General features: G+C 46.1%; 1 protein-coding gene across 1 annotated transcript; it reads right to left on the reverse strand.

The window, feature by feature from the left end:
• Positions 1-11,157: 11,157 nt before the first annotated feature.
• On the reverse strand, positions 11,158-60,273 carry WNT10A (Wnt family member 10A). The gene is made up of 4 exons (XM_040441056.1): positions 59,820-60,273; positions 44,459-44,721; positions 33,216-33,589; positions 11,158-12,064 (listed from the first exon to the last, which is right to left on the reverse strand). Exons 1-4 carry the CDS (start codon positions 59,885-59,887, stop codon positions 11,588-11,590), a joined length of 1,182 nt encoding a protein of 393 aa, XP_040296990.1. The 5' UTR covers positions 59,888-60,273; the 3' UTR covers positions 11,158-11,587.
• Positions 60,274-61,193: the final 920 nt, after the last annotated feature.

Below are 61,193 nucleotides of genomic sequence, written 5' to 3' on the forward strand. Positions count from 1 at the left end.
AAACTTTTGGTCTGTACTGTATGTGATAGATCCAATAGATCTAATAGATCCCTTTTCCTTCTCCTTGGGACTATGATAATGATCTGTTGTGTATGCGGTTAGTCTCTGTCACGTATATTGTGAATAATGCGATTCATAGTATGAGCTGTAACCATTTATTCTGATTGTGATGGTGATGTCTCTCTGATTTTGGTCCATATGGCAGACACTTGTCGCACATATAGATATATTGTCTGTTCAGTGCAGGGAATTGGTTTGCGTTTTATATTATGTTTGACGTTCTTCTATATCCCCCCCATTCAGTTGTTTTTTCCATTCATCTTTATGTTGGTACTAATTCCTCTTTGACAATACATTCCTATCAGTAATCCATGTTATGTACTCACTGTGGTAGTATAATGCTCAGCGACCGTGGCGTCCCACGTGGTAGCAGGCGAGCTCACCTCTGCCTCCGCAGCTCCGTTTTCAGTGTAAGCGGTACTACCTGCCTCGCAGTCGTGGCCGCTCGATCTCAGTATCTCACGTGGTGCCGCTGTTCAATCTCGGCGTCCCACGTGATGCAGCGCGCTGTATTCAAGTTGCCCGAGTTTCAATAAAATAATGCTCGTATTGTCCGTGGAGCGCTCCATACTCTTAGGGCTCATGCACACGAACGCATTTTTTTTCCGTGTCAGTTTTTTTTTTTTTTTGGACCGTATGAGAGGATTGGGCTGATTGGCTGGCAGAGACTAACCGCATACGCAACAGATCATTATCATAGTCCCACAGGGATATTGATGTGGAAAGGAGAAGGGATCTATTAGATCTATTGGATCTCATACATATACAGTGGGATGCGAAAGTTTGGGCAACCCTGTTAATCGTCATGATTTTCCTGTATAAATCGTTGGTTGTTACGATAAAAAATTTCAGTTAAATATATCATATAGGAGACACACACAGTGATATTTGAGAAGTGAAATTAAGTTTATTGGATTTACAGAAAGTGTGCTATAATTGTTTATACAGAATTAGGCAGGTGCATAAATTTGGGCACTGTGTTGTCATTTTATTGATTCCAAAACCTTTAGAACTAATTATTGGAACTCAAATTGGCTTGGTAAGTTCAGTGACCCCTGACCTACATACACAGGTGAATCCACTTATGAGAAGGAGTATTTAAGGGGGTCAATTGTAAGTTTCCCTCCTCTTTTAATTTTCTCTGAAGAGTAGCAACATGGGGGTCTCAAAACAACTCTCAAATGACCTGAAGACAAAGATTGTTCACCATCATGGTTTAGGGGAAGGATACAGAAAGCTGTCTCAGAGATTTCAGCTGTCTGTTTCCACAGTTAGGAACATATTGAGGAAATGGAAGACCACAGGCTCAGTTCAAGTTAAGGCTCGAAGTGGCAGACCAAGAAAAATCTCAGATAGACAGAAGCGACGAATGGTGAGAACAGTCAGAGTCAACCCACAGACCAGCACCAAAGACCTACAACATCATCTTGCTGCAGATGGAGTCACTGTGCATCGTTCAACCATTCGGCGCACTTTACACAAGGAGATGCCGTATGCGAGAGTGATGCAGAGGAAGCCTGTTCTCCGCCCACAGCACAAAAAGTGCCGCTTGAGGTGGGCTAAAGCACATTTGGACAAGCCAGCTTCATTTTGGAATAAGGTGCTGTGGACTGATGAGACTAAAATTGAGTTATTTGGCCATAACAAGGGGCGTTATGCATGGAGGAAGAAGAACACAGCATTCCAAGAAACATCTGCTACCTACAGTAAAATATGGTGGTGGTTCCATCATGCTGTGGGGCTGTGTGGCCAGTGCAGGGACTGGGAATCTTGTCAAAGTTGAGGGACGCATGGATTCCACTCAGTATCAGCAGATTCTGGAGACCAATATCCAGGAATCAGTGACAAAGCTGAAGCTGCGCCGGGGCTGGATCTTTCAACAAGACAACGACCCTAAACACTGCCCAAAATCCACTAAGGCATTTATGCAGAGGAACAAGTACAACGTTCTGGAATGGCCATCTCAGTCCCCAGACCTGAATATAATTGAAAATCTGTGGTGTGACTTAAAGAGAGCTGTCCATGCTCGGAAGCCATCAAACCCGAATGAACTAAAGAGGTTTTGTAAAGAGGAATGGTCCAAAATACCTTCAACCAGAATCCAGACTCTCATTGGAGCCTACAGGAAGCGTTTAGAGGCTGAAATTTCTGCAAAAGGAGGATCTACTAAATATTGATTTCATTTCTTTTTTGTGGTGCCCAAATTTATGCACCTGCCTAATTTTGTTTAAACAATTATAGCACACTTTCTGTAAATCCAATAAACTTCATTTCACTTCTCAAATATCACTGTGTGTGTCTCCTATATGATATATTTAACTGACATTTTCTTATCATAACAATCAACGATTTATACAGGAAAATCATGACGATTGACAAGGTTGCCCAAACTTTCGCATCCCACTGTATAGCCAAAAGTGAGATTTTGACCTTAAATGTGGTTTATTTCATTCTATTTTAATATTTTAGTTATTATATATATATTGCTAATTGTATTTCTAGATGTTGTGAATTTATAAATATTTGTATAAAAGACGCAACTGTTGTCCCTGGATGGTTCCAGTGAAGAGTGCCCGTCTATAGTGATATGTATTAGATTTTATTGATTTTTGCAGACAGAGCCCCATCTCTTAGGGCAGGCAAGGTGGTGAGCCGCGAAAATATTATTATAATTTACTCATCTCCTACCAATAGTCTGTGAAAATCACTAATATAACCCGAATGGCATCCGTTTTGTGTCAGTGGTTGTCCTGGACCCCTGATTATAATGTACATGGGGAATCCGTAATCACAGACAAAAAATAGGACATGCTTCCGGGGTGTCACCACAGAACCACGATCTGTGGAAAACCACTAATGTGTGAAGACGCACATTAAAGTCAATGGATGCGTGATCGGTCTGTGGAGACCACTCGTCACAATGCACATCTGATTCACTGGAATAGGGTCCATTCAGATGAACGTAAGCGCTCTGTGCCTGTGCTGCGGACCACAAATTGTGGTCCACAATGCACAGGCACCAGCCGTGCGCACTCCGTTTGCAGATTGGGACCCATTGACTTGAATGGGTCCGCGATCTGCAAGATACGGCAAAAGATAGGACATGTCCTATCTTTTGCAATGCGGAGGCACGGACTCGAAAGCCCACAGAATCGCTTTCGAGCACCACGGAGTGCACACAGCCGATGCCTGTATATTGCGGACCCGCCGTTTCAGGCTACAATACGGGGCATGGAGCCTTTACGGTAGTCTTAATGGACTCATATGAAAGACTCTTAAGGCGGCCATGCACATAGAATAGTTGTTTTTGCAGTATTGATTTTTGCAAGCCCCATTCAGATGTATGGGTCACACCAAAAATTCTACAAATTCTATAAATCTGCTGCGTGTGAATTCGCTCAAAGAGCCAGGGTACGGTGTCACACGCACAGTCAGCCAAAATCAGAAGTGGATCATAAAATGAGAGAAAGTATAAGGCCCTTTTCACAGGGGCGAGTATTCCGTGCGGATGCGATGCGTGAGTTGAACGCATTGCACCCGCACTGAATCCCGACCCATTCATTTCTATGGGGCTGTTCACATGAGCGGTGATTTTCACGCATCACTTGTGCGTTGCGTGAAAATCGCAGCATGCTCTATATTGTGCATTTTCCACGCAACGCAGGCCCCATAGAAATTAATGGGGTTGCGTGAAAATCGCAAGAAAGTGCGGATGCGGTGCAATTTTCACACACGGTTGCTAGGAGACGATCGGGATGGAGACCCGATCATTATTATTTTCCCTTATAACATGGTTATAAGGGAAAATAATAGCATTCTGAATACAGAATGCATAGTAAAATAGCGCTGGAGGGGTTAAAAAAAAAAATAAAATAATTAAACTCGCCTTAATCCACTTGATCGCGCAGCCGGCATCGCTTCTGTCTTCATCTTTGCTGTGTGCAGGAAAAGGACCTGTGGTGACGTCACTCCGGTCATCACATGGTCCGTCACATGATCTTTTACCATGGTGATGGATCATGTGATGACCGGAGTGACGTCACCACAGGTCCTTTTCCTGCACACAGCAAAGAAAGGAGACAGAAGAGATGCCGGCCGCACGATCAAGTGGATTAAGGTGAGTTTAATTTTTTCTTTTTTTTTTTAACCCCTCCAGCCCTATTGTACTATGCATTCTGTATTTAGAATGCTATTATTTTCCCTTATAACCATGTTATAAGGGGAAATAATACAATCTACCCAGCACCTAACCCAAACCCGAACTTCTGTGAAGAAGTTCGGGTTTGGGTACCAAACATGCAGATTTTTCTCACGCGAGTGCAAAATGCATTACAATGTTTTGCACTCGCGCGGAAAAATCGTGCATGTTCCCGCAAGGCACCCGCACCTTTTCCCGCAACGCCCGTGTGAAAAAGGCCTAAAAGTATTCTTTTTTTTAAATACACTCTTGGTTTTGGTGTCCAAAACTGCATCAAAATACCTGACAGTGTGGCCGTACCCTAAACCGGAAGTGCAATAACCAGAATGGCCAAAAACATTGACATTTCCAAACCAAAGTTTATTTTGACGACATTTGACAAGAAAATAACTTACAATATAATAACAGTATAATATATCTACATGTACAAACAACACAATCAGGGTCTGTATATACAATGTATCACGCCTCGTCCTCGCTATAGCGTAGGTCAGGAGGGGTTTCCAGGACTCATCTGTATAATGTACAGGAACGGGGAGAATCTGGGGTTGGTTAGAATCCTCCGGCGCAGGTTCGGTCAGTGTATTCAGTAGAAGTTCCCTTTTTTTAGGCGATGAAATATTCATCGTGGTTTACCTCCGGTTTATTAGAACATGAATTATTGTGCAGTCTTACGCGCTCTGCACGAACCTCTGCGTCCCCGGGACTTCAGTGACACTAAGTGTCCTTTAATTCCAGATCGTTGCATTGACATATTAGGAGAGATACAGATGTAGCCATCTTTACCTTAACGCAACAATAGCCATTGGAAAAGTCAAGTTGCAAGTTTGTATTAAAAAAAATGTCTAATTAAACTTTGCTACATTTGTATCATTCTCCCTTAGGCCTCTTGCACACGAACGTGTGCGCCCCGTTGCCGAATTGCGGACCCGCAATACACAGGCGCCATTCCGTGGGCATTCCGCATCACGGATGCGGACCCTTTCACTTCAATGGGTCCGCAAATACGGAGATGCGGAATGGTGCGGAACGGAAGCACGGAACTTCCCGTCCCGTACTTCCGTTCCGCAAAACGATAGAACATGTCCTATCTTTTTGCGGAACGGCCAGATCACGGACCCATTAAAGTGAATGGGTCCGCGATCCGCTGCGGCTGCCCTACGGACGGTGTTCATGCTTTGCAGCCCTCATTTTGCGGGCCGCAGCACGACCACGGGGCGCACACGTTCGTGTGCAAGAGGCCTTAAAGGGACACATCTCCAGTCTATCTAATCTCCATTTGCTGGGCAGTTATATGCAGTCTATTGTTCTCTGTTATCAGCCATGGGAAGGGGTTGTATAATGGCATAAGTGACTCCCTGCCCCCCATGATCCCAGCGCTGAGAAGCTCTGATACCTTTTCACTCATATGTGACTGATATCAGCTGCTCCTGTTACAATGTTGCAATTTTGTGTCCTCACTTAACCCCTAATCGTCTGTCCTATCTGAATATTCTTTGCTGGCGTCTATAGTCATTATGGGATGCTGAGTTTTCTCTTATGCCTCATGCACCTGACGCATCCGTAATGCCGTCCGCAAACTGGATCCGCAAACCACAGATACCTTCCGCGTGCAATCCGCACTTTTCTCACTCCCATCACTAGAAATGACTATTCTTGTCCACAAGAACAGGACATGTTCTATAATTTGTGGACCGGACACACGGATCTCATTGGCCGTTGCTTGTTTTTTTTTTGCGGACCCATAGAAATGAATGGGCTCATGTGCAATCTGCAAAGAAATGCGGATCAGACATGCGGTCGTACGCATGAGGCCTTACCCACTCAATACAACTTTGTGCCCATAGGGGGCAGTATAATAGTAGTGTAGGTATTCATTTTTGTTATGTTTGTAAGTGACAACCCCTCTTGAGAGTCAGAAGTGTGGTCAGATCAGTTGTCACTTCTTCCTTTCCCGCACTGCTCAGCACAAAACAATGCTCCCCCCAGAGGCGAGATGAAATCTGCGCCCCATCCAGGAAGTCTCCGGCAAAAGCGAATATTTTTATTTTTATTTAATCTAAAACTTCGGAAGATTTACTGATTCTCGGACACAATTGTCGCTGGAATTACACGTCAATTAACCCTTTATTATCAATAACCCCTTTATTATCATCCAGTCCCATAGCATACACCTAAGGGCTCATACAGACGGCCGTATGCTGTCTGCAAAAATGCGGATTGTTTTTTTTTTTTTGCTGATTAGATGCGGACACCTTCACTTCTATGGGGTCCTTTTCTTCTGTTCTACGGCTCCGCAAAACAAATAAAACATGTCCTATCCTTGTCAGAGAAAATCAGGATGTAGCCCCATGGAAATGGGTCCGCAAAAATGCGGAATGGAATCCGTTTTTTTGTGGACATGCTGAACTGTCCACAAAAAAATAAAAACAGATCCGCATTTTTGCAGACAGCATACGGGCGTCTGAATAAGCCCTAAAGAGGAACAAATCATTTCTCCAGATTTGGGTCATAATTTGCAGGTTTAGTAAAACCAAAATTTCATTAATTCTTTAATCCTTTGTATTCTATTAGTGAATCCAGCGCCAGTGGGTTTTACGGTCTTATGTAAACGTAGAAATAAAAAATGTGTAAAGGAAAGTTCTGCGACTTTCTAGCAGACTTGTCAGATTCTGCATTGTTTTCAAGATCTCTGCTTGCTGTCAGGGAATGGGAACATTTTTGTTTATAATTAGGGGTGAGCGAATCGCGATCCAAGATCCGAAGTTGATTCGTTCCCCAACTTCGTTTCTAATGCATTACGAGACCTGTCTGTGGTCGTACCCTAATACTTCTGTCAACTAGGGGTTTGATGCAATTGTATCCAATCTAGAGAATCCTCTGTGAGCCAAACAGTCTGGTCTCAGTCTGATACATTGTGCCTGCACTGATACATTGTAACAAACTATCAGCACAGGGTGAGAGATGTGTTCTGCTGAGGCATTTAGCTCACGGAGGATTGGCTAGGCTGGAAACAACCTCAGCTATGAGAAGTATTAGGTCTGACAGCAAGCAGAGATCTTAAAAATTCTACAGGATTGAAGCACAAAGGAGGTCATTTGCTGTCACTTTTTATTCCGTAAGGTGCGGCTTTTTTAACGTCCATGTGACAATATTTTGTCGCACAGGGGCCTGGTGGGAGCTGGGCCTGAACATCGGGTCCGAAAAACCAATATTTTTATATTTAATATTAAATGTTGGCGAAAAACGAGTGGTCTAGTTTTTCCGCTCGGTTCATGGACGGCTGAAGGTGCGCGCCTTGTCGTAAATTAGGCTAATCCTGCGCCAGCACAAAGGGGAAACGAAAAAGGCAGTCTTTGTAAATGACCCCCAAAGTATATTTTTAAATTTGCATTTGTAATATTTAGCCTTATTTACATAAATCTGGAGGTGCCCTTTAAGTGTTTATTCACACGAGTCCTTCTTGCGGATTTTAAAAAACGGAGGCGAACAAAGGCGTTCAATTATTAAAAGAGTCGATAACTCTTTCTTGCATTCTTATCCGTCGCCTTGTTTTTAAAGGCTGACGATCTGCACGGCGTGGCTCTCATAACTGCACAGACCACCGCCGGGGGCCAGGCAAGTCGTGACTCGGACTACAAGTCTCAGCACGCCTGTAGCTGAACAACAGCTGGGAAGTCACATGCAATCCGGTAAAATAAATAAAACCGTCACCTATAGACAAACATTATTCTGCGGAAATATTCCTGGTATGCGACACAGACGAAGTGTCAGTCTGTCCTTCAGGAGGAGCGCAGCGTGCGCAGGAGTCCTCGGGGGATTCTAGCAGGTGTGAAGTTTTTTTATTTAATCTCAGGTTTACATGTAATGAGCTCGAGGTATCCGTAGAAGGTTCTCGCTGTCAGGCGGAATAATTGTTTATTAGCGTGTACGTGCCAGGTGATACCTCCAGCCTCCCACTCTTAACCCTTTGCATTAATCTCGCACTATATGCTATGGCTACATAAGACCAGCCTCCTATGGCTACAATAAGGTCACATTATAGCGTCTTACTGAAATCCCCTTACGTCATATAACCGCTATATAGAACCTGGCAATAAAGGGCTTGTATGAAATTAGAAGGACATGGCTGCTTTCTTCCAGAAGGAGCGCTGCTCTTGTCCACAGGCTGTGTGTGGTATTCCAGCTGAACTCCATTCTAGTGAATGAGGCTGAGCTGCAGTACCACTCACAGCCTATAGACAAGAGTGGCGCTGTTTCCTGAGCTCATGTTCTACCGCCCCTTGAGTCATTGATTTGTTTCCTTATTTTGGGTGGTATCATTTACTTTACAGATGTTTCTTAGTTTTAAAGGTAACCCTGAACTTCTATCCAATGTAATAAAATCCTTTAAGAGGACTCCTCACCTCTCCTGACACGTCTGTTTTATTAATCACTTGTATTTCCCATAACTTAACCATTCTGAAGAATTTTTCTCAGAGCTCTGTATTGTGCTGTTCCTCTGTTATTCCTCTTTGAAATGTATAAATAAACTGACTACTGGGCATCCTCATCCCCCTTAGGGATCATTTTTTGCGGCTCGGGTGCGGACCCATTCACTTCAATGGGGCCGCAAAAGATGCGGACAGCACTCCGGTGTGCTGTCCGCATCTGTTGCTCCATTCCGTGGGGCCACCAAAAAAAATATAGCATGTCCTATTCTTGTCCATTTTGCAGATGAGAACAGGCATGTCTATTAGGCCTCATGCACACGGATGTTTTATTTTGCTGTGCGCAAAACGGATTTCCGTTGTTCCGTGATCCGTGACCGTTTTTTCGTCTGTGGGTCTTCCTTGATTTTTGGAGGATCCACGGACATGAAAAAAAAGTCGTTTTGGTGTCCGCCTGGCCGTGCGGAGCCAAACGGATCCGTCCTGACTTACAATGCAAGTCAATGGGGACGGATCCGTTTGACGTTGACACAATATGGTGCAATTGCAAACGGATCCGTCCCCCATTGACTTTTAATGTAAAGTCAGGAGTTAATATACCATCGGATCGGAGTTTTAACTCCCATCACCATGGGAACGCCTCTATGTTAGAATATACCATCGGATTTGAGTTAGATCGTGAAACTCAGATCCGACAGTATATTCTAACACAGAGGCGTTCCCATGGTGATGGGGACGCTTCAAGTTAGAATATACTGAGAACTGTGTAATAACTGCCCCCTGCTGCCTGGCAGCACCCATTGGTGGCAGCGGAGAGTTCCGATCGGAGTCCCAGTTTAATCGCTGGCACTCCGATCGGTAACCATGGCAACCAGGACGCTACTGCAGTCCTGGTTGCCAGGGTTACTTAGCGATTTGCAGAAGCATTATACTTACCTGCGAGCTGCGATGTCTGTGACCGGCCAGGCGCTCCTCCTCCTGGAAAGTGAAAGGTCTGTGCGGCGCATTGCTTATAGCACAGACCTGTCACTTACCAGTTGGAGGAGCGCGCGACCGGACACAGACATCGCAGCTCGCAGGTAAGTATAATGCTTCTAAAACTTGCTAAGTAACCATGGCAACCGGGACTGCAGTAGCGTCCTGGTTACCGATCGGAGCCCCAGCGATTAAACTGGGACTCCGATCGGAACTCTCCGCTGCCACCAATGATGGGGGGGGGGATTTTAGGAGGGGGAGGAAGGGGGGGCCGCACTGGCCACCAATGAATTTAAAACTGGGGAGGGAGGGGGGGTGCCCGCTCCTGCCTGGCAGCACCTGATCTCTTATAGGGGGCTATGATACGCACAATTTACCCCTCAGGTGTGGCACCTGAGGGGTTAATTGTGCGGATCACAGCCCCCTGTAAGAGATCGGGTGCTGCCAGGCAGCAGGGGGCAGTCATGTACACAGTTCGTAGTATATTCTAACTTGAAGCGTCCCCATCACTATGGGAACGCCTCTGTGTTAGAATATACTGTCGGATCTGAGTTTTCACGAAAACTCAGCTCTGAAAAAGCTTTTATGCAGACGCATCTGCGGATCCGTCTGTGTGAAAGTAACCTACGGCCACAGACCACGGACGCAGATGCCAATCTTCTGTGCATCCGTGTTTTTTCACGGACCCATTGACTTGAATGGGTCCGTGAACTGTTGTCCATCAAAAAAATAGGACAGGTCATATTTTTTTGACGGACAGGAAACACGGATCACGGCCGCGGATGAACAACGGTGCATTTTCCGAGTTTTCAACGGACCCATTGAAAGTCAATAGGTCCGCAGAAAAATAAAGGAAAACGGAACAACGGCCACGGATGCACACAACGGTCGTGTGCATGAGGCCTTATGGGTGGAATGCACACGGATGGCATCTGTGTTTTGCGGACCGAAAAACACGGCACGGTCCTGTGCATGAGCCCTTAAGGTCCATTCACAGGACTGGCCGTTTGTATTCCGCATTTTGCGGAACGCACACGGACAAGAATAGGACATGCTCTATCTTTTTTGGGGGGCCTCGGAACGGAATTACGAATGCAGTCAGCACATGGTGTGCTGTCCGCATCTTTTGCAGCCCCATTCAAATGAATGGGTCCACACCCGTTCCGCAAAATTGCGGAACTGATGCGGGCCCAGAAATACGGTTGTGTGAATGGACCTTCATCAATGGGGCTTTTCTCTAAACAATCTGATTGGACAGTGTCAGGGCGTACAGAGGAACACCCTCCGGATTGGTAACAACACCCATTGGTCAATGCATTCATACATTTCCAGGTGGAATAACTGAGGAAAGGCAGTTATTCTAAGAAAGGGGATCAGATTTGTAATGTCTTTGAGATTGAAGGTTCTTGTATACCGCCATTATACGGTTTAATGTAAGCTCCTAGTACTGAACCATAATACGGCACCCATAGAATCCTATGGGTCCTGCGCCACCCCTGTGTGCCTTTAATATTACCCATATCAATCCAGTGGTGGTCATAGCGTGGCTTCCAGGGGACACAATCTTGTGCTGTACAATGGTGCCATATAGTGGTACCTACTACAAACGTGTGTCGCCATACAGGCTCCATTCACACAGCTCTGCCATGTGCCTGAGCCTAAAGCTATTGGAGAGATGAACCCTTGCACGTTGCACATTCGTGTCTGCAGTAGAAGGTGTGAGGTCACTTTAAGAGGCTACATACGTTGACGGTATGATTCACATACATGTATTACAGTAAATCCCATTGTGGACGCTCCAGCCATATCTCAGATCCGTGTCTCATGGCTGGGTCAGTGTGGGCTGCGGCTCTGTTTGGCGGCACACTTGCCGCTCTCTCCTCTGGCGGCCCCTGGCACGCAGTGGCGGTGTGTTTTCTGCTCTCTACTTGCACACGCTCACCCACTCTGTGATCTGACACTCCTCGCACACCACGTAGCAGCACCAGTGGAATTTGCAGTTGCACCTCTCGCTGCGCGTCTGTCTCAGGATATTGTGGCCGCGGCCGCAGCACAGGCTCTCGCAGTTGTCCATTCCCGGGCTGGTTTTGTTACATATCCGCCCCTGAGTCCCCGCTGAGTCCAAATGTAACTCCTGCTCGCAAAAATCCGGTGACTTCTCAAAGTAGACCAAGTCCGTGATCCCGGCTCGCCTCCTGTACGGACCGTGAGTCTGGTCCAGCTGACCCAGCTGCCCGTTATTACGGTTATGGGGACGGATCATGGTGGCCACTGCGAACCTGTCCTTCAAGAGGGAGCCGATCAACCGAAATTCGGGAGTCACCTGCCAGCAGGTCTTCAGCTGGCAGCTGCCAGACGTGCCGTGACATTTACACTTCCTCTTCATGTTATCCATCACAACCTGCGAAATGAGCAGAAGAAATCTGTTACATCAGTCCTCCAGCACCGACTGCTTAGAGTTCTGGGACCATGCTTGCTGTCAGTGAACGAATGCTTCGGGAGACTAAAAAGCCACTAAAACCTAAGTGTGCCCTCACATGCATTCCTCAATATTCCACAACAAACTTCACAGACGTAGATTTGACAAAGTTGCAGTTTTTGTTGCAGATTTTTCCACAATGGAATAGGGTGGGTATTTATTTGTGAATTATGTTGCAAATTTCTGTGCGGATTACATCCCTCCGGAAATGAATGGAGACATTCAGCTGCAGGAAATCTGCAACAAAGCATTATTATTTGCGTTCTGTTCCGCTAAAAAATTTGTATTTCGCAGCGGAACGGAATGCAGGTATTGACACTTTTCATCCCCATAGGCTAACATAGGGGATGTATTTATGTGGCAGATTGCATTGCGGGAAATTCGGCAGCGTGCTAGGGCACCCTGATACTTCTCACAGCTGAGAGTTTGCTACAGTTGTATCCAGTCTAGACAATCATCCAAGAGCTTAAAGGTACTTTCACACTAGCGTTTTTCTTTTCCGGCACTGACTTCCGTCCTAGGGGCTCTATACCGGAAAAGAACGGATCAGTTTTATCCCCATGCATTCTGAATGGAGAGCGATCCGTTCAGGATGCATCAGGACGTCTTCAGTTCAGTCTTTTTGACTTTTCAGGACGGAGATAATACCGCAGCATGCTACGGTTTTATCTCCGTCCAAAATTCCGGAACACTTGGCGGAATGCCGGATCCGGCCTTAATTTACATTGAAATGTATTAGTGAAATTTACATTGAAATTAAAAGCCGGATCCGTCCTTCCGGTCTGCGCATGCGCAGACCTTTAAAAATGTGAAAAAAATACAAACCGGATTCCAAAAAAGTTGGGACACTAAACAAATTGTGAATAAAAACTGGATGCAATGATGTGGAGATGGCAAATGTCAATATTTTATTTGTAATAGAACGTAGATGACAGATCAAACGTTTAATCCGAGTAAATGTATAATTTTAAAGGAAAAATACGTTGATTCCAATTTTCACGGTGTCAACAAATCCCAAAAAAGTTGGGACAAGTAGCAATAAGAGGCTGGAAAAAGTAAATTTGAGCATAACGAAGAGCGGGAAGACCAATTAACACTAATTAGGTCAATTGGCAACATGATTGGGTATAAAAAGAGCTTCTCAGAGGGGCAGTGTCTCTCAGAAGCCAAGATGGGTAGAGGATCACCAATTCCCACAATGTTGCGCAGAAAGATAGTGGAGCAATATCAGAAAGGTGTTACCCAGCGAAAAATTGCAAAGACTTTGCATCTATCATCATCAACTGTGCATAACATCATCCGAAGATTCAGAGAATCTGGAACAATCTCTGTGCGTAAGGGTCAAGGCGGTAAAACCATACTGGATGCCCGTGATCTCCGGGCCCTTAAACGACACTGCACCACAAACAGGAATGCTACTGTAAAGGAAATCACAGAATGGGCTCAGGAATACTTCCAGAAACCATTGTCAGGGAACACAATCCACCGTGCCATCCGCCGTTGCCAGCTGAAACTCTACAGTGCAAAGAAGAAGCCATTTCTAAGCAAGATCCACAAGCTCAGGCGTTTTCACTGGGCCAGGGATCATTTAAAATGGAGTGTGGCAAAATGGAAGACTGTTCTGTGGTCAGACGAGTCACGATTCGAAGTTCTTTTTGGAAATCTGGGACGCCATGTCATCCGGACCAAAGAGGACAAGGACAACCCAAGTTGTTATCAACGCTCAGTTCAGAAGCCTGAATCTCTGATGGTATGGGGTTGCATGAGTGCGTGTGGCATGGGCAGCTTGCATGTCTGGAAAGGCACCATCAATGCAGAAAAATATATTCAGGTTCTAGAACAACATCTGCTCCCATCCAGACGTCATCTCTTTCAGGGAAGACCCTGCATTTTTCAACAAGATAATGCCAGACCACATTCTGCATCAATCACAACATCATGGCTGCGTAGGAGAAGGATCCGGGTACTGAAATGGCCGGTCTGCAGTCCAGATCTTTCACCTATAGAGAACATTTGGCGCATCATAAAGAGGAAGGTGCAACAAAGAAGGCCCAAGACGATTGAACAGTTAGAGGCCTGTATTAGACAAGAATGGGAGAGCATTCCTATTTCTAAACTTGGAAACTGGTCTCCTCAGTCCCCAGATGTCTGTTGAGTGTTGTAAGAAGAAGGGGAGATGCCACACAGTGGTGATAATGGCCTTGTCCCAACTTTTTGGGGATTTGTTGACACCATGAAATTCTGATTCAACATATTTTTCCCTTAAAATGGTTCATTTTCTCAGTTTAAACTTTTGTTCCGTGATTTATGTTCTATTCTGAATAAAATATTAGAAGTTGGCACCTCCACATCATTGCATTCAGTTTTTATTCACGATTTGTATAGTGTCCCAACTTTTTTGGAATCCAGTTTGTAGAAACGGATCCGTTTTGTCCATATGACAAACAGACAGACGGATCCGTACTTGCAATGCATTTGTGAGATGGATCCGCATCCGGATCCACCTACAAATGCTGTCCGTTTGCATGCAGAGTGATCCGGCAGGCAGTTTTGGCAACGGAACTGCTTGCCGGATCACTCTGCCGCAAGTGTGAAAGTGCCCTAAGGCTACAGAGATCTGGCCGCCTGATCCAGCAGAGAATGACGGGAATCGGCAGGATATAAACCACGGCGTGCAGCAGTTTGTGTCCGGCAGATTCTCTATTTTTTGCTGGAATGCGGCGGAATGTCCACCGGACCCCCTTATAGTTAATGAGGCCAGCGGGCATTCAGTTTGTATCCAGCAGTGCCAGATTCGGAGAATTCCGTCAGGCTGTTCTCTGCCAGGATCCATGCCGCCACATCAGCAGCACAAATCTCAATGTTGTGCTGATAGATCGGTGCAATGTATCAGTGCAGGTAAAATGGATCGGGTCTGGAGTCCAGAATGTTGAATTGTTCAGGTTGGATACAAGTGTAGCAAACTCTCATTTGCACATCAATATTGTCTGGAGCATCAATATGTCATTTATATAATATTACACATAATTTTTCCACACTGGAAAACAATGGCTACAAAGTAACACTCCAGCGGAATCACATTGGCTCCGCGGCCGTTGCATTTGTAGCAGCGCTTCATGACTCTTTTGCTGCTTTCCTTTCTGTCAGTTCATTTTCTGTTATATTCTCATGCAACATGGAAACTGTCAGCAGATCGGTTCTTATTGAGGCGCATTCACACTTAATAAGATCAGTCACTAGCAGCCACTCGCTTGCATATACAGTAGTATCAGTAGAACTTTTCTAAACTCTAGGGGCTCATAATCCCCCCACTTCCCATTCACCATCATGTATTTGCAGCAGCTTAAAGGCAGTGTCCGACAGGAGTGCCTAGGGACCACCAGTAAAATGTATTTTGGGGGCCCACCATTTCGCTGTTCCCATAAGGACTCATGCACACGATCATTGGGTGTTTTGCAGATCTGCAAAACACGGATACCGGCCATGTGCATTCCGCATTTTGCTGAACGGAACAACTGGCCCCTAATAGAACAGTCCTGTCCTTGTCCATAATATGGACACTAATAGGACAGGTTGTATTTGATTGCAGAACAGACATACAGACACAGAATGCTCACAGAGCCATTTCCGCTTTTTTTGCGGCCCCTTTGAAGTGAATGGTTCCGCATACGGGCCGCCAAGAAAACTGAACGGACACTGGGAAAAAAAAGTATTTTCGTGTGCATGAGCCCTAACTCTCATAGAGGACAATAGAGAGGGGCTCCGGCTCTCTCATGCTTCTCTTGCAGCTGCAGCGACAAATAGCAGCACAACCCCCATTCTCTTCATAGCCCAGCAGACGTGGAGCAATATCCGACTGAGGCTAAGTTCACACGAACGTGTGTGATCTGTGGCCGTATTGCGGCCCGCAAATCGCGGGCCGCAATACACGGCCACAGTTCCGTGTGAATTCCGCATCACGGATGCGGACCCATTCACTTCAATAGGTCCGCTAATCCGGAATCGCGGAACGGCCGCACGGGACGGGACCCCTCGGAAGCACTACGGAGTGCCTCCGTGGGGTTACGTCCTGTACTTCCGTTCCGCTAATAGATAGAACAAGTCCTATCTTTTAGCGGAACGGCCTGATCGCGGACCCATTAAAGTGAATGGGTCCACGATCCGATGCGGCTGACCTACGGCCGGCGATCGTGCATTACGGCCCGCTATTTGCGGGCCGCAGCACAGGCACGGGTCACACACGTTCGTGTGAACCCGGCCTGATTATTCCAGATAAATGCCATAGAAGACATGGACGTCGGCTGATTTACCTCGGCAGTGTTCATGTCGGTTGGTTATAAACAGAAATCAGACTGATCACATGACAGACACCAGCAGCACCCAAGGGACCCAACTGGTTTATAATGGGGTCTGCCAAGGTGTCCATTGCTTTGATAGGGAAAAATAGCGCTGAGAGGATACCAGTAGAACAGGGATGGCCAACCTGCGGCTCTCCAGCTGTTGCAAAACTACAACTCCCAGCATGCCCAGACAGCCTACATCTATCAGCTTACAGCAGGGCATGATGGGAATTGTAGTTTTGCAACAGCTGGAGAGACGCAGGTTGGCCAGCCCTGCTAGAACATACAGCAGCTTTTGGCCAGCCCTGCCGCCTTGTAAAGCTATGCAGTTTTTGGACATGTCGTTTTTCCAGTTGAAACATGTTAAAAATAAATAGTTTCACTTGTAAAAACCAAAAAACACATTGCAAAACAAGCAAAGTTAAAAGAAAAAACAATTCCCTCCAGACTCTTGTAACCAAAAATGCGAGCAAACCCTGCAACCGCCCGGCCCCACACATCCGATTAGGGAGGCCCCCGCGTGGTGACAACCCTTTTTCACCAGCTAGTTTTTTTTTTTAGTCTTCTAAAAATGTTATCTAAAAAAAAACTAAAAAACTTCTGAGAGAAATATTGGCAGCAAGCAGAGGTCTTGGAAGTGATGAGGAATTGAAAGGAAGTATATTGGAAAGTCGCAGTGCGTTTTCTCATGCAATGATTAGGCTTCATTCACATGAAGCTTAAAAACCTCTTTTAAGCCTCTTCCACCCGATTTTGGTGATTGGGAAATGAAGGGTTAATAATATATATATATATTTTTTTTTTTGCTACAACTGTCAATATGAGACTTTGTGAATAAAAGGAAGGCTTAAAGATTTATGGAAACAAGCCTGGAGCAAATTGGTATGAAAGCTTAAAGCTCTCCTGACAAGTTGTTTTCTGAAAAGAGGTACGCGCCCCGCAGGTGAAGGTGGAGGTCACGGGTAGGTCAAGTAAGAGAAGGGTCAAGGGTCACACTTGAGGTATGCTAGGAGTCGCTAGCTCTGGGGCATGACAAGTGACTAGTGTCACCGACAGTCATTAAACATACATGTAACATGACTATAGATGAAGCACATGTAACGGTATCTGTTACATTGTAACGATTCTCAACGGGAATGTGTCACCTGGATTTTTTATTTGCTATTTGGAACACATACATTATGTTTTTCTAATCTGTTTTTTTTTTTCTGACTGTAGATTTTTATTTATTCTATCTTCTGTATGTGATTATGGGGGCCGCCATCTTACCTGAGCTGCTGTTCACTCAGAGATTTCCTTTACAGCAGCCACATGAACCCATAGACTGGAGACGACTCATTGACTTCTAGGGCAGAGTGTTGTGGGCACGCTCTGTGACCTGTATAAATGTGATTGTGCAGGGAGGGGGAGGGGATGCATGTGTCCTTCAAGGGTACGTACACCTTTGGGGGCAATTTTTTTTATGATTGCATTTTACTCATTTGGGGCTAAAAAAATAAAATAAATTCAATTGGTCTTTATTAAAAATATTGAGCTTTTCTGTCACAAAGGGTTAACTGTTTTTCTAGCTGTGTACATCTTACTTTCACTTTTACTTTGGTCATCTAATAACCCTAATCTCTAAACTACTAAGAGGTCATAGAACACTTATTTAAGCCACATTCATATCAGTAAGATAAGGATTGAGCTTTGATGAGTGTCTATAATGTCAAAGATCAGAGATAAGGAGCCATCAGCTGAGCTGCCTGACAGAAGAGAGAGAAAACGAAGATCCTGCTAGTAGAGCATCCCAGCTCTGTACAGAGAAAAGGGCTCCATATTTTCAATAAAGATCAACTGAAAAATTGATTTTTAGCTCATAATAAATACAATGCGCTAATAAACTAAAATTCCCCCGAAGGTGGACATAGCCTAAAAGAGAACCATAGAAATGATAGGAGTCCCTGTATGTATAAAATGTGGAAACAATTTTTTATATCTTGAGTCTAGGCCCGAAGCCTCAGGCTACACAACTGAGAGATTCTGTCCGCTTCTGATTTCTGTCAGCTACAGTGTCATTATGTACACCCCATTTGGATTTAGTAAATTACCACATTTACACATGTGCCAATAGAAGGACAGAAATCAGGAGGGGGCGTGTTGTCCCTCAGATTCAGTAGTGCAGCCTCAGGCCATTGACCTGTCACTTTAAATGGCTATATCTCAGCCTAGAGGGAAGAGCTATAAAATGGTTTTCAGATTTTAGTGGTTGAGAAGTGAATAATGACCAATGTCCTCCTAGAGATTATCAGTAGAGATGAGCGAATTTCATATTTTGAAATTCGTTCGTGCTTCGTTTGGTGGTAAAAGCAGAATTGCGTTATGGATTCCGTTACCACGGATCATGACGCAATACTATGACGGACTGCATAACGTAATGCCTTTAGAGGACTTCCGTTATTCATTCTGTCATAATAGAAGTCTATGGGCCGCAAAACGGATCCGTCCCGTGTCTGTTACGCAGGGGAGTCCTCTAAAGGCAATCCGTTATGCATTCCGTCATAGAATTGCGTTATGGTCCGTGGTAACGGAATCCATAATGCAATTCAGCTTTTACTACCAAACGAGGCGTGAACTAATTTCATAACACGAAATTCGCTCATCTCTAATTATCAGTATAAATCTTCTGATTATTGTATCAATTATAAACCAAAGTGTTACATTGTAGCAGATAGTTACAGTACAAGCGCCCAGCTCTGAACAGCAAGGCTGGAACTTGGCACCACATGTGACCATAATATTTTTGTCACCAGTCCCTGGTGTACGGCACCAGAGTCAGGACCATATCACTGGCAGCTGGCACCAGGTCGGCAGAGGCTGCACAACCATCATAAATGTCACCGCCAACTGTATCCAGTATATATCTGCCCCAACATGATCTGGGTCTCCAGGACACTTTGTGCTTCCACAGCCTCTACACAAACTTCCACTTCCTGCGCATCCGTCCTGGACACAATGGCCGCTCATTGTTCACCCTGTTTACTCAACAGTGGACGCACTTGTCTTGTGATGGAGCCGATGACAAGATCAAAGCTTTGGTAACGTGATGGGGCGCTGCCATTTTGGAATATCAGGAAGTGATTTATAATCTACGTATGATGGCGAATCAGCAGGAGAGAGAACTTTAATTCTTGCATATAGTTAAAGGCTTTACAACCATTGGTTTTATTTTTCACCAGAAAAATAAAGCCACTATGCAAATGGTCTTAATTAAAAATGTTAGTTCCTACAGCTTCAAAGCAAATCCATGTGTTGCCATGGTTACAGACTGCAAACTTTGCGTAGTCCTGCTATTAGGTTCACACAGTTTTGTTAAGGCCTATTGCACACGACCGTATGGCTTTTTCAGTGTTTTGCGATCCGTTTTTCACGGATCCGTTGTTCCGTTTTTTGTTTCCGTTGTGTTTCGGTTTATGTTCCGTTTTTCCGTTCCGTTTTTCTGTATGGCATATACAGTATACAGTAATTACATAGATAAAATTGGGCTGGGCATAACATTTTCAATAGATGGTTCAGCAAAAAACGGAACGTAAACGGAAGACATACGGATGCATTTTCGTATGTGTTCCGTTTTTTTGCGGACCCATTGACTTGAATGGAGACACAGACTGTGATTTGCGGGCAATAATAGGACATGTTCTATGTTAAAACGGAACGGAAAAACGGAAACGGAATGCATACGGAGTACATTCCGTTTTTTTTGCGGACCCATTGAAATCAATGGTTCCGTATACGGACCGTATACGGACCGCAAAAAACGGCCAGTAAACGGGAAAAAAAAACGGCCGTGTGAAAGAGGCCTAAGGCCTCATGCACACGACCGTTGTTTTATTCCGTGTCCGTTGAGCCGTTTTTCGCGATTTTCTGCGGACCCATTGACTTTCAATGGGTCCGTTGAAAACTCGGCTAATGCACCGTTTGCCATCCGCGTCCGTGATCCGTGGTTCCAGTCCGTCAACAAAAATATAACCTGTCCTATTATTTTCGCAGAAAACGGTTCGCGGACCCATTCATTGTCAATGGGACCGCTAAAAAACACGGAGGCACACAAGATTGTCATCCGCGTCCGTTTTTTTCCTATCATTAGCATGGCAAACCTGTCTTAGATTTTTTTTTACTTTCCTTCATGTCTGGTGATCCTCCAAAAATGAAGGAAGACACACGGAAACATAAATGGAAAACGGATCACGGAACAACGGAACCCCATTTTGCGGAACGGAACACAACAACGGTCGTGTGCATGAGGCCTTAATGTCTTGAAACTTGATCAGTGTTTTAGTAGTTTTTTTTATGCAATATTGCCTATGTAGTGTGTTTTACCACCTGGCATTTTATCATGTGCCCCCTATGAATGGCAAAAGTGAAGCCACTATAAAAAACGCCAGGTTGTCCTGCATTTAATGTTCCTATACACCAGGGGTGGCCAACCTTACAGACACAAAGAGCCAACAAAAAAAAAAGTATGACTACGAGGAGCCACAAACTACACATTTACACACGAGTCACCATACTTTTCGCCCTACAGAGGTTTTAACAAAGAAAAATATGAGACTAAAAGAAAATATATATTTTTCATCAGACTCCTAAATCATATCCCCAATCCTCATCTGACCTAAAATAAGATCCCCAAACTTCATCAGACCCCACAAAATAAGACCCCCATGCTCGGATCAGACTCCCAGTAACAGACCCTCAGTGCTCAGATCTCCCCCCCATGCTAAGATCTCCCTCTTTCTCAGACCTGACAAACCCATGCTCAAATCTGAAACCCCATGCTCAGATCAGACCCCCATTGGTCAGATCAGGACCCCTCATGCTCAGATCAGATCCCCATTGCCCAGATCAGGACATATCACCCATGCTCAGATCAGAACCTCCCATGTTTAGATCATTCCCCCATGCAAGGTTGTATAATTTAAAAAAATCTCTTCCCTCTCCTGATCAGGCACTGGGCTCCTGCTCGGGCACCTGCTACTCTGCAGGTCTGACACGCTCTCCACTGTGACCTGATGAGCACAACGTCAGGTCATGGTGCGTGTCTCCACGTACTACGTTCTCACACTGTGTGCATCAGGACGTAGTGGAGAGTGAGCTGGAGCTACAAAGTAGCAACACTGCCCGATCGGGAAAAGAGATCTGATCTAGGGGTGGAGAGTGAGCCGGCCTGACTGCTTCCCGGCTCCACAGCTAGAGCCGCACTTGAAGAAGCAAAGAGCCACATGTGGCTCAAGAGCCACAGGTTGGCCACCCCTGCTATACACATCCATATATCATTTGGATGTTGCCTAAAATCACAGCAAAAAAAAGTGAAAATCCCCAAAAATGTCTGAAAAAACCTATGCATGAAACTAGCCTTACACTCTTCCATCAGCATCCTACGTCTTCCTAACATACGTGTAATAGATTAGCAAGAAGATTGATAACTGCATGATCTGACTACACAAGGTTTATTTGTAGTCTGTAACCATGGAGACACATTGACCTGCATTGGAGCTGCATTTCCAGACACATCTCATGGAAAGACTCTTTTTATTCCCTAATCAGAGACGAGCCCTTTTTAAGCGACTGTTGGAGACGATGTCAGAGCTGTCCTGATGCTCTCAGGATTCGGGCTGCTGCTTCCTTCCAGTGGCAGTGCGGGTGTGTGTCTGTAATTAGACATCAGCGCAGTCTACGTGAACGCTGCGGTCAGGCGGGTGATGCCACTCATGAGCTGGGTTGGAGAAGTCTTAGGCCCCTTTCACACGAGTAAGTTTTCCACGCGGGTGCAATGCATGATGCGAACGCATTGCGCTTGCACGGAATCCGGACCCATTCATTTCAATGGGGCTGTGTACACGTGCATTTGTTTTCACGCATCACTTGTGCGTTGCGTGAAAATCGCAGCATGTTCTATATTCTGCGATTTTCACGCAACGCAGGCCCCATAGAAGTGAATGGAACTGCCTGAAAATCTCATCGCATCGGCAAGCAAGTGCGGATGCGATGCGTTTTTCACGGATGGTTGCTAAGAGATTTTTGTTTGTAAACATTCAGTTTTTTATCACGCGCGTGAAAAACTGCACCCGCGCGATAAAAACTGAACGCGATCACAAACAGAACTGAATGGACTTGCTTGGGAAATCGTGCAGTTTTTACTGAACGCATCCGCAACGCATCCGGACCTAATCTGGACACGCTCATCTGCAAGGGGCCTTAGGGCTCATGCACATGAACGTGTGCTGCGGACCGCAAATTGCGGTCTGCAATGCACGGGCACCGACCATGGGCCAAACGCATGCGGATCACGACCCCATTCACTTGAATGTGGTCTGCGATCTGTCCGTTCCGCAAAAAGATAGGACAAGTTCTATCTTTTTGAGGAACGGAAGCACGGATGGAACACCACGAAAGCACTCCGTAGTGCTTCTGTTCCGTGCTTCCGTTCCGTTCTGCACCGCATCTCCGGATTTGCGGACCCATTCAAGTGAATGGGTCCGCGTCCGTGATGCGGAATGCGCGCGGCCGGTGTCCAGTGTATTGCGCACCCACCGTAAGCGGGACCATTCACTTCAATGGGTATGCAAATAAACGGAAATTACTCTGTGTGCATTCCGTTTCCGTATGTCCGCATGTCCGGTCCGCAAAAAACATGTCCTATTCTTATCCATTTTGCGGACAAAGACAGGCATTGTTACAATGGATCCGCAAAAAAAAACGGATGCAATACGGTTGTCACACAGATATCATCCATTGTTTTTTTGCGGAATCGTATTTCTTGAACCGTAAAACTTAAGGGTTTATTCACACGGTGTGATTGTGTTATGGTTTTTTAAGCAGTTTTCTGAAATTGCTGCAGAAACGTCGATGCAACATGTGAACGAACCCTTAAGGCCCCTTGCGGACGAGCATGTCCGGATTAGGTCCGGATGCGTTCAGTAAAAACTGTGCGATTTCGCAAGCAAGTCCAATCAGTTTAGTATGCGATTGCGTTCAGTTGTTCAGTTTTTATCGCGCGGGTGCAATGCGGTTTAATGCGTTTTTCACGAGTTTGATAAAAAACAGAATGTTTACAAACAACATCTCTTAGCAACCATCCGTGAAAAACGCATCTCATCCGCACTTGCTTGCCGATGCGATGAGATTTTCACGCAGCCCCATTCAGCGTTGCGTGAAAATCACTGAATATAGAGCATGCTGCGATTTTCATGCAACGCACAAGTGATGTGTGAAAATCACCGCCCATGTGCACAGCCCTATTAATATAAATGGGTCCGGATTCCGTGTGGGCGCAATGCGTTCACCTCACGCATTGCACCCTTGCAGAATACTCGCTCGTGTGAAAGGGGCTTTGAGGTGGAGACACATGGAGGAACCCCAGCTGGCCGGGGGGCAGCCAGGCGTATGGTGTTTGTATATGGCCGTCACATAAAGGTCCTGTAATGCCATCTCTCCTGCATCTCCCAGAACCACTTCTTAAAAGACACGTCTATCTTTGCACCATTACTTATTCCAATGCATCTAGAATAAACAACGTTGCTACGAATCTTGATTAAGGCCTCATTCACACGAACATGTATAATGGCTGTGGATGGCCGTCTGGTTTTAGAACCAATTGAATTCTATGGGGCTGTTCACGTGGCCATTTTTAACATCCAGTGAATAGTAGCAGTCAAAAAATATGACATGTCCTTTTTCACGGCCAGACAGACCCCACTGACATCAATGGGACCATCTAATGGGTGTTAAAACAGGTTCACTGTAAAAGAAAAAAAAGGCCTTTTAGGGGTTAAAAAACACTCAGCCACATGCACGCAGCAGGCCCTGAGCTGCCAGTGTGATGACATCACATGATCAGGCTGGGAGTGCAGGTCCTGCTGCCTCCATTGGGGAGCGATTGTTCCGCCGCATGCAAGTGGAAAGGGTGAGTTGTTTTTTTGGGTTCAGGACTATACTGATGCACACTAAGAGGGGCATTATATATACTGGTGCCACTAAGAGGGGCATTATATATACTGGTGCCACTAAGAGGGGCATTATATATACTGATGCACACTAAGAGGGGCATTATATATACTGGTGCCACTAAGAGGGGCATTATATATACTGGTGCCACTAAGAGGGGCATTATATATACTGATGCACACTAAGAGGGGCATTATATATACTGATGCACACTAAGAGGGGCATTATATATACTGGGGCTACTAAGAGGGGCATTATATATACTGGGGCCACTAAGAGGGGCATTATATATACTGGGGCTACTAAGAGGGGCATTATATATACTGATGCACACTAAGAGGGGCATTATATATACTGGTGCCACTAAGAGGGGCATTATATATACTGGGGCTACTAAGAGGGGCATTATATATACTGGGGCTACTAAGAGGGGCATTATATATACTGGGGCTACTAAGAGGGGCATTATATATACTGGGGCCACTAAGAGGGGCATTATATATACTGGGGCTACTAAGAGGGGCATTATATATACTGGGGCTACTAAGAGGGGCATTATATATACTGATGCACACTAAGAGGGGCATTATATATACTGGTGCCACTAAGAGGGGCATTATATATACTGATGCACACTAAGAGGGGCATTATATATACTGGTGCCACTAAGAGGGGCATTATATATACTGGTGCCACTAAGAGGGGCATTATATATACTGATGCACACTAAGAGGGGCATTATATATACTGGGGCTACTAAGAGGGGCATTATATATACTGGGGCTACTAAGAGGGGCATTATATATACTGGGGCTACTAAGAGGGGCATTATATATACTGGGGCCACTAAGAGGGGCATTATATATACTGGGGCTACTAAGAGGGGCATTATATATACTGATGCACACTAAGAGGGGCATTATATATACTGGGGCTACTAAGAGGGGCATTATATATACTGGGGCTACTAAGAGGGGCATTATATATACTGGGGCTACTAAGAGGGGCATTATATATACTGGGGCTACTAAGAGGGGCATTATATATACTGGGGCTACTAAGAGGGGCATTATATATACTGGGGCTACTAAGAGGGGCATCATATATACTGGGGCTACAAAGAGGGGCATTATATATACTTGGTGCCACTAAGGCCCCTTGCAGACGAGCGTGTCCGGATTAGGTCTGGATGCATTGCTTCACACTAAGAGGGGCATTATATATACTGATGCCACTAAGAGGGGCATTATATATACTGGTGCCACTAAGAGGGGCATTATATATACTGGTGCCACTAAGAGGGGCATTATATATACTGGGGCTACTAAGAGGGGCATTATATATACTGGGGCTACTAAGAGGGGCATTATATATACTGGGGCTACTAAGAGGGGCATTATATATACTGATGCCACTAAGAGGGGCATTATATATACTGGTGCCACTAAGAGGGGCATTATATATACTGGTGCCACTAAGAGGGGCATTATATATACTGGGGCTACTAAGAGGGGCATTATATATACTGGGGCTACTAAGAGGGGCATTATATATACTGGGGATACTAAGAGGGGCATTAGATATACTGGGGCTACTAAGAGGGGCATTATATATACTGGGGCCACTAAGAGGGGCATTATATATACTGGGGCTACTAAGAGGGGCATTATATATACTGATGCACACTAAGAGGGGCATTATATATACTGGGGCTACTAAGAGGGGCATTATATATACTGGGGCTACTAAGAGGGGCATTATATATACTGGGGCTACTAAGAGGGGCATTATACATACTGGGGCTACTAAGAGGGGCATTATATATACTGGGGCCACTAAGAGGGGCATTATATATACTGGGGCTACTAAGAGGGGCATTAGATATACTGGGGCCACTAAGAGGGGCATTATATATACTGGGCCACTAAGAGGGGCATTATATATACTGGGGCCACTAAGAGGGGCATTATATATACTGATGCACACTAAGAGGGGCATTATATATACTGGGGCCACTAAGAGGGGCATTATATATACTGCGGCCACTAAGAGGGGCATTATATATACTGGGGCTACTAAGAGGGGCATTATATATACTGGTGCCACTAAGAGGGGCATTATATATACTGGGCCACTAAGAGGGGCATTATACATACTGGGGCCACTAAGAGGAGCATTATACATACTGGGGCCACTAAGAGGGGCATTATATATACTGGGGCTACTAAGAGGGGCATTATACATACTGGGGATACTAAGAGGGGCATTATATATACTGGGGCCACTAAGAGGAGCATTATACATACTGGGGCCACTAAGAGGGGCATTATATATACTGGTGCCACTAAGAGGGGCATTATATATACTGGTGCCACTAAGAGGGGCATTATATATACTGGGCCACTAAGAGGGGCATTATACATACTGGGGCTACTAAGAGGGGCATTATATATACTGGTGCCACTAAGAGGGGCATTATATATACTGGGGCTACTAAGAGGGGCATTATATATACTGGGGCCACTAAGAGGGGCATTATATATACTGGTGCCACTAAGAGGGGCATTATATATACTTGTGCCACTAAGAGGGGCATTATACATACTGGGGCTACTAAGAGGGGCATTATATATACTGGGGCCACTATGAGGGGCATTATATATACTGGTGCCACTAAGAGGGGCATTATATATATACTGGGCCACTAAGAGGGGCATCATATATACTGGGGCTACAAAGAGGGGCATTATATATACTTGGTGCCACTAAGGCCCCTTGCAGACGAGCGTGTCCGGATTAGGTCTGGATGCATTGCTTCTGCGATCAGGGAAAATCGTGCGAGTAGGTGCGCAATTGCAGTCAGTTTTGACTGCGATTGCGTTCCGATGTTCTGATTTTATCGCGCGGGTGCAATGTGTTTTGAACGCGCATGATAAAAAACTGACTGTGGTACCCAGACCCAAACCCGGACTTCTTCACTGAAGTTCGGGTTTGGGTTTGGTGCTCTGTAACATGGTTATAAGGGAAAATAATAGCATTCTTAATACAGAATACTTACTAAAATTTGACTTTAGGGGTTAAAAAAAATTAAATAAAATTAACTCACCTCATCCTGTTGTTCGCGCAGCCGGCATCTTCTACTTTCTTCTTCTTTCAGGACCTGCCAAAGGACCTTTGATGACGTAAGGACCACGTGGTGAGCGCGGTGACATCAGCGCAGGTCCTGCTGAATGAAGATAGAAATCTTGTATCTTCATTCAGCAGGACCTGCGCTGACGCCCGTAGTCCTTTGGCAGGTCCTGAAAGAAGAAGAAGAAAGAAGACGATGCCGGCTGCGCGAACAACAGGATGAGGTGAGTTAATTAAATTGAAATTTTTTAACCCCTAAAGTCACATTTTACTAAGCATTCTGTATTCAGAATGCTATTATTTGCACTTATAACTATGCTATAAGGGGAAATAATACAGTAAACTGACTTTTATCAATTTACTTACATCATCTCCTAGCAACGATGCGTGAAAATCGCACCGCATCCGCACTTGCTTGCGATTTTCACGCAGCCCCATTCATTTTTATGGGGCCTGCGTTGCATGAAAAACGCAGAATATAGAGCATGCTGCGATTTTCACGCAACGCACAAGTGATGCGTGAAAATCAACGCTAATCTGCACAGCCCCATTAAAGTGAATGGTTCCAGATTCAGTGGGGGTTCAATGCGTTCACCTCACGTATTGCACCCGCACGGAACTCTCGCCCGTGTGAAAGAGGCCTAAGAGGTACATTATTCATAATGGGAGGGGGGGGCTAATAGGAGCTTTGTGCATACTGGGAGCACTAAGGGGGGCATTTGATATTTAAAAAAAGGCCAATGAACTACATCCATTTTAATGGCCTTTTGTAACTCATTACTGATGCAAAATGGCCACGAAAAACTGACAGTGTGGCAATTTTTCACCCTAAAGCCTCATTCACATGTCAGTGTTTGGTCAGTGATTTCCATCAGTGATTTTGAGCCAAAACCAGGATTGGAGCCTCCACAGACATAAGGTATAATGGAGAGATCTGCAGCTGTCCTGTGTCTAGTCCCGCACCTGGTTTTAGCTCAAAATCACTGATGGAAATCACTGACCGAACGCTGACGTGTGATTAAGGCCTCTTTCACACTACAGTATTTTGCGTTCAGTATACTGGACGTTTTTTGAGTTCAGTAAACGGAACAGATACTGAACCATTCATTTCAATGGTTCAGCAAAAAATACTGAAGTGTCTCCGTGTGCATTCCGTTTCAGTATTTCAGTATTTCCGTGCCGTGGAAAGATAGAACATGTCCTATGTTTGTCCGCAAATCACGGTCCGTGGCTCCATTAAAGTCAATGGGTCCGCAAAAAAATGGAATGCATACGGAAGGCATCCGTATGTCATCCGTATGTCATCCGTTTTTTGCGGATCCGTCATTAACAAATGCTAGGCCCAGCCCACTGTGGCCATGTGTTTCTTGTTGCCAAACTTTGGCTGAGCACAAATACAGGTGGCTTCCGTTTTTGATCCGTGAAAAACGGACCGTATACGGGAACCATACGGAAACCATACTGAAAGGTTTTTGCGGACATACTGAACGGAAACGGAGACACAACGGAACCCAAAAACGGGACAACGGATCCGTGAAAAACGGAACGCAAAACACTGAAATGGACATACTGTAGTGTGAAAGAGGCCTAAGGTGTTCTACCGTTTTGTGTCTACAGTTCCTATACAGACCTATGTTACTCCATGGTTACAGGCTTTCCACATTCCATTCTTCTGTTTGCTAACACACTAAGTAAGGCTACATTCACACGACCGTATGTGTTTTGTGGTCCGCAAATTGCAGATCCGCCAAAAAAACGGATGACGTCCCGTATGGCATCCGTTTTTTTTTTTTTTGCGTATCCGTTTTTTTTTGCGGATCCATAGTAATAATGCCTATCCTTGTCCGCAAACTAGAAAAAAATAGGACATGCAGTATTTTTTTTGCGGAGCAACGGAACGGACATACTGATGCGGACAGCACTCGGTGTGCTGTCCGCGTTTTTTGCGGACCCATTGAAATGAATGGGTCCGCATTCTATCCGCAAAAAAAACGGATCGGACACGGAAACAAAATACGGTCGTGTGCATGAGGCCTAAGTGCTTGTTGGAACACATGAAAGGCAGCAGGACCGTGGTTATGTTTGTGGTCTGTAGCCATGGGGGCGCATAGGTCTACGCAGGAGCTTTATACACAAAATGGTAGAAAGTCCATCTTTTAAGTTTTAGCACTTCTTCATTTTAGATGGATTGTTGCTGCTCCTGTTTGGTGTAATAGTCGTGCCGAAATCGCAACATGGATTTCTCGTTAATCTTCTGGGCCTCCGCGCCTCGGCTAGTCCAGCCCTGTATAGGATCTGTATACATTGTACATAGGATATAGTAACATTGCTTTGTCAGGCATATGACTTCATTATGTAGACTGCAGAATCTGCAACAAATCCACTAATTAATCTGGCAGGGCTCATTCACACGACCGTAGTTTCGGTCCTCATCAGTTTTGGGGACAAGAATAGGCATTTCTAACAAAGGGGAGGACAGGCGGATTCACAAATTGCAGAACGCAGACGGGCGGTTTCCGTGTTTTGTGGACAGCTAAAACTGATACGGTTGTGTGCATGAGGCCTTGCATGAAAATTTGCCCTGGATTCTGCAGCGGATGTCCTACTGGTTTCCCTCTCTGCATTGAAAAGGGTGAAATCTATGGTGAAAATCTTTCACATATAATGACATGCTGCGGGTTTACAGTGTGGATACTGCAATAGTAAAATTGCATCCAATTTGCGGTTACTGTGATGTGCTGCAGATTTTGCAGAGTATCTGCCACATGGGGACATACTGCTACGCTCCCTCCAGCTTCTAGGCATGTTCCACCGTGCGCCGGTGTGCTGGGGGCTGCTGGTGAGGACAGGAGCTCGTATAGGTGATTCAGCTAATTACAGAAGATGATCGTTAACATCAAACACAACAGAGGAGCAAAGATCAGAGGCAAATACTCCCCACCCAACGCCAGAGCCGGGACCGCTAGGAAGATGAGAGCAGCAGCAGCGGCTCAACCTCAGAAGACTCGGGATCAGATAGATCACTTATCCACAGACAAAACAATGTGCAGGTACAGATACAGGCAGCAGCCGGACTCGGGGATACACGGCCGGTAACAGAAAGGATTCACCCAAACATAGCGCACTACACCTCTTAGCATCACCATGACCATAATACCATTCTATTATACTCTATATATAGAACACTACAACCCCCAACATGACCCGGCCACTGGACATGACCATAATGCAATTCTATATACTCTATACTTAGAACACTACAATCCCCAACATGGCCGGACCACTGAATATGACATGTTAAACTTCTACTATATGCTTTACATAGAACAATACAACTCCTAGCATAACCCGTCCTCTACTATTATACTCTATACAGACAACACTACAAATACAAAAAAAGAATGCTGATATATGCAGCCACCACTAGAGGGAGCTCAGGAGATTACTGCATACAGATATATACAGCCACCACTAGAGGGAGCTCAGGAGATTACTGCATACAGATATATACAGCCACCACTAGAGGGCGCTCAGGAGCTTACTGCATACAGATATATACATCCACCACTAGAGGGGGCCCAGGAGATTACTACATACAGATATATACAGCCACCACTAGAGGGAGCTCAGGAGATTACTACATACAGATATATACAGCCACCACTAGAGTGAGCTCAGGAGATTACTGCATACAGATATATACAGCCACCACTAGAGGGAGCTCAGGAGATTACTGCATACAGATATATACAGCCACCACTAGAGGGAGCTCAGGAGCTTACTGCATACAGATATATACATCCACCACTAGAGGGGGCCCAGGAGATTACTACATACAGATATATACAGCCTCCACTAGAGGGAGCTCAGGAGATTACTGCATACAGATATATACAGCCACCACTAGAGGGAGCTCAGGAGATTACTGCATACAGATATATACAGCCACCACTAGAGGGAGCTCAGGAGATTACTGCATACAGATATATACAGCCACCACTAGAGGGAGCTCAGGAGATTACTGCATACAGATATATACAGCCACCACTAGAGGGAGCTCAGGAGATTACTGCATATAGATATGTACAGCCACCACTAGGGGGAGCTCAGGAGATTACTGCATACAGATATATACAGCCACCACTAGAGGGAGCTCAGGAGATTACTACATACAGATATATACAGCCACCACTAGAGGGAGCTCAGGAGATTACTACATACAGATATATACAGCCACCACTAGAGGGAGCTCAGGAGATTACTACATACAGATATATACAGCCACCACTAGAGGGAGCTCAGGAGATTACTACATACAGAAATTTACAGCGACCACTAGAGGGAGCTCAGGAGATTACTACATACATATATATGCAGCCACCACTAGAGGGAGCTCAGGAGATTACTACATACAGATATATACAGCCACCACTAGAGGGAGCTCTGGAGATTACTGCATACAGATATATACAGCCACCACTAGAGGGAGCTCAGGAGATTACTGCATACAGATATATACAGCCACCACTAGAGGGAGCTCTGGAGATTACTGCATACAGATATATATAGCCACCACTAGAGGGAGCTCAGGAGATTACTGCATACAGATATATACAGCCACCACTAGAGGGAGCTCAGGAGATTACTACATACAGATATATACAGCCACCACTAGAGGGAGCTCTGGAGATTACTGCATACAGATATATATAGCCACCACTAGAGGGAGCTCAGGAGATTACTGCATACAGATATATACAGCCACCACTAGAGGGAGCTCAGGAGATTACTACATACAGATATATACAGTCACCACTAGAGGGAGCTCAGCAGATTACTGCATACAGATATATACAGCCACCACTAGAGGGAGCTCAGGAGATTACTGCATACAGATATATATAGTCACCACTAGAGGGAGCTCAGGAGATTACTACATACAGATATATACAGCCACCACTAGAGGGAGCTCAGGAGATTACTGCATACAGATATATACAGCCACCACTAGAGGGAGCTCTGGAGATTACTGCATACACATATATACAGCCACCACTAGAGGGCGCTCAGGAGATTACTGCATACAGATATATACAGCCACCACTAGAGGGAGCTCTGGAGATTACTGCATACAGATATATACAGCCACCACTAGAGGGAGCTCAGGAGATTATTGCATACAGATATATACAGCCACCACTAGAGGGAGCTCAGGAGATTATTGCATACAGATATATGCAGTCACCACTAGAGGGAGCTCTGGAGATTACTGCATACAGATATATATATATATATAAAAACACACACACACATTAGGGATGAGCGAATCGACTTTGGATAAAACTTTGTTTCAATACTGTACAGAGCGAACGCTCCGTACATTATTAGAATGTATTGGCTCCGATGAGCCAAAGTTATTACTTCACGAAGTCTTGCGAGACTTCGCGTAATAACTTCATAAATTAATTTGTATTGTATAAAACCATTTCCCGAACTTGGGCTCAGTTCCAAGGTACCGCTTGGCTCTGAACAGCTGGCACTGTCTGACTGTGTATGTGCAGATCCGCTGTATGACCCAGTATGTGCTGCTTCTCGCCCCGTCCATCCATGTATGCACTCACCTGTCGGCCCACCCTGTTGTTGTGCAGCCTCATCCGAGCGTGAATGTCCCTGAACAGCTCCCGGGAATCCAAGAAGTCCCTGGAGAAGCGTTCTCCATACTCCACGTCTGGGCTGCAGCCTCCCCACTCCCAAGAGTCCTGGGGCCCCGGAGCCTCGGCTGGCATGTGCTCCATCACCCCATGCACCATGCCCTTCCCCCGGTTCATGGCTTCCATCTGAAGTCTGTGAAGTTTAGCTCTGAAGGCTTCCTCATCCCCTCTCCTCTTCTCATCACAGCTGCATGACTTCAGTTTACCCATGGCGCAAGCGTTGGAGACGGCATGCACCACTCCGGCAGCGGCGATGGCGTAGGCATAGGCGCTTTCCCTGAAGCCTGGAAAAGAAAGGGAGAGAGATCAGTACTCTGGACACAATTGTAGCAAACCCTCAGCTGTGAGAAGGGTCAGGTCTGAAACAAAACATGTTACCATTCACTGAAAGCAAGCAGAGGTCTTGAAAATTGTGATGTACTGAAACCCAAAGTCTGTTGGAAAGTTGCTGAACTTCTCATTATACGTGACAGTTATAAGAATATTACGTCACCAATAACTAAGCTTTATACATCATACAAGCAACAAAACAATCGCAGGTGCGACCTCAGCCCGGGCCCCCGAGATCTGCCCTCAGGAGCCACATCCAGAAGTCCTTAACTTTTAAGGTGCCATCCTAAAGCTGGTCATACCCATTAGACAGCTCTTGGCTAAACACATACGGTCGTGTGCATGTAGCTTAAGGGAGAGTTCACATCATAGTTATTTTTCCGTTGTTCGTGATCCAAAAACGAATCTGAGATGGAAATGGCTCAAAGGGATGCCAAATGTGCATAACTGATGCACAGGATCCGTTTTTTTCCAGGATCGGATTTTTTACTTTATATATAACAGTGATGTGAACTTGGGGCTCATGCACATGACCGTAGCAGCTCCATGCCTGTATTGCGGCCGACAAACAGCGGGTCCGCAATATACGGGTACCAGCCATTTGTGCACCGTATTACGGATGCCGACTTATTTACTTGAATAGGTTCGCAATCTGGAAGGTGCGGAACGGAGGCACGGAAGCGCTACAGATTGCGATTTCCTGTCCGTGCCTCCGCACCGCAAAAAAAAAAAATAGAACATGGGTCTGCATCCGCCTGTGGCAGGCACATGGATGGTGCCTTTGCATTTAGCGGTCCCCAATGCACGTAATGGGCAGCACGAATTCGTGTGCATGACCCCTAATGTGCATGCTCAGTTTTAATGGATATACCATCAATGTCAGAAAGGTGCCGGCCCCACTTCTGGAACTCTTTCCCATCTCTAGAAAGGAGCCCCGAAGTAAAGGAGAGCACATAGCGCTTGCGCAGTCCCCTGAAACCAGGCGGGAGAAGTAGCTCAGCTATTTTTGAAACTCCTGCAGTGCTAAATGCAGATCATGCCTCGTGTGCACAGAGTGGACCCCATTCTGAAGATAAGAGTGGGTCCCAGAGGTGGGCGCTGCACCTATCTGACATTGGTGGTATATCCTAGCTACCAACGTCCCAGAAGGGTCAACCCCTTTAAGGCATGACCACACAGGGTGGAGTAGACTTTCTGCTGTGGATTTTGAGGCATTTCCACAGCAAAGTCTGTGCCAGTGTCCGCGCGGGTTACATGCATTGCAAAGGGTGAAATTACCAGAATTAGGGCTCGTTCGCGCGACCGTGCCGTTTTTTGCGGATCCGCAAAAAAAAGGATGCCGCCCGTGTGCCTTCCGCAATTTGCGGAACGGAACAGGAGTCCCATTATAGAAATGCCTTTTCTTGTCCGCAAAACTGACAAGAATAGGACAGGACTCATAACTTTTGCGGGGCCACGGAACGGAGCAACAGATGCGGACAGCACACAGAGTGCTGTCCGCATCTTTTGCGGACCCATTTAAATGAATGGTTCCTTATACGGAACGCAGAAAACGGCCCGTATACGGAACGCAAAATACGTTCCTGTGAATGAGCCCTTAACTGACATGTGGCGGATATAAAATCCTCAACGCAAGGGTGTGGGTCAGAATTCCCAATCTCATCAAGTTTGCTGCTACTGGAAAGCTTGTCCGTCCGTCAGTGTATCTGACCCCGACGGACCGACCCCTAGACGCTCACCACTGTCAGGAGCTGCCCAGTTACTTAACCTACCCCAGGACGTTCAAGGACCGACGATGCAGCTGCATTGGAGAAAATGGCTACTATGTTGCATCTAATATTTTGCCATGTGCAACATTCTAACAAATTGGATACAATTTGCTCCCCTTTTGCCTGAGTCCTATTGATAAATGTGCCCCTCTGTATCTTCCCTTGCACCTCCAGGGCCCCAAGGGTGGGTGCTAATAACGGGGACGGATCTCTGTAAATAGTTGAATTAGTGCCCGAGGTGTTAATAACTTTGCAAATTCCTTCCCGTGACGTTATATTAACAGCTGTCAGCCGCCCGTCTCCCTCAGATCTGCAGCTGCAGGCCGAGCCTCAGATTTTATCGGGCCGCGTTCATGTCGGAGCAGATCGTCTCCATCTTGTGTGATGTTCATACGCCTATAATGATACTGGAGCGTAATACACTCTGGTGGTCGTTCCTCGGTTTACGGCCAGCGCAGTAGCACGGGCCGCTTTTTTTCTTCTTCAGGTTTTGGCAGCTCCTTACGAGACATTCTTTACATTAATCCTCTTTATCGACTCTTCTGTTTACCAACTTTCCTGTGCAAAGTGTTTGGAGCGAGCGCCAGGGCCATCCTTCCCCGGTCTGCCGGCCCGAACATGTCTCCCCTATCCAACCAACACATCCCCCCTCTTCCTCCATCCAAACTCCACCTAAACTGAGAGTGAACCTGCCTCGGCTGAAAACCAACCACGTATCCCAACTTGTCGCAGTTGATCCAAACACCTTCTGTCTCCTGCAAAAAATAATAATAACCGTTGCGAGGAGTGCAAAGAAAATAAGGAGGTTGTGGAATTTCTGCACATCTGTGTCTGAGCGGATGGAAGGTCATGTATTGTATCCAATATTGTACACCATGTAGTAATATATAGTGAATGACCAGCCCCTTCACTACCCTAGGCCACCAGAGGAGGAAATGTTAACCCCTAGACCGCTAGAACAGACTGTATGGTGGTCTAGGAAAGTGGGGTTTATATTTGATTCCCTGATGGTCTAGGATAGTAGAGGGGTTATGTACAGCGCTGTGTTTGGTGAGCTTAGAGGAGGCTGTGAGCGGGTCGGCAGGGGTCAAACTCCCACCAATCAGTAAAAATATCTTGGAAAACCCCTTTAATGTTTTCTGGGTAGTGGAATAGTTAATATTTGATTCCCTGGTGGTCTAGGATAGTAGAGGGGTTTATGTTTGCTCTGGTGGTTTAGGGTAGTGGATTGGCTAGACTCAACCTCATGTATCAATATGTGTCAATAGCAATGTGGATGACACATGTCGGTCTCCACCATGCCCTTTTTGTATAACAAAAAACGTATACTTTCAAGATCTCTGCTTGCTGTCATGGAATGCGAATATCCTTGTTACCAATAAAAAACTGAACACACCAACTACTTCTCACAGCTGAGGGATTTCTACAAATGTATCCAGTGTAGACCATCCTCCTGTGCTGATTTTGTGACATTTAGGGCTCGTTCACATGACTGTATGGCTTTTTCAGTGTTTTGCGGGCCGTTTTTTAACGGATTCGTTTTCCTGTTTTTTGTTTCAGTAGTGTTTCCGGTTCCATTCCGTTTTTCCGTTCTGTTTTTCTGTATGGCATATACAGTATACAGTAATTACATAGAAAAAAATCGGGCTGGGCATAACATTTTCAATAGATTGTTAAACAAAACATGCAATGCAACAGCTCACTGCAAACCAAATAAAGTACAAAATTGCATCAGAATTGCAAATGTTGAACTAATAAGTTAGAGATGCTTGGCAAATCATTTTGTACAAAATTATTTGAGCCCATCTGCCGCACGTCAAGGCGATCTCTAGTTAGACGGGTTCCTAACACTAAATATACCTGTTATGTGCCATGACGGCTATCATATAATTCAGAAAGTGCAGGTTCCACTTACATGCTGGATCCGCCTGAATTTCTGTCATTTTCGGTGCCAAAATGGCCTCCATTATAGCCAGGGAAAGCAGTTACCAGCATGCACGTCGGGCCCACTCCACACCACCCCTGGCGCCACATGGTCTCCAAGGACTGCAATGAGAATCCACACACTATCCCTCTCCTGGTGCCAGATGGCTTCAGTGAGTGAGGGGGAGCGGGCCAAGCTATATACTAACACTAATTAAAATCAACCTGTGGGACAGACGAGCTGGTCAGGAGTGCACGACTGGGGAGGCAGCCACACCTCCAGCACGAACTGCAGAGAAAAAAAAGGGGGTCAGTGTGTGGACTCTCATTGCAGTCCTTGGTGACCATGTGGCGCCAGGGTTGGTGTGGAGTGGGCCCGGCGTGCATGCTGGTAACTGCTTTCCCTGGATATAATGGAGGCCATTTTGGCACCGAAAATGACAGAAATTCAGACGGGCCCAGCATGTAAGTGGAACCTGCACTTTCTGAATTATATGGTAGCCGCTATGGCACATAACAGGTATATTTAGTGTTAGGAACCCGTCTAACTAGAGATCGCCTTGACGTGCGGCAGACGGGCTCAAATTATTTTGTAAAAAACGATTTGCCAAGCATCTCTAACTTATTAGTTCAGCATTTGCAATTATGATGCAATTTTGTACTTTATTTGTTCTGCAGTGAGCTGTTGCATTGCTTGTTTTGTTTAACAGTCTTGTTCTCAGCCATAGCAACGTGCCCCTGCGCTTTGGGATGTGCTGACTGACCCCCTTTATTTTCAATAGATGGTTCGGCAAAAACGGAACGGATACGAAAGACACACGGAGTACATTCCGTATGTGTTCCTTTTTTTTCCATTGACTTGAATAGAGCCACGGAATGTGATTTGCGGGCAATAATAGGACATGTTCTATCTTTGAATGGAACGGAAAAACGGAAATATGGAGACGGAATGCATACGGAGTACATTCCATTTTTTTTGCGGAACCATTGAAATGCACGGTTCCGTATATGGACCTCAAAAAACGGACCGTATACGGAACACAAAAAACGTTTGTTTGAAGCAGTGATACATTGTATCTGTCTGGCAGTTTAGCTCACAGAAGATTGTCTAGACTGGATACCACTGTAACAAACTCTCAGCCGTCTGAAGTATTAGGTGAAGGCAAAGTTTTAGCCAGTGGAAGTGGACAAGAATGCTTCCATTCACTGACCGCAAGCAAGGGTTTAGAATTGACACCCGATGGGGGTCATTTACAAAGACTTTTTATTGTAGCCTTTGATTTCCCGTTCGCTGGCGGAGGATGCAGCTAATCTATAATGAGGCGTGCGTCTGCAGAGTCGTATGTCCTAGTCCCGCCATTCCCAAGTGAAAACTCCTGTTTGACAAAATATTGTCGCACAGGGATTTAAAAAGTCACAAAAAGTGGCCTTGCGGCTTTTTATGCCAAACACTGGCGTTAGGGATGTTAGTAAATGACCCCCACTGTCTATTCGAAATTTGCAGAACTTTTCATCCCACAAAGAGACCTTCCTTAACGCAGCTTTGACGCAGTGGAAATCCATTGAGTTGTGTGTAATGAAGAGGCGGCCATGGCATGTGGTAGGGGGGCTCGTGTTCACGTCTCGGGGACCTCCCCATCTGAGATCACGAGGCGATCTTATAGACGGAACGTGAAGGAATTACTTTCTTTTGTGTGTATAAATATCCGAGCCACAAATTATTCAGCAGCGAGCCACACGCACCGCTGGGCTGATGGGGCCAAAGTGGGAAAAAGGGATGAAATATTGACGAGCCCTTGTCACTTCTCATTTGGGCAGATGACCTCACAGGCACATTCTGTACCGAAGCCACCGTCCCCGGAGCCATTACCGAGTGTGAGCAGCGGCTGAAGCTAACGGCGTCTGTTCACACCTCTGCACCTCTCCTCCTCTGACCTCCTCACAAGAGCAGACACCTGACCCCCACCCCAGTAATCTGACGAGAGCAGAGATCACATTTAAAGGGAAAGTCCGCCTAAAGTCTGAAGAGAATTTCAGGGGTATTCCCATCATCTTAAGGTCCATGGGTCCCGACCTTTGGGACTCCCATTGTCCTGAGATAAAAGGATCGTCCTCGTCACCCTCGCTGTACTGCGGTTCCTCTGTACAGTTGGGGGGCTCAGGATTCCCGGGATTGGACCACCCACCTTCTTCTGTATGTGGACTGAAGAAACGTGGAGTTGGGCTACAAGAGGTCTGAAGACCTGGATTCTCTGTTCATAAGATGCTACACGTTTCTGCCTCAGTCTGAGGTCTTCATCAGTTCTGACTACGCGGTTTTTCGTTCCACATACGGCAGATGCTCCGAGTAATGTTTTTCTCTTCTTGTGGTTTTGTTACACATCGGTTGGATATCGGGCTACAGCTCCAGGTCAATGCCCGCTGCCAACTTTGGGAGCTTTTAGTGGTGGTCACCCCGAGAACTCTCTACAAGGTAATAGTAAGGCTTATGCACACGACCGTATGTATTTTGCAGTCCGCAAAAAACAGATCCGCAAAAAATACGGATGACGTCCGTGTGCAGCTGGCCCCTAACAGAACAGTACTATCCTTGTCCGTGATGCAGACAATAATAGGACATGTTCTATTTTTTGCGGAACGGACATGCGGAAACAGAATGCACACAGACCCATTGAAATGAATTGTTCCGCATATGGTCCGCAAAAAAATCCGGACAGAAAATACGTTTGTGTGCATGAGCCCTTAAGTTGTGCCGGTACAAAGACACACAAATAGCTGAGCATAGCCTTTAGTGTCTGTAACAACCTCAGTTCTGACAATGTCACCCAAGCTGGAGCCTGGAGGGGCGTGTAACCACTCCAGTCCAGGTAGGCAGGATTAACCCTTCCGTTGCCCTGCACCAGCGATACTGGAACTAACCCCCTTTCTGTCCTAGACCACCAGTTATAACGACATTAACTTCTTCACTGTCCTGGATCACCAGGTATAGCGACATTAACACCTCCACTGCCCTAGCCCACCAGAGATCCTTACTTTAACCCTTTCACCACTCTAGAACACCTAGGATGCACATTTTAACCCCTTCACTGCCCTAGACCACCAGGTATAGCGACATTAACACCTCCACTGCCCTAGCCCAACAGAGATCCTTACTTTAACCCTTTCATCACTCTAGAACACCTAGGATGCATATTTTAACCCCTTCACTGCCCTAGACCACCATGTATAGTGACATTAACTTCTTCATTTCTCTAGACCACATGGCATCCTTACAATAACCCCTTCACTGCCTTAGATAACCAGATATCCGAACTTCTTCTTTGTCCTAGACCACTGAAGATTGACGTTAACCATTTCATTGTCCAAAATCACCAGGGATGCTAACTCTAAAACCTTTACCATCATAGACCGTCAAAAGTATTGAAATCAACTCCTTCCTGTCCTAGATCACCAGTCATACAGATATTAAGTTATTAACCCTTTCAGATTACAGACATTAATCCCTTCAGTGATCTAGACCACCAGGGATGTAAGAAAGGAGTGTACTGCTCTTATGTTATAGGGTAGAAGAAGCAGAGACCCCAGCAGCACAGAGTATTTCAGGAGAGGGTAGGGTAGGAGATGTGATCAATTACAGAGTCACACTTTAGGGTCTGGTGGATTCGATTAATTTCAGATGTTTTGAGGACAATTGAAATAATATGAAGTCATTGCAGCCGCTGTCGCCCTCTCGTGAACTGAGCGCCCACTTTAATTTGTAAAACAACTTTTATGGAGTCGCCAAAGTGTAAAACTTTCCACGTCGGAAGCTCATTGTGCTGCACTTTGTAACTGGAAAGTGGCTGATTTACAGAAGCTATAAAACAGAGGCGTTAGAAGCCCAACAACTTGGCAGGAAAACTGAGACGCCAAAGACTAACATCCAGAAAGAAGGGAGTCCTCCAGAGCAGCGCTCATATTTATACAACTGTCAAAGGAGCACACAAATCACAATGTGAATAACAGCAAATAATTGTGGGGTACAGAATATTAACACTGACACTTGGGGTACAGGATAATGACACTGACACTGGGGGTACAGGATAATGACACTGACACTGGGGGTACAGGATAAGGACGCTGACACTTGGGGGACCGGATAATGACACTGACACTCGGGGTACAGGATAATGACACTGACACTTGGGGTACAGGATAATGACACTGACACTTGGGGTACAGGATAATGACACTGACACTGGGGGTACAGGATAATGACACTGACACTTGGGGTACAGGATAATGACACTGACACTTGGGGTACAGGATAATGACGCTGACATTTGGATTACAGGATAATGACGCTGACACTTGGGGTACAGGATAATGACACTGACACTTCGGGTACAGGATAATGACACTGACACTTGGGGTACAGGATGATGACGCTGACACTTGGGGTACAGGATGATGACGCTGACATTTGGGGTACAGGATAATGACGCTGACACTTGGGGTACAGGATAATGACACTGACACTTGGGGTACAGGATAATGACACTGATACTTGGGGTACAGGATAATGACACTGACACTTGGGGTACAGGATAATGACACTGTCACTTGGGGTACAGGATAGTGACACGCTGACACTTGGGGTACAGGATAATGACACTGACACTTGGGGTACAGGATAATAACACTGACACTTGGGGTACAGGATAATGACACTGACACTGGGGGTACAGGATAATGACACTGACACTTGGGGTACAGGATAAGGACGCTGACACTTGGGGTACAGGATAATGACACTGACACTTGGGGTACAGGATAATGACACTGACACTTGGGGTACAGGATAATGACACTGACACTGGGGGTACAGGATAATGACACTGACACTTGGGGTACAGGATAATGACACTGACACTTGGGGTACAGGATAATGACACTGACACTTGGGGTACAGGATAATGACACTGACACTTGGGGTACAGGATGATGACGCTGATACTTGGGGTACAGGATGATGACGCTGACATTTGGGGTACAGGATAATGATGCTGACACTTGGGGTACAGGATAATGACACTGACACTTGGGGTACAGGATAATGACACTGATACTTGGGGTACAGGATAATGACACTGACACTTGGGGTACAGGATAGTGAAAGGCTGACACTTGGGGTACAGGATAATGACACTGATACTTGGGGTACAGGATAATGACACTGACACTTGGGGTACAGGATAATGACACTGATACTTGGGGTACAGGATAATGACACTGACACTTGGGGTACAGGATAGTGACACGCTGACACTTGGGGTACAGGATAATGACACTGACACTTGGGGTACAGGATAATGACACTGACACTTGGGGTACAGGATAATGACACTGACACTTGGGGTACAGGATAATGACACTGACACTTGGGGTACAGGATAATGACACTGACACTCGGGGTACAGGAAATGACACTGACACTTGGGGGACAGGATAATGACACTGACACTCGGGGTACAGGATAATGACACTGACACTCGGGGTACAGGATAATGACACTGACACTCGGGGTACAGGATAATGACACTGACACTTGGGGTACAGGATAATGACACTGACACTTGGGGGACAGGATAATGACACTGACACTCGGGGTACAGGATAATGACACTGACACTCGGGGTACAGGATAATGACACTGACACTCGGGGTACAGGATAATGACACTGACACTTGGGGTACAGGATAATGACACTGACACTTGGGGTACAGGATAATGACGCTGACACTTGGGGTACAGGATAATGACACTGACACTCGGGGCACAGGATAATGACACTGACACTTGGGGTACAGGATAATGACACTGACACTGGGGGTACAGGATAATGACACTGACACTGGGGTACAGGATAATGACACTGACACTTGGGGTACAGGATAATGACACTGACACTTGGGGTACAGGATAATGACACTGACACTTGGGGTACAGGATAATGACACTGACACTCGGGGCACAGGATAATGACACTGACACTCGGGGCACAGGGCTATTACATTGGGGCACTGCACAGTCATTAGTTACATTAGAAGTGATAAGCCATAGCATGATACTGGCAGCAGTGAAATGTTTGAGCCCCACTAGAGTCAGAAAGTATGTGAACCCCTTGTGTGATCTGCCCTCCTCTTGTGCGGTTCCTGTCAGTGTGTTTTGGGTCTCCGCTCCTTTGGTCTCCATTACCCCTGGCACAGACTTGTCTTGTAGATGAATCATCTCTGCTAATAAGCAGAAAACTATGCTGCATATTGGGGGGGGGGGGGGTCCGGGTCATCCCCGGGGTTACACGCGACACGAGGGAGCGACCTGCGGTCTTGATCTGCTGGCAGACATCTTTGTGGACAGGAGTCAGATCGTCCCTTCGAATGCTGGAGACACAGGATGTCCTGACCCGGCCACCTCACCCTGTGTCCATCCATGAACGCTCATGATCTGGGGTGTGATGTGAAGCTCCGGGGGCCACAATGCAAGATCTCTAACAGGGCTCCCACCTGCCATGTGCCATTATAACACTGGTGTCTTCATAGCTGGAAGAGGAGCCATTGGGCCCCCATATACCAGGCCTCATGCAAATACAAACTCTGCCCCCCTATAACTGCTCCTCTGCTCCTGCGGCTTCCATAGTGGTCGTCACTCAGCTTTCCCAGATTCCTAAATAGAAAGAGTCAGAGAAAGAAAGCAGGACCGCCGCTCTGTGAAAAGAACATGGCTGCCAGTATCGCTCCAACAGAGGATATCACCCACGTTATCTGAATACTGTACATTCCGTACCTTAAAGGGGTTGTCAGCAACTATGCAATTCCCCTACAGCACCTCCGCAGGGGAAATTGGGCATTGCAATAGAAAGTGCAATGAAATCAATGGGCCTTCCACATACCGCTAGATCCTCCAGAGAGATGCTCATGTAGCTGTTCTCCACCCCAGCGTTTCGTAGACCCCCTCCCTCCATTGAGGTAACATTGCGCCTTCCTGCAACTTCCAAGCAACAAACAGGGACCATGGAAGACCGTTGCAGAAGCGTGAACTGCACAGCGTCACCTCGGCCTTATGGTATGGTAAAAACGTGTTGCGCTCACCTCGGCTGAACACGGCGCTCTCATACGGAATTTTGTTCTTGGTCTCCAGGCTGGAACAATTCCATCGGTGATCCAGGAACTGGTGCTGGCACTCGTGGATGGCGATCTGTATTCCCTGTATGGCCGACGCCGCCACATCTGGATGCCGCATACAGACATCCATCTGGCGACGAGTCAAGCCCGGTAACGTCAGGCACACCGTGTTGGCGTTCAGCACCGGCTCCGGCGGTATCTTCAGACCCAGAATCTCATTGGTCAGTGATCTGAAAAAAAAAACAAAAAAAACGCAAGAGGGGCGGGTTAGGAATACGGCCCAGATTATGTTTATATAGCTGCGCTGAGCCGCCCTCTGATTGACAGGCCGCGGCGGTAAGCACGCCCGTCTCACCTGACAGTATTAAGCACAAACACCTGGTGGTAAGAATCGAGTCATTGTGTGCAAGTCACTATTGATGGCTGAACAAATGAGGAGATCCAGGGACCTGAATGCGGTCACATGAAACGCGTCGTGTCTTCACTTCGGCGGCCCTGATCTGAGCTCCTACTCACCCAGAATGTCTCGTCAGTTTCATATCAATCTTGCTCCTTTACCTGTCCCTGCCTGACGCTGTGCAGACATCTCTGGCTTTTATCTACACAAGCCCCAAGGTGTGCTCTGCTCAAGTGCTGCCTCCGCGCCATTAAAATAATTACGTCTCCTTCAGACGGGATTTTCGTGGTTGACGGGTGTTCGACATATTGCGGTGAGAAGGTGCAGGTGCTGGGGGAAGGCAGCGGAGGTATGCCCCCCGGACAATCGCCACTCAGAATTCAATAGCTCAAATATTTTTTTCAGGTTGTCGGTGACAGATCTGTAGATCCTGACAATTTCCGAAAATATTCCCATCAAAATTCCAAAAAATGGCAGCATTAGCGGATAATTATGAATGTCTCTGTTGCTAATTGACCGTGTGAAGCGTTCCCCCGCACGTCCGCTCCTCTCCAGTCACAGGGTAGTGGCTGACAACTACTCTGGCCGCACATTCAGCTTCCAGGTGTTGTCACCCAGCTTTCCCGGGCTCCTGAATAGCGAATAAGAAGGATACGAGATCAGGGAAAGGATCACAGCCCAGGAGTCAAATCACAATCATGTGGGATACTTATCCATTGTATGTAAGCTTATGCTATGTCATACTGTACTGCTGAGCCCGCCATATTTGATGTATCTGAGCCTATGATGTGTGATGCTCTTTATTGATACAGTGTATCTCATCCTATCATGTATCATACTGCCTACTGATACTATGTAACTCAGCCTATGATGTGTGATACATTCTGTTGATACAATGTATCTAAGCCCATGATGTGTGACACTATCTACTGATACAGTGTATCTAATCTTATAATGTATCGTACTGCCTAATACAATGTATCTCAGCCTGTGATGTGTAATGTTGTCTACAGATACAGTGTATCTCAGCCTATCATGTGTGATACTGTCTACTGATACGATCCTTACTATCAAGAATCCCACAATGTCTATCTTCTATATCATCCTTCTTCGCCTCTCGCTTTCTAAAACTTAACATGGATAAGACAGAATTCATAATCTTTCCCCCATCTTGTTCAACCCCCCCAACAGACCTATCTATCATGATCAATGGCTGCACACTATCCCTGGTCAACCAAGTCCGCTGCCTTGGAGTGACCTTGGATTCTGCCCTTTCCTTCCGACCGCACATCCAAGCACTTTCCACCACCTGCCGTCTCCAACTCAAAAACATCTCCTGCATCCGCGCTTTCCTTAACTTTGAATCTGCGAAAATGCTTGTACATGCCCTCATCATCTCCCGCCTGGACTACTGCAACACTCTCCTCTGTGGCCTTCCATCTAGCAGTCTCGCACCCCTCCAATCTATCCTCAGCTCTGCTGCCCGACTAATCCAGCCCAGCGAATTCACTTCAAAGTACTAACAAATACATACAAGGCCGTCCATAACCTGTCGCCTCCCTACATCTCGGAGCTACTTTCCAGATACATCCCCACACGCACTCTCCGATCCTCACAAGACCTCCTTCTCTCCTCTCCTCTTATTGCCTCTTCTCACAATCGACTCCAAGATTTCTCCCGCGCATCCCCCACACTCTGGAACTCGCTGCCCCAACATATCAGACTCTCACCGACAGTGGAATCCTTCAAAAGAAACCTGAAAACCCACCTCTTCAGACAAGCCTACAACCAGTGACCCCGCTGCCTCTATACCGCCATGACCAGCTTCACCCGCACCTACTGTGTCCTTCACCCATACCATGTAGATTGTAAGCCCTCACGGGCATCGCCCTCTCTCCTTCTGTACCAGTTTGTAACTTGTCTTGTTTATGATTAGTACAATTGTCTGTATTATGTATGTGCACCGCTTATCATATGTACAGCGCTATGGAATGAATGGCGCTTTAATAATAAATAATAATAATAATAATAATACGATACAGAGTGTCTAAGCATATCATGTATGATACTGTTGGATCACCTGTGTATCTAATTCTATCATGCATGATACTGTCTGCTGAGTGTTGTATCTGAGTTTATCATGTATGATACTGTTTATTGATCCAGTGTATCTAAGCCTATCATGTGTGATCCTTCTGGTCAGCTGGTGTATCTGTCATATGTGATACTGCAACAGTGTATCTAAACCTACTGTGTATGATTCTGGTGTATCTAAGCCAATCATATGTGATATTGTGCTGCTGGATAAGTATACCTAAGTGTATCATGTGGGATACTGACTGTTGGGCCAGTGTATCTAAGCCTATCATGTGACACCAGATATGATACTGTAAGGAATATATCTAAGACTCTAATGTGTGATACTGACTTATCAGCCAGTGTATCTATGTTTATCATATGTGATACTGTAATAGATGTATCTAAGCCTATTATGTGACACCATATATGATACTGTAATAGATGTACAGCCAGGTCCATAAATATTGGGACACCGACACAATTCTAAAATTTTTGGCTCTATACACCGCCACAATGGATTTGAAATGAAACGAACAAGATGTGCTTTACCTGCAGACTGCCAGCTTTAATTTGAGGGTATTTACATCCAAATCAGGTGAACGGTGCAGGAATTACAGCAGTTTGCATATGTGCCTCCCACTTGTTAAGGGACCAAAAGTAATGGGACAATTGTCTTCTCGGCTGTTCCATGGCCAGGTGTGTGTTATTCCCTCATTATCCCACTTACAATGAGCAGATAAAAGGTCCAGAGGTCATTTCCAGTCTGCTATCTGCATTTGGAATCTGTTGCTGTCAACTCTCAAGATGAGATCCAAAGAGCTGTCACTATCAGTGAAGCCATCATTAGGCTGAAAAAACACAACAAACCCATCAGAGAGATAGCAAAAACATTAGGCCTGGCCAAAACAACTGTTTGGAACATTCTTAAAAAGAAGGAACGCACCGGTGAGCTCAGCAACACCAAAAGACCCGGAAGACCCCGGAAAACAACTGTGGTGGATGACCGAAGAATTCTTTCCCTGGTGAAGAAAACGCCCTTCACAACAGTTGGCCAGATCAAGAACACTCTCCAGGAGGTAGGTGTAGGTGTGTCAAAGTCAACAATCAAGAGAAGACTTCACCAGAGTGAATACAGAGGGTTCACCACAAGATGGAAACCATTGGTGAGCCTCAAACACAGGAAGGCCAGATTAGAGTTTGCCAAACGACATCTAAAAAAGCCTTCACAGTTCTGGAACAACATCCTATGGACAGATGAGACCAAGATCAACTTGTACCAGAGTGATGGGAAGAGAAGAGTATGGAGAAGGAAAGGAACTGCTCATGATCCTAAGCTTACCACATCATCAGTGAAGCATGGTGGTGGTAGTGTCATGGCGTGGGCATGTATGGCTGCCAATGGAACTGGTTGTCTTGTATTTATTGATGATGTGACTGCTGACAAAAGCAGCAGGATGAATTCTGAAGTGTTTCGGGCAATAATATCTGCTCATATTCAGCCAAATGCTTCAGAACTCATTGGACGGCGCTTCACAGTGTAGATGGACAATGACCCAAAGCATACTGCAAAAGCAACCAAAGAGTTATTTAAGGGAAAGAAGTGGAATGTTCTGCAATGGCCGAGTCAATCACCGGACCTGAATCCGATTGAGCATTTCACTTGCTGAAGACAAAACTGAAGGGAAAATGCCCCAAGAACAAGCAGGAACTGAAGACAGTTGCAGTAGAGGCCTGGCAGAGCATCACCAGGGATGAAACCCAGCGTCTGGTGATGTCTATGCGTTCCAGACTGCAGGCTGTAATTGACTGCAAAGGATTTGCAACCAAGTATTAAAAAGTGAAAGTTTGATTTATGATTATTATTCTGTCCCATTACTTTTGGTCCCTTAACAAGTGGGAGGCACATATGCAAACTGTTGTAATTCCTGCACCGTTCACCTGATTTGGATGTAAATACCTCAAATTACAGCTGACAGTCTGCAGGTAAAGAACATCTTGTTCGTTTCACTTCAAATCCATTGTGGTGGTGTATAGAGCCAGAAATGTTAGAATTGTGTCGATGTCCCAATATTAATGGACCTGACTGTATCTAAGCCTATCAGGTGTGATACTGATCAGTCAGTGTATCTATGTTTATCATATGTGATACTGTAATAGATGTATCTAACCCTATCAGGTGTGTTTGTATCTAATCCTGTGTGACACTTTTCCTATCAGGTACCTAAGGATCTGCAGGACACTGACTGCACAGCAGGGTCAGCACCCTCCGACAACCCAGCTGTGTGGAACTACAAGTTCCAGCAAGCTCTATTCACTTCTGTGGGAGTTACAGCCCAGCAAGCGTGCACGTTGGGAGGACTCGCACTTGACCTTAAATCCTCTGCACTTCACACCTGGCTGCAGCCTGCCCCAGGAGCAGCGCTCTCAGCTTACAGGGGTACACGGGACCCCCGGCCTGGCTCGCTGCTTTATTGTATTCATGGCCCTTAGATCAAAGCAAGGCCGTTCCCCCAGCAGATGAAAGAAGAATCCAGCCAAAAATAGCCGGTGATCCTCCACGTCCTGTGTTCCCCTGATCAAAGCCGAGTCCCTGATACATTTCCCGTCCGCAATTTACTTGTGACATAGTTTATGGACGCTTTCGCCGTCCCCTCGCCCCTCACCACGGGCCACGAGTTCACATTTCCATTGTGAGCCCCGAGCACGTGGAGAGGGGGAGCCCCGGGGTCTGTGGTCCACGAGCTCCACTTTGAAGTGGGTGACGTTCCTGCGCAGCCTTCTCCAAAACCAGTTTTAATTGCTTGACCCCCCTGTTTAACCCTTTTACTGCTGGAGGGTTGTACAAGGTTAATTAAAAGTACTTATTTCTCTTTCTGTTTTTTTTGGAGGGGGACACATTTGGAGCATTGGGCTACTCTCACATTAGCGTTTTCAATTCCGCTATCGAGATCCGTCCCAGTGTCTCAATAGCGGAAGAAAACGCTTCAGTTTTGTCCCCATTTCATTATCAATAGGGACAAAACTGAACTGAACGAAACGGAGTCACCAGAATGCATCCCGTTCCGTTTGGCTGCGTCCCCGTCGCGGACAGAAAAACACTGCAAGCAGCGTTCTTCTGTCCGCGATTTGGTGCGGAGCAAGACGGATCGGTCCTGGCGCACAATGTAAGTCAACGGGGACGGATCAGTTTTTCTCTGACACAATCTGGCACAATAGAAAACGGATCCGTCCTCCATTGACTTTCAATGGAGTTCATGACGGATCCGTTTTGGCTATGTTACAGATAATACAAACGGATCCGTTCTGAACGGATGCAGACGTTTGTATTATCTGAACGGATCCGTCACGGCTATAGAAGACATAATACAACCGGATCCGTTCATGCGGTTATATTATTGTAACGGAAGCGTTTTTGCAGATCTATGACGGATACGCAAAAAATAAAAAACGCTAACGTGAAAGTAGCCTTCGCCTCAGACGTCTGCCCCCCCTATAGCTTTGCTCCATCCTTCCCTGCCTGTCCCATCCGCTGTCACCTTGCCAACTTTCCCCAACTGCTGCATGGCACAGGTGCCACAATACAGAATGCCATCCTTTGATACAAAGTATCATCGTGTTACATTGTGTGATGAGGGCTATTACCCTAGAATTGGGGAGGGGGGGGGAGGGGTACACTGGAGAAGTATTCAGCTACTGTATCTCTTAGCTGCAGCTGTCTCTGGGACCGGGCGACAACCAGTATGGCCACCAGTAGAGTTCCCACAGGAGTTGTCAGATTTCCTAGAATTCTGCGGGGAAAGAACCAATAGTCTGACACCCATGGGACAAGTGTCTATTGACTTTTCTGGATTATTGGGCGCCCCGAAACACTGATTCCCAGAACCTATTCAGAAGTATTGGGCCTCGGTTTAGGCATCGTTATATGCTCGCTGTATTGTGCTATTATGTGTTCATGGTAAGGTGCAAATTCATAATAGGGTCATATAGTGCCCACATAGTACCACCATACAGTGAGCATTCAATGATAGTGCCCACATAATATCACCATGCAATGAACACATAATAGCGCCATATATTGCCCATATAATAGACTCATACAAGGGCATACTATATGGCATTAATATGTATTCATTATAGGGTGCTCTTTTGTGGGCACTATATGTCAGTATGTGTTCATTTTATGGTGCTATTACGTGGGCACTGTATGGTGCTATTACGTGGGCACTGTATGGTGCTTTTACGTGGGCACTGTACGGTGCTATTACGTGGGCACTGTATGGTGCTATTACGTGGGCACTGTATGGTGCTATTACGTGGGCACTGTATGGTGCTATTACGTGGGCACTGTATGGTGCTATTACGTGGGCACTGTATGGTGCTATTACGTGGGCACTGTATGGTGCTATTACGTGGGCACCGTATGTCCGTATTATTTTAGCACAGTAAACACAGACTTTGTGGCCTGTGAATCAGATGGGACCATAGATCATTTTATACCCCAATGTCCCACCTCTTAGCGCTGCATTGGGGCTCATTATATCTGGAGGACCCCGCCTGGTACTCACCTGTTCTGACTCACGCTAGTAAATACCATTGTGACCTGACGTGACAACCTTCTCCATGTGGCTGTTTTCTTCGAAGTGCCCGCCCCTCCCCCCATAGACACGAGTCCTTACTAGGGTCCCGGCTGTTTTTGTCTGCTATTCATGTGTGAGACAAAATATTTTGTTTAGCAAAAATCTTTCATTTATTTAAAAAGGAATTTCCGACCTGCAGCTGCTTCCATGTGTCTTAAAGAGCCGGCGCTCCTTTGTCAGAGTTTCACTTTCATTACTCTACAAATGTCTCTAATCTGAGATAACGTACGGCCGTATCCAACGCCGGACCGAGGTCAGTGGAATCGCTGCTCCAGAAAGAGGAGAGTAATGAGTTAGGGCTCGTTCACACGACCGTTGGTGTCCAGTTCCCGTATTGCGGACCGCATTTGCAGATCCGCAATACACGGACACCGTTTCGTTGTCATTTCGCATCACGGATGCGGACCCATTCGTTTCAATGGGTCCGCAAATCCAGAGGTGCGGAACGGAAGCACGGAACGGAACACTACGGAAGCACTCCGGAGTGCTTTCTGGGGTTCCGTTCCGTGCCTCCGCAACGCAAAAAGATAGAACATGCTCTATCTTTTTGCAAAACGGAGGGATCGCGGACCCATTCAAGTAAATGGGTCTGCGATCCCCATGTGCCTGCCCCACGGAAGGTGCCCGTGTATTGCAGACGGCAATTTGCGGTCCACAGCACGGGCCATAAGGCCTCTTTCACACGACCATTTGGCTTTTTCAGTGTTTTTCAGTCCTTTTTTTCACGGATCCGTTGTTCCGTTTTTTGTTTCCGTTACGTTTCTGTTTCTGTTCCGTTTTTCTGTATGACCCATACAGTAATTAAATAGAAAAAATTGGGCTGGGCATAACATTTTCAATAGATGGTTCCGCAAAAACGGATATATGGACATACGGATGCATTTCGATATGTGTTCCGTTTTTTTTTTGGCGGACCCATTGACTTGAATGGAGCCACAGAACGTGATTTGCGGGCAAACAGGACATGTTCTATCTTTCAATGGAACGGAAAAACGGAAATATAGAAAATGGAATGCATAGGGAGTACATTCTGTTTTTTTTGTGGAACCATTGAAATGAATGATTCCGTATACAGAATGCAAAAAACGTCCTGTAAACGGAAAAAAACGGTCATGTGAAAGAGGCCTAATTGTGTCCAATAACAGTGCCTGGATGACAGTGAAGACGCAGTAGTGCTAGCATAACGCTACCGTATTATAGTGCTTGACAAAATAGTCCAATATCATACTAGTATACAGTGCTCACATAATAGCATAACAGTGCCAAGCAATATATATATATATATATACACCCACCATGCAGTGAACACATAGCAGTCTCTGTACTGCAATATAACACCGCCATATAGTGCCTGCAATATAGATCCATTTGGTGCCCATCAAGCGCTACTCTACAGGGCTCACCTAATATGAGTGAGCCCATAACAGTGCCATACAATGTCTACATAAACCCATACCATGCCTAGGTAATAGCATCACGCATGATAATACCAGAGCTCACAACAGCAAATAGTGAACATGTAACAAAGTCAGACAATGCCCAAATAAAATTGCATATAGTGTCTATATAATAATAGCACCATGCAGTGAGCACATAGCAGTACCTACTGTATACTATACAAACATAGCACTGCTCCTAAGTGCCACAATAGTTCCATGTGGCGTCCTTATAATACCGCTATAAAGTGCTTACATACTGTAATAGTGAAAACGTAGCAATGACATACAATGTCCACATAAAATCTCATACTCTCTAGATAAGGCCTATTGCACACGACCGTATGGGTTTTTCAGTGTTTTGCGGTCCGTTTTTCACGGAGCCGTTGTTCCGTTTTTTGTTTCCGTTGTGTTTCTGTTTCTGTTCCGTTTTTCCGTTCCGTTTTTCCGTATGGCATATACAGTATACAGTAATTACATAGATAAAATTGGGCTGGGAATAACATTTTCAATAGATGGTGCAGCAAAAAACGGAACGGAAACGGAAGACATACGGATGCATTTCCGTATGTGTTCCATTTTTTTTGCGGACCCATTGACTTGAATGGAGCCACTGAACGTGATTTGCGGGCAATAATAGGACATGTTCTATGTTAAAACGGAACGGAAAAACGGAAATACGGAAACGGAATGCATACAGAGTACATTCCGTTTTTTTTGCGGAACCATTGAAATGAATGGTTCCGTATATGGACCGTATACGGAACGCAAAAAACGGCCAGTAAGGCTACATTCACACGTCCGTGGTGTGTTGCGGACCCGCAAATTGCGGGTCCGCAACACACCAGCCCGTCACCCCCATAGAAATGCCTATTCTTGTCCGCAAGCTGCGGACAAGAATAGGACATGGTCTATCTTTTTGTGGAGCTGCGGACCCAAAATAGGGGCCGCGCTCCGCAATTGTGGCTGCAGACAGCACACTGTGTGCTGTCCGCATCCATTCCGTCCCCATAGAGAATGAATGGGTCCGCACCCTTTCCGCAAAATTGCGGAAAGGATGCGGACCCATTTTGCGGACGTGTGAATGGAGCCTTAACGGGGAAAAAAAACGTCCGTGTGCAGGAGGCCTAACAGCGCGTGAATGCATAGCAGTACCAATACTGTACAAACATAACACTACCATATACTGCCTCATATAGTGCCCCTATAATACTGCTACATAGTGGACACATGGCAGTGCAAGACAAAATCCCATACAGTGTCTATATAATGGCACCATGCACTGAACAAAATACCTATACTGTACAAATATAACATTGCTATGTAATTTCTATAAAATAGTGCCACATGGTGCCTATATAATACTACTATACAGGTACACAGTGAACACATGGCAGTGACAGAGCCTAAGGATTACTGTATATAGTGCCCAGATATTACTGCAGTATAGACCTTACATAGTAGTACTATATATGGTGAACACCTAAGGGTGCCGTACTGTGCCAAAATGTCTCACTATGCAAAGCTAAATAACAGTGTCATACAATGGCAGCAAAATACCGCCATATAATACATAACTGCACTGCCAGGGACTGATAGGGAACTTAGATTGTGAGCTCCATTGGAGACAGTCAGTCTGTAAAACGCTGCAGAATATGTCAGCGCTATATAAGGGCTCATGCACACAAACGTTTTATATTGAACCATTCATTTCAATGGATCAGCAAAAAAACCTGGTGTCTCCGCGTGCATTCTGTTTCCGGATTTCCGGTCCGTTCAAAGATAGAACATGTCCTATTATTGCCCGCAAATCACATTCCGTGGCATTCCGTGGCTCCATTCAAGTCAATGGAAATGCATCCGTGTGTCTTCCGTATCCGTTCTGTTTTTGCGGAACCATCTATTGGAAATGTTACGCCCAGCCCATTTTTTTCTATGTAATTACTGTATACTGTATATGCCATATAGAAAAACGGAACGGAACCGGAAACACTACTGAAACAAAAAACGGATCCATTAAAAACGGACCACAAAACACTGAAAAAGCCATACGGTCGTGTGCATGAGCCCTGCACCGCACGAGAATACAATAAATCCACACGATATGGACTCATCTCAGATCCCAGTGATCAGGAATTTGGGGGAGGGGGTGTGAATCTGGCTACCATTACTGCATCTGCAGGGGGTCGCCCCCTGGTTATACTAAACTTCTGATTGGGCAGTCACCCGTCATCCTCTGCAGATGTCTAGGAAAGCTGGGTGACCATCTGTGTAGGACTAATGGTCGCACATACTGTAATATAATACTCTAGTATCTTCCTATATGATATAAAGTGCTGTAACTTCCTATAAGATACTTTGTAATTCAATTATTTTCCAATTTCACGTTCTCTGCTTGCTGCCAGTGAATTGGAGCCTTGTTCTTAAACTCCATCACACAGCTGAGGGTTTGCTACAACCCTTTGTGAGCTGAGCCGTCTGCACTCCAGGTTGATACATTGTAACAAACTTTCCGCTGCTTTTCTATAGCATGCTTTCTTGTGGAGACTGGGTGCAATTGTAACAAACCCTCAGCTGTGAGACATATCAGGTGGGGATGGGTTTTCAGTGATTTAGTGTCTCGGGACCATCCTAGAAACCAAGAGGTGACCGAGGAAACTGGTTTTGGCTGGCGGTCTGGGGTTGTATATTACAGGGTGACAGTTTTACAACCCGCAGTAATTGACTGGGTGCCCGGTGCGACCAGATCTTCCACATTACCCATAATTCATTACCTGGAACTGTATATTATAGGTTTTGCTTGACTAAGGGCAACCAGAGCTGGGAACCTGTCGTCAGCGGCTAAAGGTCAAAGGTCCTCCCTATACAGTGCAGTGGACTCTTCATTATGTACTGTATGTTCCTAGGAAAGCTGGGTGACAACCGATATCGCTACCTTGCCATCTTGCACTGGGGTTGTCGCCAAGATTGTACGCCCCCGGCCTGCTTAGGTGTGCTCGGAGGAAAGGCTCGTACGGCCGAAACGCGTAAGCGACAGTGGTTTTAATATTTTTCTACTATGATTTGAGGAATTCATTTTTACCGGAGCGCCGGAACTATTCCCGTGTTTCCTGCTCTGCTTAGGAATGCATTTTATGTGAGTGGGGAATGTAGTGCTGATGCATATCCCAGGCAGGATCACAGGAAAGCTGGGTGACTGTCCATACAGTTGTCATTGCAGCCATTGTCATCCAGCTTTCTCAGTCTCCTGAATGGCAAGCATTGCTGCCTTCTCATATCGGAGCCTTGGAGAGCTGGGTGGTTGTCAATAGATTTGTCATCTCAGCACACAGGGGTTGTCACCCAGCTTTCTCAGGTTCCTGAAGGGCGAAGATTCTAAATGATGGAGTCATAGGGAAGTAGGAAAGGGATCGCGGCACAACAAGACCGATGTCTCGTGCAGGAGCCTAAGAAAGCTGGGTGTCGATACATTCGCCATTACAGCACACACAGGGGTTGTCACCCAGCTTTCCCAGTTTCCTGAATAGGGAATCTGCTAAGTTATGTAGTCCAGGGGCGTAGCTATAGGGGAAGCGGCTGCTTTGGGGCCTGAACTCAGAAGGGCCCCACCCAGGAGGAGGACTGAAAGATTTGTCGGGGCCCCCTCTACAGTATTATACAATGACATTATATACAGAGACACTGCAGGAAACGGACGGAGCGGCTGCCGGGCCTCGTCTGACTAACATGGGAGGGAAGGTGGCGAAGAAGTTGCTGGGGGGGCCCCGTTCAAAAATTTGCTTTGGGGCCCAGTCATTTCTATCTACGTCACTGATGCAGTCATATAATATAAATGGAAAGGTTTCTCATGCAGGAGCCTAAGAAAGCTGAGTGAGTGTCGATACATTCGCCATTACAGCACACACATCGGATGTCACCCAGCTTTCCCAGTTACCTGAATAGTGAATCTGCTAAGTTCTGCAGAGTGGGGGATGTGTCACTACAAACTAGACAAATAGTCTCAGGAATCTAGGAAAGCTGGGTGATAGAACAGGCCACCCCTAGGCCTCCTGCCCCGTGGTCGTGCTGCGGGCCGCAATGCATGAACACCGTCCGTGGGGCAGACGCAGTGGATCGCGGACCCATTCACTTTAATGGGTCCGCAATTCGGCAGTTCCGCAAAAAGATAGGACGTGTTCTATCTTTTTGCACAACGGAAGTACGGGACGAAACCCGACGGAAGCACTCCGTATACTCCCGTGGGGTCCCGTTCCGTGCTTCTGTTCTGCACCATTTTCGCATCTCCGGATTTGCGGACCCATTGAAGTGGATGGGTCCGCATCCGTGATGCGGAATGCACACGGAACGGTGCCCGTATAATGCGGATCCGCAAATGCGGTTCGCAATACGGCAACAGGAAGCATACGTTCGTGTGCCGGAGGCCTTACAGCTCCCAAAGCGGTTGACACGGCGCTCAGCGATGCGGTCCTGTGAAGTGAATAGATCCCTCTATAGATTTAGCCGGGTGGCAGACAATACGGCCGCCATTATAGATTTTTCACCCAGCTTTCCACGAAACAGATATCGCTATGGAACAGCTTAATACAATTTTTGACGCCTAGAATAATTGGGTCGATCGGAGCGCAGCTGGCGAGGAAACGGTTAAGTTGGCAATTCCACAGAAAAGGCGTCCAATTCCTCCCTTTCTCTTGACTTTCCTGTACTTGTCCTAATACAATTGTATTTACTCCAAAGTGGCGCGCGGTCAGATCGCATCTCCCTGCCCCCGCCCCACCATACGGGAACATACAGGGGTCATTATCCGCAGCCTTGGGCTCGGAGTGAAATTTTAATGCATCTTATACGAGAAGAACAGAATTGATACATTTGTATCTCATCCCTCATTCACTGTAATGTAAACCAAAAACAAAAAAGAAAATTATGCAAAAATTGAAATTTTTTGATATATTTTTTTTGTCGAGGCAAATGCAAAAGATAAAAAAAGAAATTAAAAAAATTCTGCCAAAATAACGCACGTTTGAATGGTGACCGTTACATTGTATCTCACCGTATAGGCGGCGATAGAAGCAGAGGAGCGGAATTACACGACATTCTTTCCCACCATCAAGACATGTGGACAATTAGTGGTTTGGATCCGGCAAGGTATCTGCGAGGCTTTGATGCCGGGGACACTGAAGGGGCTTAGATCAGCGAATCAAAATGGAGACTATTATAACAGAGATGAACTCAACAATCCGCCCGATTCGCCGATTTCACAATTCATTTGCCAGTGCTTGGAATACAAAGGGTTAATTGATTTAAAAAAGGGAATCAATGCAACCATGCTAAATCATTTCCCCTCATGGGCTCATGCACACAAACGTATTTTCTTTCCGTGTCCGTTCCGTTTTTATTTTTTCGCGGACTGTATGAAGAACCATTCATTTCAATGGGTCCGCAAAAAAATGGAAGTTACTTCACGTGCATTCCGTTTCCGCATGTCCATATATCTGTTCCGCCAAAAAATAGAACATGTCTTATTATTGTCCGCATTACGGACAAGGATAGGACTGTTCTATTAGGGGCCGGCTGTTCCATTCCGCAAAACACGAAATGCACACGGACGTCATCCGTATTTTTTGAGAATCCGTTTTTTGTGGACTGCAAAATACATAAGGTCGTGTGCATGAGCCCTATATGTCCAGAAGTGGATTTGCAATTCAATATCGGAGCGCTTGTGGAATATTTCACCGGTAGTGATGACCACAAGCACTCATGTAGTAGGACATTTCAGTATGGGTAACTGGTGCCGCCATGTTGGGAAATTAAGACGACGCATAATTGATACCGGACCCCCACTATATTGCCACCATGCCCCCCATAGTTATCCACTGACTCGTCATCACGTTTTCTATGTGGCAGCTTTAACCATTCCTAGGGGTTTGCTGTACCTTTCTATATGTTTGCAACATTGGCCGGATGTAGCAGAGCTGAGCTCCGTTTACGGAACTGCAAAATGATGCAACCCACAGGCTTAAATAACAAACTCAGCTTGACTACACTTCAGTTACTCTGCAGAGCCGGATGCAGCAGAGCTGAGTGACTGACGACCATGTCACCTTGAGCTATGTCGACTTTGACATGGGGCGACTAGTCAACCAACTCACAGTCAAAGATGCCCCAATGAAATAAATTCAGCTCTGCTACATCTAGCAGAGCCAAATGTTGCTGAGCTGACTGATGTGTGATAATGTTACATTGTGCTGTTGATAAATTTACATGGGACTGCAGGTAGATCTACTTAATGTCTTCATGGTGCCCAAGCAATGCAAAAAAAGCTATTGACAAACTCATGTCTTTCCTGAAGCAGAGCCGAGAGACTTCTAGTGATTGCCCACTGTGCCGTCTGCACTTTTACATAGGACTGCAGGTAAATCTGCTACCTTCGCACGCGGCAGATTTTGTGGCAGGAAATTCTGCGACTGAAAATCAATTCCATTCACCTTGATGGGTCCTGGCAGAAATCCGTGCGCTCGCTGCCCCATTCCAATGAAATGGAACCGATTTTCAGTCGCAGAATTTTCTGCCACAAAATCCGCCGGGTGCGAAGACGCCCTTAACCGTTTTCAGGTTCATCTGTCACTAAGCAGGGCCAGAGGAAGCTGAGCTCAGTGACTCATGTCTTACATAGGACTGCAGCTAACACGGAGAGTCGACGGCCCCCCGGAGAGTTAGTTACATGACAAACTCAGCCCTGCTACATCTGTATCACTCCATATATTGGGTTAGACAGGATTTACCTCTGCATGGAGAGCAGCAGTCCCAGCAGGATGGTGAAGAAGATGCCAGGAAGGTGCCAGGGTGCCATGGTGCTGCTCTGTCCGGCGTCTGCCCGTCACCCTTTACCGCTCTCTTCCCTGCTTCCTAATTTCATTGAGGTGTAACGCAATGTCTCCAAGGTTCATCTTTCTTTTGCAGGGGGGAGAAGTTTTCTGGCTGGAGGAGACCTCGCAGGGATGTGTCGCCTCTTCCTCCTCCGCGGACAGCAGGGTAGGGATCAGCGGTGCCCGCAGTTCATTCTCCAGTCCTGATCGCCCCTTCCTTGTATTCCTCAGGCGGTGTCTTCTATCTTAGGCTTCTCTTCCCGATCTTCTCCTTGGGATCCCTGGCCCCTGAGCCTTGTGGCCCCCCTTCCACGCTTCTCATCCCTAACTGTCTATAAGTTTGTGGCTCTTTGGAGCTGTCACACACACAACTCTGCGCTCTCCTGCCGCCAGCTCCTCTGATGCTGCCTGATTGTGACTCTCCACCTCTTTAAATTCCCCTCTCTGCACTGACAGTCACAGACTCCCCCCTTCCCCGTCCTTCCCTCCCCTACTATCCTCTGATGACAGGAGCAAGTATTCCCCTCTCCCGCTCCATGATACCCGACGCTTGCATAGGAGTCCAACAGTCCCCTCTAAGATGAAAGTATGGGGACCCTGAGACCCCCGACCTGTTCCCGAGCTCTAGCTTTTCTTCACCCAGCTGTCTGACAACCAGTATTCCCAATATTGCAACTCTTCGAGGTTGTCAACCAGCTATCCCACCCTCCCACTTCTTTGGTGGGGCAGGGTACTGCTACTCCCTAAATAAATGGGTTTGTCATTGGGGAGTCTGACAACCAACACTCCCATTGTCCAAACGGTTGTCGCGTAGATTTTCTAGATAAATTCTGGAAGGGATATCGTAGTGCGGACTCCGCTACTCCCTAAACCGGGCATGCTCAACCTGCGGCGCTCCAGCTGTTGCAAAACTACAACTCCCACAATGCCCTGCTGTAAGCTGATAGCTGTAGGCTGCTCGGGCATGCTGGGAGTTGTAGTTTTGCAACAGCTGGAGGGCCGCAGGTTGAGCATGCCTGCCCTAAATAATCTGGGAAAGCTAGTTGACAACCAATATCCCCACGGCTATAGCTCTCGCCGTGGTTGTCACCCTGCTGTCCTAGACTCCATAAATGAACAGGTTTGCCATTGAGGAAGCCGAGCTGACAACCAGTATTCCTGCCATTGCAGCTCTCACAAGGGTTGTCACCCGTATTTCCTAGACAACTCTGTGTTGGTAGGTCGGGATATAGAAGTGCAGGGTCTGTGACGCCATAAGTAATAAGATTTGCCCCATGGGAGTCTAGGAAA

The sequence above is a fragment of the Bufo bufo genome, chromosome 7, assembly GCF_905171765.1.
Source record: "Bufo bufo chromosome 7, aBufBuf1.1, whole genome shotgun sequence".
NCBI lineage: Eukaryota > Metazoa > Chordata > Amphibia > Anura > Bufonidae > Bufo > Bufo bufo.

Coding starts and splice junctions, on each gene's coding strand:
- WNT10A (XM_040441056.1), bottom strand. CDS start 59,887: ATGGCACCCTGGCACCTTCCTGGCATCTTCTTCACCATCCTGCTGGGA. Junction 44,722..59,819: donor CTGCTGCTCTCCATGCAGAG/GTAAATCCTGTC, acceptor TTTTTTTTTCAG/ATCACTGACCAATGAGATTC. Junction 12,065..33,215: donor ACAACAGGGTGGGCCGACAG/GTGAGTGCATAC, acceptor CTCATTTCGCAG/GTTGTGATGGATAACATGAA.